A 70,267-nucleotide genomic window follows, 5' to 3' on the forward strand; every position below is an offset into this window, starting at 1 on the left:
GGACTGAGATCGCCGGCAGTGATACCAATTAAGCTACGGAGGGTGACAAACTGTTGCTTTTGGTCACGATTCAATTCATTCCGGTTATCGTTCATGCCCCTCCACCTGTAATCGGAGGCTAAAGCCCTGGTGTCTGGTTTGTTTACTGCAACATATTTTGATTGGCACCATTGGTGATGACTGAGCCTTCAGATGAAAAGCTGGCCGTTTAGGCTTGCTGACTCAGTTGGTGATCAGGGTGCGCATTTTGGTGATGGGAATAGTCATTCAGGTTTATCAAAAAAGGATGTGAGGTCATGAGCCTTAAACTCGCTGAGTGAAAGTCTGGACGTTATGCCCGCGTGACCAGCAATGCTTTGAGCGAAGGGAAGCTCTAAAACCAGGGCTAAAGAAATAATGCGACGTTAACTGTGCGGTTGCTTCCGTTTCGTTTCACACGCGATACAGGTTTTCGGGGACAGCAGAGGCAGTGCGTAGCGAGAGTAACTTGCAACTCAATTCGCAATTCACAGCAGTTTACATGAATGTTTACGGCTATGTCCAGCTATAAGCCACTAATGCGCGGGCTTGGATATTGAAGCACAAAAACCTACTTTGATTTGCATTCTGAGCTGGTTGGCAGTGGCTCAGGGTCATGCAGTTATGCCATGGAATAAAGTGATCAGTCAAGCAGTCAAGTCAGCCATGGTAGTGGACACGCTAGCATTTGAACCCGTCATCCTGCCTGAAGGAGGTGGCGATGTGGCCCGCCGTGTTCTCCGAGGGCCACTTTGAGACGACGTCCAGACTGACGGGGGATGGGATCGCCACGGCTATCTTGGCTATCCTTCGAAGTAGTTCCGTGTGAATCAACTGCAGGGACGCGGGGGTTCGGGACTATGACATGCTCACATTGGATCACCGACTGACTGACTGACCCACTCACTGACCGCCGGGGAGCGATCCATTGTTTGCAGCGCCAGTGGCATGGAATGGGACGCTCCGTTGAGAGCTTTGGGCCCCGTTATCGGGCCCGCATTCCGTGCTTGAGGCCCTCCCTCTCCCCGGCCTCTCCAATCACGCGTACAACTATGAATTCTCCAAACACATCACCCCCTTCGCCTGAATGTGAAGGACACCCGGGCGGCGTGACGATGCCTGGGAGGACCCCAGTGACGTCAGACCAGCTGCGTTCCGTCGCACGGATTGCTACGCAACTACCGCCTGAGCAGCATCGTTGGTCCGTAATGGCGGCGCGGCTAGTGTTGCCGTGGCTTTCAGTACACAATACAGCAGATCAACAACTATCATCTTATCATCCCTTGACGTCCGGCTTGGTATCACCACGACCGAGACCCCCCCCCCCCCCCCTCTCCCGCGAGAGTAACGCTCCAGCCAGCTACGTGCAACACCGGCGCCAGATGCAAAATTTCATAACCTACGAGAACAGTGATTGCTGGACATTGTGCCACGGTCAGCATTAGTTTCTTGATCATGGACAGATTTTTGGAACGACGGGCAACTGTCCACCACGCAGAGCTCTCTTTTAACTTTGATGCGATTTGAGGTGTCCAGGAAAAGCTTGCTCGATTATAGTGCTGCTGTAAACACGTCGGCTTCCGTAGCAGCATGCTAACCGACTACACGGATTTCATTCCAACCATTTCACCCGAATTACGTGGTGATTCACCAGTGGATCATTTATTTATGTACGCGTTCATATAATATCTGTCAACTGTTACAGTACAAACAACAACACACGCACGTATGTACACACTAACAGTAGCCGGTGAAAATGCCGCGACAACCTGTCTACCCTGGCGGCCGGCGGTCAACACTGCAGTACAACCTTACACCGATAGGTGGCAGCGCGGCGCTGCCGGTAACACGTATTGCACGCCCGCTACGGCCGGCTGCGGAGGCCGGCGGCGGGCCGACCAGCCGCGTCCAGCGCTGCGCGCGGCAAGACAATCAGTGGCAGTTGAGCGCGCCCCGAGGCAAGTTACCTCGTTGTCCAACGGCCGTCACGGAAATGCATCAGTCACCGGCGCTCAACACAGTCTCACGATCACCAATAGAGTGCTTAAGTTGGAATGACGCAACTCAACGAATGCATCGTAGGCGAAATGGAGAGAGCGCGCGCGCGCGCGCACGGTCATTGGCTAGGATTAGCCAGGAATGCATGGCAGGGACGGTAGGACCGCCTCCGGGCGCGTTGACGGGGTGAAGCGACGCGGGCCGCGGCCAGGCCCGGCCCGGCCCGCCGGTCAGCGCCGGAGCCCACAATCTCAGCCCACCGAGCCCGGCGGCCACGCACCACGTACCCACAGGTACTCGGGAGAAGGGGGGGGGGGGGGGGGAGCAGGACGGGCTAGCACAGACGACACCGAGTGGACCACTAGCGCGTCCTAACGACAGACTGAGGAGTTACGACGCTGCGGGGCGCGCGGCGGTGGTGACGCGTGGTGGCCGGCGCTGGCAGCCTACCGCTCCTCGCTCTATCACAGTGCGCCTACAGGCGGCCAACAATAGCGGACTACCAGTGCACATGCAACCGCGCACTTACAAAATAGCGGTCCGGGGCCGGGTGGAGCCTGCGCCACGCTCACCACGCGCCCCGCTCCCGCGTAGACAAAATAGACTCTGACTGCGCGCCTCGCGTCGGCTGGCGGCCGCCGGCGCGCGCCAGCACTGAGCGGGGCGGGGCCAGCACCCACACACGCACACGTTTGTACAGAAAAGATCACAAGGCATCTAGGACACGAGGCGCTACCGACAAGAACGCGCGGCGAGTAGAGGCGGCGGAGGTGGCGGTGACGGTGACGGTGGCGGTGGCGGTGGCGGCGGCGGACGCGGCAGCGGCAGCGGCGGCGGCGGCGGCGGTGGCGGCGGTGGCGGCGGCGGCGGCGGCGGCGGCGGCGGCGGCGGCGGCGGCGGCGGCGGCGGCGGCGGCGGCGGCGGCGGCGGCGGCGGCGGCGGCGGCGGCGGCGGCGGCGGCGGCGGCGGCGGCGGCAGCGGCGGCGGAGGCGGCGGCGGCAGCGGCGGTGGTGGCAGGGCGTTCACGTCAACGCCCAGAGCTCGATGGCGCGGATAGTGAAGTCCTCGCCGCAGGTGAGGGGTTCGTTCCGGTAGGTGAGGCAGCACTGCGTGCGGCCGCGGTACAGGTCTCCGTCCAGGTACAGGCCGTAGTGGCCGCTGCCGGGAGAGGGAGGACGCCGTCAGTGCGACCGACGCCACGGACACGGCGGCGTCCCGCTCTCGCCGCTACGACGGCGGCGGCGCCCGGTTCGACACGTGCGTCGCGGACCACACAGCCGGTGTCCGGACCGACGGATGGGCGAGGGGACATGCCCCTGCCGGTGGTGGCACCGCCGCGGCCACCCAGGCGCATACCCGGTCAAGGTCCACACGACACGACACGTAAATTCGGCCGCTGATGCTTCATCGCGCATACAGCTTAGTGTCCTTGACACAGCATAATGGCGCCGAGAAACCTGCAACCTAATTTCCTTTATTTCCGAGCGAAGCAGTCCCCTCGGTCACGCCCGCGGCGGAAGAGCGGTGCAGTCCGACCAGCCGCCGATCGCATCTGCTGCGTCTATCCGGGCCCCACATATCCATCGGCCGATGCAACAGACGTGTTGGCAGCGTGCGGCCTGACCGCGCCATCCGTCTCCGGCTGACGCTTGTTACAGCGCCGCGCCGACGCCGTACACGAGCCGGCCCGTGCAGGGTCTTTGTTGTGGCGGTGGCGCAGACACCGAGAGCGCCGTCTCCTTCAGCTCGACTGGCACGTCCGCCTGGCCGGCCCCGGGACCGAACGTCGCTCACAGACAGGAACACCTGTCAGTCTACGGCGCAGTGCGGAATGCATAAATTAATTGAATTAAAGAGGCCCATTGCTCCTGCTTTTTTACATTATTTACAAGACAAGAGCAGGCTTACAATCTGGCGGCACCACCATGTTAATACCGCAAGGCTCTGCCATTATTTCTGTAAAATTTGAAGTTCCGAATTTTCTTCCTTAAAACAGCAATTCTGGTCTAATTCTTGAACGGCGCTATCATTTATAGCACCGGTGTGCCAGGTGCCAGTCGGTTGGCCCGCGCTGCGCCTGCGCGGCCCGGAGATGTGCCAGCGACGGTGACCTCTCAAAATTCTCCTTCGCCAGGGCCTGGGCCGCCAAGCGCCGGCCGCCGGCTGGGCGGCAGTTGGCGGTCGGCGCCCACTCTAAGCTGGCCGCCGCGCCGTCGCGCTGTGACCCAGCCAGCAATCGTAAGCAGAGGCGCACGCGGAGGGAGGGCTAACTAATCCCGGGAAAGCGTGCATACGGTATGCTCGCAATACCAGGCCAAGGCCACCCGGACGCTGTTTACAGCGCCCACTTGCGGACGCCGACTACTACCGAAATGCGTTTACTAACGACGTTATTACGTTACCCGATTAATTGTGACGTCGTATTGCAATCTTCTGTTTGAGAAGAACACAGCTGCTGCCTGCATAAGTACTAAATGACACAAATCCAGCCGTATACAAAAGCTGGACAGCTCGAATGGTAGGGGGGAGGGACTTGCCAGAAAACAAAGCCGTCGACATGCTACACAATGTTGTCAGGGGTCAGCCGACCGGAAGACTACGGAAGCCACAGAACCCTCCTCTACAGACTATCAGCAGGTGGCGGCGGGGGCCGGGCCACCGCCCGCCGTCTGGGGGGCAGGCAACGCCGAGCAGGTAACTCACTCTCCGGAGCCGAACTCCAGGCCGTCGGGCGAGCCGCGCGCGAAGTACAGGTTCTCGCCGCTCCAGCCATACGTGCGGAACTGCTCGTAGAAGGTGAAGAGGAACGTCTCGCCGGTGCCGTAGTAGTGCTCGCTCATGTGGATGGTGGTCGAGCAGAGGGCGCCAAATACCTGCCAGACGAGAGCGGACGGGTGACGGCGCCGCACCGGGGTCAAAGCTCAGCACAGCCGAACATGCCGCTCGAGCATCCGTCACGGCTCCGATGACGGCCACGGCGGGGCGCGGCACCTTCGCATGTCAGAGGTCACGACGTGTACGGACTTACGCCGACGTCACGGTCTGGCGTACGGGGGTCGCAACACCGCAAGAATGGGCCACCGTGAACTACCAGCACACCAGCCACCGAACGGAGTCAGGCATCGCGCGCCGGCTGCTGTCACAGGACGCGGCCAACAGTAGACGGGCGGCGTAGCGGCGCCTGGCACACACACGCGCACACGGCGCGGTTGCCAGGGTGCCATCGTTATAATCGTATCGCGCTGCCGCCGCTGCGAGGCGATGCTTTCACCGATTCGTTGCATCAGCGGCGGGAGAAGAAGCATCCGGGCTGAACCTTGGGGAACGTGCCAGGCGTGGGCGCCACTAACACCCTGAACACCTCTCTCCAACTGGCCGTGACTGCGGCATCCGGTGATTCGCGGTCAATCAACCCTCCCTCCCGGACAGAAGGTGGACGGTGGAAAGAGGAAGGGTCGCGGGAGCCGACAGCGCGCCAGACAGCTCACTACGATGTCACGCCGAACCAAGCCCGGTCGGGCTGGGACGCGCCGACCTCCCGGTGGGGCGAGGCCGGTGGGGTCGAGGACCGACAGCTGGGGTCCAGCAGGCTTCCCGAAAGGAGGCTGACCCCGGCGACCCGGACGCCGACCGGCCGCGCTCGGGCGGCGCGCCATGACAACTGCCCGATCAGGATGAGCGACTGCCACTGTCCGCAGTGACTAGAGCATCTGGCACCGGCCGTGCAGCCGTGCGGTGCTTAACGGCCGCTTCTCTCCCGAACGACCCGGCTCAGGGGCCGTCCCGCCTGTCTTTAACACGGCTTACCACCCGGGTGCGGGCCAGGTGGGGAATGTGACGCCCCGCGGCGGCGGACGTCGCCGAGGTCGCCCAGGCCACTCACGTGATCGTTGGTGTCCTGGACGAACAGAATCATGGGGCACTCGTAGGCCGACGTCTTGCGGTACAGCGACTTCAGGCTGAAGCCGTGCTCTGACGAGCTGAAGATCAGCGACCACGGATGCCCTGCCGAGCGAGGAGACGTCATCAGCCGGCGCCGGCTGGTTGTTACGCGGGACAGCCTCTGCCCAGACCACAGACGCCTACCAAGACAGCTAAATGTGCAAATCCCCCATGAAGCCAAACAAGTTCTTAGTATCGGATTACGCCAAGTCACTGGCATGCACAACAAAGCCTACGCTTTCATTTCCAAAAAGTATAATTGGAATGTAAAAATACACTGTCAGATGGGACGACCAGCTGCACTCGCTCTGAGAAGCCTTCAACCGCCGCAGCCGGTTTAAGTACGCAGCCACAGCAATTCATGCTCCGTTCCTCTAGCTGGCCTGGAGCGGCCCATCCTCGGATGAGCTGGATCCCAGGCAGCCCCCGTCCCTTCCGTGCAGCTCACGGTCATCAGCTACAACTTAAATCACGAAGTCAGCCGGCGGGGCTGTTTTTAGTCACGTGCTGTTGCCTCCAGTAGCATGCAGTAACACGAGAGCTCGCTGTCAGCCACAGTTCGCCCGCCTCCACCGAGCCGGCACGGCCGACAGCCAGCGTCAGCCGGCTGCGGCGCACAGAGCGCGCCGGCCCGCGGTGGAGGCCTCCCTCTGGCCGCAATATCCCCAGTGCGCCGCTCTCGCAGCTCGGTGCCGTGCTCGGTGAGAGGCACGGGGCACGGCGACGGACCGCGCCCCGCCAGCCACCCGCCGCCCTGGCTCGCCTCGCCGCGCCGGCGCGACGCCGGAGCGATGCGGGCGCGCGCGCGACCCGGGCATGGCTGGGTACGGAGCCGGAGCCGGAGCCGGAGCCGGAGCCGGCACTCGCAGGTGTTCATCGATCGGTGGGAACTGACACCACATGGAAGCTATTTTCACATCCGCCGGCGAGTATTTGACTCACCTGGCAGATCACGACCATTTCATGTGCAAAACCTTTAACTTTCCCTCGAATGCGATTTAAGAATACAGAACCAGCAGCATTCGTCTCCAACCTTCAAGAGAAGCCAACGTGTTACCAACAATATACAAGAAGCGGACATGGGAAGGGGTACTTGCGAGCCTAGCAAGTAACCATTGCTACCCGCCGGCCGTTGTACGTCCTCAGCCACGAACACAAAGCGGTCCTCAATCTATCAGCTGTTTGGCTAGCAGCTAGTGCTGCTATAAACATGTCGGCTTCTGTAGCAGCATGCTGACCAGCGGACCGAGGACGACTGAAGACTGAGGACATCCCACGCGCTGATGGAAGCTGAGAGCAAACAATTCACCGCACTGGCCGACCAAGAAAAATCAGGACCGCTGTACCGAGTCATCAAAAACACCAAAGCCGAAGAAATGGACAAAAACATGATAGTAAACTAAACCGTCAACGGAACAAAAATAAAATGGAAATCTCTCATCGGTCAAGGTCACCAGAGCTGTAGGGTAACACCTAACGCGTAGAACGGTTCCGAGCGCTTCCAGGGGGCCCACAGAGCGTCCGCAACTGCGCTCGCGTCAGACAACGAGTGGGGGAGACGCATAAGGATACTTCCTATCCCCTGATCTATGACGTCAGGCAGCGCACGCGAGGCGCGCGCCGTCGGCCGCAGGCGGTGCTGCGTTATTCATCCTCTGGCGCCGCCGCCTCTCGGTGGTTTTTGTTGCCCTCCGGCCATCCGCCCCGAAAGTTCCCGATACCCACCCTGAGTCAAAGGTTCCCTAACTCTGAGAGACCAAGAGACTCTGTTCCCTCTCCTCGAGGATCACGTGCCCCCCCCCCCCAAACACACACCCACTTGTTGCTTCGCTGAGGAGACGCAACGACCCTGTCGTCGCATTAGCTTCAGGCTTTAGATCATAGCGACGCCCCGCCCGGATACGAGGCACGCCTACAGTGAGCCGCCCCCCCCCCCCCCTTCCGCCCCCGGCACGGCGGGACGCCGCGGCTGTCCCCCGATTGGCCTCGGCGCCGGCAAGTTTCCCGCCCGCGACCCTGAGTGGCGCGCGTTCGCGTGCGCCGGCGCGCGGGTCGGACCGCTGACCTCCAGCGGCGCCCTCTGTTCCGGTGCCGCCTGCCGCCGGCATCCGCATGCCTCCGATCCTTCTGCTGCGAGCGGCAGCTCGGCCGCGGCGCCGCCACCGTCGCCGCCGAACGGGCCACTGCTGCGAGCGGCAGCTCGGCCGCGCCGCCAACACTGTCACCGCCGAGCGGGCCACTGCCGAGCCGGGTGCCCTCCGCCCGACAGCACGACTCACCCTCCACCCGTGGCGGTAGCTTCTTGCACAGACTCTTGCGGATCTCGTCGGTGAGCAGCTCCGACTTGCCGACCAGGTCCGGCACGAACTCCATGTCCATGGAGGTCATCGAGTTGGAGCAGAGCGCGCGGCGCAGCTCCTCCGACATGGCGCTCATCTGAGGGTAGGTCAGCCGGGGTCACGGCCAGGTCAGATCACGGCCGCCACGGGTCACGGCCGGTTTCGGTGGCGGCAGGCCAATGCCAGGCGGACAGCGTTCACGTGGGTTTGGCTGGTCATGAGTCAAATGCATACGTCTGACAGCACCAAAAGCCCGCAACAAGGCCGTCATGCATACGATAGTACCGATTCCCCATCAAAGATGCTGTTTAGGTTGGGCGTTCGTGGTACGTAGTGATCAGAATCTTTGATCAGCCCGATGTGGAGAACATGAGACAACGTTATGGCGCTACCGGTACCGAATTTGGAGGAGCATGGGTGTTGCAGCCGCCACTGGAGCAGGCCTTTAATCGGATAACACGCCAGTAGCTAGCACAGCGGTACAGGTAGCGAACAGCGAGGTGCGACACGGACGCGTCTGCACAGCCAGCCAACACATCCAACACACGGCGACCGCGCCGACGGGCACGTATCGGACGGCCGCCTCCGAAACCCGGCCACAGAGCGACGCTGCAGACTGGACGCAGACCAGGGCCGTGGCCGGCCGTCTGGCAACGTCGCCCGGCGGGCCCGGCCGCCGGGCCAGCCGGGCTCCCAGCTGGCGCCGGTAGAAAGTGGCGTCGGAGCTGCACCATCCGCGGGAGCTGCTTTCGCCTGGCGCTCTCGACCAGCCGCCGCACGCGCCGCCGCGCTCACCAGGTGACGTAACCCGAGCGCGTTACGTCACGCCGCCGGGCACAAGCACGTGTCGGCGCAACGGCCACCAGCATCCCTCCGCTGTCCTGGGCGCGGGTAGAACGGCAGACCCTCTGCTATCTCGGCCGCCGGCATAACGGCAGACCCCCGGCTGTCTCGGCCGCCGGCAGACTGGCAGACCCTCGGCTGTCTCGGCCCCCGGCAGACCGGCAGACCCTCAGCTGTCTCGGCCGCCGGCAGACCGGTAGACCCTCGGCTGTCTCGGCCGCCAGCAGAACGGCAGCATTCGGCTGTCTCCGCTGTCGACAGGCGGACCCTAAGCTGTCCCAAACATCGACAGGCCTGCGGCACTGCGCGAGCTGACGACAGGCCGACAGGCATCACCTGAACGCCCCGACAAGGATCAACGCCGGCAGCTCCACACGGTCGAGTCCTCGGGCTGACGAGGGCCGACGAGCACACCCTGAATGCTTGACAGCGCCCACAGAGGAGCAAACAACGCGAGTCCCCAAGCCGTCCGGTGTGGTGACAGATATGGCAAGCCGCCGGCGCGTCTGAGTCAACGACTACGCTGTCTCGGCCGGCCGCCGCACGCGGTGGCGCGTGTGGCGGCGTGTCTGGCGATGGGCCTCTGCCGCCAGCTCCGGGTGTCTGGCGGCGGGCCTCCCCGCCGGCTCCGGGTGTCTGGCACCGGGCCCCTCCCGTCAGCTCCGGGTGTCTGCCGACGGACCTCTCCCGCCAGCTCCGGTTGTCTGGCGGCGGGCCCCTCCCGCCAGCTTCGGGTGTCTGGCGACGGACCTCCCCCGCCAGCTCCGGGTGTCTGGCACCGGGCCCCTCCCGCCAGCTCCGGGTGTCTGGCGACGGACCTCTCCCGCCAGCTCTGGTTGTCTGGCGACGGGCCTCTCCCGCCAGCTCCGAACGTCTGGCGCCGGGCCTCTCTCCGAGAGTCGCATAGCACTGGCGAGTACTGCGTTTGCATTCGGCTTAGCCGCCGTACACAGGCTGCTGAGCCGGCCGTCGGCAGCGGGGATCAGCCAGCCGACCGCCAGCCGGCCGAGCCGGCGCGGCACGCACGTGCGCCGCTCTGACGTCACGCGCCGGCCACACGGCGCCGCCACGTGCCGTCCGCCGCGCCACGAGGCGCCGTCCACGGCCGCTGACCCGCCGGTCAGGGGCGAGGTCACGGTCAAGCGCACGGTCACCAAGTCTAGCCTGCCACTCTTACATCAGACACGGCGGGACTCTGCCGCGCCGTCGAGGCGAGGCCCTGTGGCGCGCCTGCCGTGCCGTGAGCACACCTCGGGGCCCCGGCGAGCCGGGGCCGAGCGCCGCCGCCGTCGGGGGCGGCACGTCCGGCGGCGCCTTGCCTCCCTTTCTCAAGTTTCTCCCTCAGCGTGGAAACGGTGCCTCAAACCGCACCGAGGCCAGATTCGAATCGTTTCGGAAATCGCAGACCGTGACGACATAACCAGTTCAAACTTGTGCTGGTCGGCCAGCGTGAAACATCCCGCAGTCGTGGGAAACACCACAATGGACTGCTTAATGTTGGCGTCAACTTGCTGGTTCGGAACCCACTGGCGACCATGCCCGTGCCACTACAGTTTATCCCTTGACAGGTCAAACTGGAGTGAGTGAGGTAGACCATAAAAACAAAACCTGTTTCAGGAGAAACCAGTCTAGTACCTCGAAGGAATGCCGAAAGCCGCGCGGAGGAAGATCTGGCGGCAAAGGGCTGCAGCAAACATGCGCAAGAACAAAATGAGCGAGGTCGGAAAGTGCTTGAACAAAAAAAAAAATGCGTGAACAGGAACGAAGTCGACACATGACAATGGCACCAGAAACGCGAAAGCAAACAATATATAACATTACGACGTCTGTAAAGCGCGCGTTCCTGGCTGACCACCGCAAGAAAAGCATCCGCTTAATCGGCGAGCTGCATACCGCTTACACTCGATGCGGTTGTCACGGCCGGCAGGACGCTTGCATCTGTCACTGCGCTAACCGGCTAGCAGGCGCGCCGGGCGCCGCCGCTCGGCCTTGGCTAGCTCGCCGCCGCCACGCTCCAGCCTGAGCGGACGGCACCAGCCGCCAGTGCGCGGCGCCACACTCCCGGCCGGCCGACGCCGCAGCGGCCAGCCGTCAAGACCCGGCCACCGCCTGTCGTGTCAGAAAACACGGCGGCCGGCTCTGGCCTGCACTGACCCCCACAGCCGCAATCACCCGACCCTATACTGTTACGGCTCCCGCCCCACGCTGTCACGGCGGCGAGATCTGATCGACTGCGTGACTCGGCGTGACTGCGTGACTCGGTGTGACTGCGTGCTCCGCGTGACTCGGCTTGACCCACTGGCAGCAGCGTCCGTCCGCAGGGCGGTGTACTGAGGTAACCGGCGACATGGCGCTCGGCGGCCGGTCGCTGCCGGCCTTGGAGCAGTCTGATGATCGGGAGAGGGCTCCGCACTTCCTGCTGCCGGGGCCGAGACCAAGGGCGGTACGGCGGCGCTGCGTCCGGTTCACACGTCCCGGCATCGGCATCGGCATCGGCAGCGGCGCGCGTTCCCGACGGGACGCCGGTCCGGCTGCCGGCGGCGGAAGCTGGTCCGTCCGGGACCGGCACCGGCGGTGGACACCGGACGGCCCCGCCTCCGCCGGCGGTGGACGTGCCCGGCCCGACAGGAATGCTCCAGCCGCCGGCAGCCACGGCCCTGAACCCAGGCGAAGAGGCCGGCTGCGGCCGCTGCGGGGAGGCGAACAGACGGGGGGAGGGGGGGGGGAGGACACAGGGATCTGTCCGCCGCCTCCGATCCAGACGTCTCTCGGGGGCGGCCGGGCAGCGCTGCCGCACCGTCGGCCGACACAGCCTAGCCTTCGGCGCTGGACTGCCTAACCAACGACGGATACCTGAGAAGACTCACGCGAAGTAGCTCGTACGGTCAACACCGACGCAGTGTTCGCAGAGGTAGATTCACAACAAAGACAAAGACTTGACTGAACAGACCAGCAAGAACACATGGCGCTGGCACGTCCGGGTCGAAGGCAGTGCGGAGCCCTGTGCATGCTTTGCCAGTTACCATGCACAGACAGACGCGTAATTCACAAGACCTCAGCTGGTAACAAACGAAGCTTGTATACGAGCGCTGGGAGAGCCGGTGGCCTCGCCGCCAACGCAATACCAAGCGGACAGTCCAGTCCGGTCTTTGTCCACCGAGTTCAGGCTGCTGCACTGTCAGCATCCGAACAAGCCCTCCCGCAGCGCGGCCGTCCCGGGCGAGCGTCGGTTGCTCGTGCCAGGCCGACAGCGGGCTCAGACGGGCACGGCCGGCGGGCGCCGGGCGGCGCCACCGGCTCGCAACGGCCCCAGCCCGTTCGACCGAGGTCGGCGGAGGTCGGGCCGGGCCGCGCCAGGTCACGACTTCGTGGTAATGGGGCGCGGCCGGCCTCGGCTCCGCGTAGGTCGGCCGGGCCGGGCCGCAGCGCGCCCAGCACGGCAGGCCTGACCAGCCGCTGCGGCCGCCGTTCGGGCCGCGGACCGGGACCGACTGAAAGCAGGCCTGACCGACCGCCACGGCCGCCGCCCGGGCCGAGGACCCGGACCGACCGAAAGCAGGCCTGACCGGTCGCTACGGCCGCCGCCCGAGCCGCGGGCCGGGACCGACTGAAAGCAGGCCTGACCGGTCGCTACGGCCGCCGCCCGAGCCGCGGACCCGGACCGACTGAAAGCAGGCCTGACCGGCCGCTGCGGCCGCCACCCGGGCCGGGACCGACCGACGCTGACCACGGACAACAGGCGGGGACCAAACCGGGCCGGCCCGCCACTTGGTCTTCGCTCGCCGTCCGATGCCAGCTACATCGTTCATAGGACGCCGTCGGCAGGCGGGGATCGAACTGCCAGTCTGCCCTGGTCAAAAACGGGACAGATCCCGGCACGCCTGCGGCGTCCCGGGGCTGCTCAGCCTGGCCGGCCGGCTGGCGAGCGCACCGGCGAGCCTCTGGCCCGAGTCTTCGGTCGGCCCGGTGACGCCGGCGACTGGCACCGGCACAACGGCCGGGGAGATTAGACCGGCCGGCCGACCACCGACGTCCGCCGGCCTGCTGGACAGCGGCCGGCGAACGCTCCCATGCCGACGGCAGCGCCGAAGGCCGCGGTCGTCGGCAACCACCGCAGCCAGCTTTGTGCGGCGGCTCTAACGCTACGGGCTCGGGTCCGCTGGCACCAGCTCAGTGCCTGTGTGAACCGCAGCCAGTGTTGTCGCTTCATCGGGCTTGAGCGGCCGTCGGCTCCAGCAGCCGAGGGTCGCCAGGCGTCCGTGTCCATGTGAGAGCGGCAAGCACCATCTGTCGGCCGTTCTCAGCCCGTCCTCGGACGCCGGCCGGCCCGGTCAGGCCACAATCAGCGTCCACAGTCGGCCGCGCCGGACCGCTTTCATCACGCTCAACTCGGCCGCGGAGAAAGGGACGAGAACAACGCCGGCACGCCGCGAGTTCTCCCGGCCTGAACAGGCACGCGCGACGGGGCGACGCCACGCAGATACACCGCTCCATACAACGGGCAGTTAGGACGCACACGTCCATATGCAAGATGGTCAGCCATGGCCAAAGGCATAACAAGGAATCCGTCGGAATTTCCAGAATTTCGGTCTTGACAGGCGGCGTTTCGGCCTGAGTCCTCCGTCTAGATGTGTACGCGCATGGAACAAAACACGCCGTAAAAAGGAGGACAAGAACGTGCACTAGGCACCGTCTGGAGCCCGAGCCGCCGCCGGAGCCCATCTGCTGAGGCAGGCAAGACACCGTACAGCGAGGCCGGCCGGACCGCCGCCGCCCACCGAAGTGTGTCAGGCAAACAGCCGGGCACCGGAGAAATCGGGCGGACCGTGCGCGGCGGCACGTGCGAGACGGCAGCGGCGTCGGCACACCGGCCGCCAATAGACACCGTCACGGGGCCAGCCCGCACTGACAGCAGACGTGGCAAAACACGCCGCCGTCGGCCGCCACCGCGCGGGAAACGGCGCCGTCACGGCGCGTACGCATGGAGGCGGCGGCATACGCCGACTGAGGTCTAGCAACGAGTCAACCACCAGCCTTGTGGAATAGTCCTAACCTTCAAGAAACAATAACGCCATACCTCCCCCCCCCCCCCCCCCCCCCACCCCACCCCCCCCGCCCCCCCCCCCCCCCCCCCCCCCCCCCCCCCCCCCCCCCACCACATACACTGACGATCAACTGCAGATGCTTACGGACCAGTGACGGCCTTGTAACGAGCTCTGGGCCCACACACCTGAAAAGGGCGGCGTAATCGGGCTGACCAGCCCAGCCAGACGGCGGGATTACGACAGCCGCCTGACAATAGCAGTACGGGCAGCAGGCTGGACGCCGCTGGTAAGCTAACTACCGCATCCACGTTGGAGATTCGAAGTCATTTGCACAATGCTTGATAAAAGACGGTCTTAGTATCGTGAAAAATGGCGTCACGTACCGCAGTGCTCCTGACCACTTCACTACACGCATGCATCAGCCCGGCTATATCCACACATACGCATCTGTATTTATATGTACCTATATACATGCATATATCTAAGTATATTACATATTGCAATTACAGATTACGTTGCGCATTCATACCAAACGCTTAGCTATAAAGCATGTATGCCAATTTTGTTGCGTGAATTGCTGGCTTGCTGTTACAACGTATCGGAACGGTGGAACGAATTCTGATAATCAAACGAGGAATAACACAGAATTTTCAAGCGCCAACCTCACAGGACCCGCTCATGGTGAGGCTGTCATGGAACAGCTGTCAGCTGAGCATCCCTGTTCATATTGTTCATTTATGATAAGCACATTTCAGTTATATCCAGTGACGATTTTCTTAAAAGTTGTGTTCACAAAGCGCGCTCATTTCCACGCAAACCTTCACACACGTTAAACCCGTCTGGCTTTCTGGGTTATTTCCGCGCTGCACAACAGGCCTACGCTCTATTACCGGCTGCCGCCGGCGGAGTGACGGCGGCGCTTTTGCGGCGCGCACGGTGCGCTCTGGTGCGCACTTCCAGCCACGTCAGCGGCGCGGCCGGCGACAGCACGGCCGACCCGGCCCGTCACCGCTGCCTGACCGCCGTTGTTGGAGCGGGCCGGGCTGGCCGGGCGCGGCAGCACCGCCGGCCGCGCGCCAGCCGGCCGGCGGTGTGTATGACGACAGACGGCGGCAGCGGAACGCAGCCGCCACCCTCTCCCGGCCGTCTCCACACAGAGCATGGCGCCTCCCAACAGCGGAGTGAGGAGGGGCCCGACACTGGCGCCCCGTCCGCGCACGACTCGCTCCACCGCCCGGCGGACAGTGCTCCGTGCCGGCGGCGGGCGGCACCATACCGCCCTACTTCCGGCGTAAACCACCGAGTGCAGAACCGAACCGTCGTGCGCTTCACACTCTCAGCTGGCTTCCCAGCCTCAACACACGCCAGGCACTCCGACCCTGGTGACCATGGCAGCCGCACCTATTGCCAAACAGCTCGAAGACTGTTCCGAGCAGCAGTAGAGCTCGGCACAGGCGCGGTCGACCCGTTCACACTCTGCGCAGACGACGGGGAAGGGCGGCGGACGAGCAGACATCCCCTGACAGGTGACAGGAGGCCCGACACCCACAGCTGTTGACGGGAGATCACCAGACAACGCCGGTGAGAGGAGACCAACACCTTGCGCTGGTGACAGGAGACGGGCACTCAGCGCTGGTGACAAGAGACCGACACCTTGTGCTGGTGACAGGAGACGGGCACCCAGCGCTGGTGACAAGAGACTGACACCTTGTGCTGGTGACAGGAGACGGACACCCAACGCTGGTGACAAGAGACCGGTACCTTGTGCTGGTGACAGGAGACGGGCACCCAGCGCTGGTGACGAGAGGCCGACACCTTGCGCTGGTGACTGGAGACTGACACCTAGCGCTGATGACAGGAGAGGGGCACCCAGCGTTGTTGACAGGAGACGGCCCCCAGCGCTGGTGATGAAGGAGGGTCACCCAGCGCTGGTGAGAGGAGACGGGCACCTAGCACTGGTGACAAGAGACCGACACCTTGCACTGGTGACAGGAGACGGGCACCCAGCGCTGGTGCCGGAAGAGGGCCACCCAGCGCTGGCGACGGGAGACGGGCACACAGCGCTGGTGACGGAAGGGGGCCACCCAGCGCTGGTGACGGAGACAGGCACCCTGCGCTGGTGGCGGGAAACCCGACACCGTGTTCTGGCGATACCGCGTGTCGCAGTAGCGGCCTTGTTGCCGAACACCGCCCAGCAGGCCTCTCACCAGCCGGCCGGCAGGCTAGACCGAGCCGGAGCGCTGAGCGCCGGCGTCCAGCCAGCTCCACAACGGGCAGCCGGCGTACGCACAGGAGACAACCGCACGTATCAGTGCTTGAGGTGATCCCAAAATACCGGCGTCGGAAGTGAGCCTCAAATGACTCCCAAAGCCTCAAATTCTCTTCAGCCTCAAACGGCTCCCTATTTTGGGGGGACAACCGTGACCGTCAGTGTACTGAGGAGTCCCAAACCAGTAAACGACGGCAGCATCAGCGCTGCGTGCTCCCAACGAGAGAACAGCCCGCCCGGCTGTCTACCGAGCCGCCGCCACCGGCGCTCCGTCGCCCGGCCGTCTACCGAGCCGCCGTCACCGGCGCTCCGTCGCCGCTCACCTTCTTCTGCTTCTTGTGCGGCCGCAGGCGGGACAGAATCTTCTTGTGTCGGATCTTGGCACGGACCGAGGCAAACCAGTCGAACGGCCGCAGGTACATTTCCACGTCGGCCAGCGAGATGCGGCGCTTCAGCGTCTGCCGCGCCCGCGCCGGCTCTGACTTCGGCTCCGGCTCCGGCTCCGGCTCCGGCTCCGGCTCCTGCTCCGGCGCGGCCATCACCTCCACACTCGCCACCTCGGCCATGCTGGGACGCAGCGGCAGGGGACGTGGCAGCGCCAGACGGACCTCCTCTCTCCACCCGCGTCCAGCCGACGACTGCAGACCGCGACCGCCACCCGGAGCCGGCGCCGGAGCGGTGGCGCCACCGTCGCCGGCGGGCGGCCGCACCGCCGACCTGACCTCCGGCGCCGCCGCTCCGGCGCGCGATATGCGTACGGATAGGTGTTCCCACGCAGAAAGGCGGCGAGCACCAGCCACACCGTTAGGAAGTGGCGTCCTTGACACGCACAAGGACTGATGGCGAGCCGGTGGTCCGGCTCTGGCGGCCGTTCGGCTCTCTCCGCAGGCCGTCTCCACGGCGCCGCGCGGCGCATGCAGTGTACTGTCACGTCCCGCTGCTGTGCCCCGCGGCCGCCCGCTGCAGCGACCAACATCGCCTCAGCAGAGCAAAGCCGGTAAACCGGTGTTGTCATGCCGCCACGAGACCGATGCCGGCGGACACACTCACAGCTCTATCGGATGTTTTGCGTTGAAGGCATATTGTTACGCCGACATCATGTGTTCTGCATCCAGCAGCACAGAATTGCACGACACAGGTGTGGTTTTCCCAGCCAACCGATCACGTTTGGACGGGGCGGGCCTCTGTGGAGCGGAGGCGGGGCTGGAGCGGGCCGGTTAACATCGGGCCTGCGCCGAGCCGAGCCGAGCCGAGCCGAGCCGAGCCGAGCCGAGCCGAGCCGAGCCGAGCCGAGCCGAGCCGAGCCGAGCCGAGCCGAGCCGAGCCGAGCCGAGCCGAGCCGAGCCGGGCAGGGCCGGGGCGGGCCGAGCCGAGCAGGGCCGGGGCGGGGCGGGGCGGGGCGGGCCGGGCCGGGGCGGGCCGGGCCAGGCCGAGACCGGTACAGCCGACGGATGGCGCAGGTGAGACGAGCGGCCTGGGTCACGGTCGCCCCGCCACCGGGGTGCCGGCGCAGGCGTCGCCGGACCACAGCTGTTCCGGACCGAACGTGGGGCTCGTCCACAGCTGGAGAGCGCTCATGGCGTGGGCGCGCGCCGTTGGAAACACTCTCGGTGGCCGGTGCAGCGGCCGACCCGTATCATGAGTTGTAACGGTGCTGAGTACGGTTTTCGCACGGCAAGGCCGTCGGCTAGTCTAGGGAGATGCACGCGGCTGATCCACGATTGTCCGGCATTCCATGCAGCGGGCGCGAATGACGCGGTGCACCGACTGGCACCGGCGCAACGGCTCGTCCCGGCGCCGGCCGCGCCCGTCGGTGCCCACACACGCCAGGCTGCCAGACCAAGGTCAGGTCAGCTCATGGTCGGGAGAGTCACCGTGCAGCGTCAGACGGCCGCCCGGGCCTGTCCGGTGGCGTGACGCGCCGACAGCGGCTCGGCGCGGCCCACAACTGGCGGCTGCGGACGCCGGCAAGTGGTGATGACCGGCACCAACCTGGTGGAGCCCCGGTCACGGGGCCGCCATCCGACCCGTCCGACCCCCCAGCGCAGATTGCAGGCGATCGCCACAGGAGGTCGGTGGTGGCCGCTCGCAGAACGAGCCCCGGTCCCGGTGGTTGGTTCGTTTCGCGTGCGCCCCACTCGTGCCCGGTCCATGGATGCGAGGTCACGACGCCGCCGGGACGTGCCCGTGGTGAACGATCTTCCCAAAACGCACGCTCCGTCTCACGCTCCGTCACGCTCCGCACGCGGACGTCACCAATCGCGCAGACATCTGGCATGCCGGACAGCACATCCCAGATTTACTGCGGCTTAAGCCGCGCCTGTGCCCGCTGGCTCGGATCAGGCGCCTCCTACCCGACTGCGTCAGCCTCCGACCGCAGCCGGGACCGATCAGGCGCCGCCTACGACACCGCCGCCGGCAGCCTCACGGGCAGATGCGCCCCTGGGAGGTCAGCAGCGTGACCTTGATCGCCACCACTGAGGCCACTTGTGGCAGCGGCGATCAGCCGTAATCGGCGGTAGCCACCGCCACCGATCGGCATCGCCCACGTCTGCCGGCCGGCTGCGGCGCAGGAAAGAACCGCCGCAGACCGGCGGCCGACAGAGCCAGCCGCGCCGCTGGCTGGCGCCGCCTTCCACCACTCCCGGTCAGACTGCGTGGAGCCGTGCGACCACTGCTCGACCGCGTCAGCCCATGAGCGACTGCCGTCCGTCCGAGCCACACGGGGCTAGCCGCAACCGCGGCCGAAGATCGCAACGTGCTTCAGTCGGGATTCGGCCGGCACTTCAGCCTCAGCCCCCCCCCCCCGCGCGCGCGCAGGAGTCGACACGCCCTGACCGGCCACGGCGCTCACACGGAGCCGCGGGCCGCCGAGGAGTGTGCCCAGCCCAGCGCGTGACCATCGCGCCGCCCCAGTTCCGGCAAACACGCGTCGCCGGTCGGGCAGCGAAAACAACGGGCAAGGCCAGTCGGGCCGACCAGACTGAGGCCGACGAATGGCAGCGGCTAGCCGTGGAAACCGCAGAGATTTGCTGCACTGCCAAGACCTTTGCGTTGGTTAGTTTTGCGACTGGGGAATACCACCCATTCATTATCCACGTGGCTCGAGCTTGGAGCGGCGTAATCCGTCTTCACAGCGGCTGAAACGGTCAGAGTCGGTGGTGGCGAGGCCCGCCCCAAAGGTGTGCCCCACTCGGCTACGCACGTTGCATCCCATGCCACACTGGAGCGGTGCCGACATCGAGTGCAGAGCTCTAATGGATCCCACGGTCGGTGCACAAGCGGGCCCTACGATCGGTGCAGGGGCGGGCCTTACAGTCTGGGCGGGCGGGGGAAAGGGGAGGGGGCACTCCGCTCCTACAGCGCCGGCCCGAGCACACCGGCCCTACAACTAGTGCAGGCGGGCTCCAGTTCTACAGCACATCGGCCCTACAACTAGTGCAGGCGGACACTTGTTCTTGAGCACACCGGCCGCACAGTTAGTCCGGGCGGGCACGCACCAGCTCTGGAACACACCAGCCCTACAGCTAGTGCAATAGAGCACCAGTTCTGGAGCACACCGGCCGTGCAGCTAGTGCGGGCGGGCACGAGTTCTGGAGCACACCGACCCTACAGCTAGTGCGAAAGAGCACCAGTTTTAAAACACATCAGCCCTACAGCTAGTGCTGGCGGGGAGCCCTGGTCTGGCACCGAGACGCGGTTCGAGGCCCAGGCCATCGACGGTACGGACACGTCAAAGGCAAACACATGGCTCTAAGGCCGCGACGTTAGCAGCCACACAGGGACCGGGAACATAAGGACCGGTGAGGGAAATACACCGCACTTACACACAGCGACACGGTGTGGAACGGTGCGCCGGGACAAGGACATCAGATGTCACGTAACCAGGCGCGAAAGGTCAAGGACAAAACATGGCATGGGGCATCGGCACTGGGCGGGGGGGGGAGGGGGCACACAGGAGGCATTGCCAAGCAGAAACATTCTAATGTGCTCACAAGAGAAGGCTGGAAGGAGAAACCTGCCTGGTCCCCGTGCAGAAGAACCTGCAGCCGGGGGCGAGAGGAGCAGGAAAAGGGGTGGGATGGGGAGCGGGGGGGGGGGGGGGGGGCTCCAGCCGTCTCTTGCGTCCGGCCACGAGCCGTCCACCGACAGCCGCTAGAGAAGTCACAGTCCCGGCACGCTTCACTGTCCGGGTCCCCAGAACCTTCCAGCCAGTGGGGAGTTACGAGAAACGAGGGCCAGCTTTTCCTGGCTCTGGGGAAGGCATAAAGACTGGTCGTTGGGAGCATACAGGATATTCGTCCAAAGCAAGACACAATAGCCGTTTTTGCCAATCAATGAGGGCTGATACCCTGTCAGTCACGGGAACGGGTTCGATAGTCATTGTACCATCAGAACTGTCCCTTCATCACCCACCACTATGCGGATACTTTGCACAGCTCCCCTTCCTTTTTCACTTTTATGCACGTACGTCAATTCAGCCCTGAACTAACCAGGACGAGCGGCTATCGCTGACCCCTTTCCCAACCGCAAGGCGGAACGCGAAACGCCAGAGGCGCCGGTTGTTTTCCGGTTTCATCGCGTAGCTTATACGATGTTCGCTTAGCCGATGCCGAGAGCTTTGACCACCGACGGCTAGCGCCACTAGTCGGCAGATGCGAGCGACCGCAGCCAGCCGGCAGACGCGAGCGATCGCAGCTAGCCGGCAGTGTTGGAGCCGCCAGATTGCCACTGAATGTCGCCTCCGGCGTTACCGGAGGCCAAACGGCGTGAGCCTGCGTGAGCCGCTCGAGCCCAGCCGAGCGCGGCGCCAGCGGACGTGACCCGCTGATCTGCTCAGTCAGCTCTGACCACACTGACGGGCGGCTCGAGCCCAGCCGAGCGCGGCACCAGCGGACGTGACCCGCTGGTCCGCTCAGTCAGCTCTGACCATACTGACGGGCGGCTCGAGCCCAGCCGAGCGCGGCGCCAGCGGACGTGACCCGCTGATCCGCTCAGTCAGCTCTGACCACACTGACGGGCGGCTCGGGCCCAGCCGAGCGCGGCGCCAGCGGACGTGACCCGCTGATATGTTCAGTTAGCTCTGACCACACAACCAACAGTCGTTCTCACCGTGCTCCGCAGTTCTCTTCCGGGGCCTGTCCTTGGTGTGACAAACGGGATGCTAACCGGAGTGATTTTGCAGGGATGATAAACAATGACATCCCTAGTGACGTCAAACCAATTTGGACGGTGCTGCACACATTAAATGCCTACCATTCGCGTGATTAATGCGCTGAATACATACCTTGCTGCATTGTATTCGATTGCCAATTTCACTGCAGACATCTGCAATACAAGGCATGCAAAAAGCCGTCCGAACAACTCAGCACAAGGACGGTCACCTGCTCTGCGATTAGCCGGCGAATCCGTTTGGGGAGTTACTCGAGTACCAATGCTTTCTGCGTATCTGAGGTGGCGCACCTGCCGAACATCGCGCCGTTGGACGGACACCAGACGTGGTCTCAGCAGCCTCGTTCACAATGCGCAACTTGTTAAAGCTACCATACGTGACCTTTGGTAGGTGGCTTATTGGGTCTATTTTCTAGCTGCTTCTAAGTCTTACATATGATTAGATTAATCGGTTACAACAAAGTAACTTTCAGGTAAATTGAAGCAACATATAGCCCTACCAACAAAAATTAGAACTGAATGTCGCTCCACAATTTCCATCTTGAGAGGCTTCACTTGTGATATTGTGGCCAACTATGAAATATGCTAATAATACCAGGCGGCGGCCATGATTTGTTGTCAAGGTTAAAGACGCATGATTGTTCGCGCGGAGTGGACCGAGCACCTTTGTACCAGTGTGTGTAAGTGAGCCAAATCCTCCTTGTACCTAATTTATCGGATGAAGCTTCATTCTATGTAACAAATACTGTGCTAATACACCAAAATACTACCTTTCTCACCTCAAATGCTGTCGTGATTGCGATCACTGCTGGGTTTTTACCTCCCGGGCTCATGCCCAAAACTATTTTATCTCTAAACCAGCTGTTGTGAGTTGTCCAGTCCGGAGTACGCGGGCGCGCTGCTTCCAGGGGGGTTATGAGGTGGGTGGGTGGAGGGTCGGTGATGCGGGGTATGTGTCTGGAGTCCGAATTCCCATCTGAATAATTATTTCTGTACTGAATGTCTAGGGCACGAAGTGAATGCATGAAAGGTGCGAGCACCAGGTTAACTATGGGAGTTCCCCAGACTTCATACAAGGTCTCAATAGCAAACTCTCGAAAACTGCAAATTCTTTGTTAAGCTGAGGTTTTAGAAATGGCCTCCTAATTTCAACAAAAACTTCTCCTTTGAGCACCAACCTATTGCCATCTGAGCACAAAGGAAGGAGCATACTACATAAATAGCCAGCCACCATCCCCTGGTTATGTGACCGACAGTCTGACAGCAATATCAGAACGACATGCCATTAATTGAGGTACGGAAGGAGCTGATTAATTCAATATTATCTTTACACTGCACACCACACGATCACTTGCAATCACATCGCAAACCAAATCATACCTAACAACGCAGACAGACATCGATCCTCTTGTTTCATAACCGCTGCTTTCGCCAGGTCTCGCACCGAGATGCCGCAAGATACACGCAAAGTTTTCTCTGCTTCATCCGTAGTCGATCGCATTATTGGGGCTGCCTTTTCATTTTCTTCACAGATCGATCGAAAACGTGACCCATCTAGGTAGCTTACGATCTGGCCACTATCGGGCGACGGTTGCCAGCGCAGACGCGCAGCGGCGGAAGTAGGTCCAGGCTGGTTGGGAGAGAGGAATTAAGGGTAGTTTTAGGCAACAAATTTTGCTGGACAACTACTACGGAAGAACGTCTGCACATTTTAGTTGGGCACTAAGGAAAAACTGCATGAAACGAATTTTATTGCAATACTACACTTGTTAGCAAGGCGAACCTGGAATCGCCCATGAAAGTCACTTAAGTAGCTTTCCCGAGTTGTGCGTTGTGAACAGGGCTAGTGTCGCCGAGCAGCGCTCTCGGCTCAGCTCGGCCGGTGCCGGCAAACCAAACGTGCAACCAGACGGTACGCCCCCACTGAGATGGCCGTGTTGGGATGATTGGAGTTTTAGGGCGGCGCCGGTGAAGGCGACGATGGGGAGGGGGAGGGGGACTATGGGCGCAGGCGGGCGAGCTGGCGGGTGCAGGGTCGGTGGCGGGCCGCGGGTCTCGGCCAGGCAGGCTGGTGAGCGGGGACAGACCGGTGAGTTCAGCCCGGGCAGGCTGGTGAGCGGGAGCAGGTCGGTAGGTCACGCCCGCCCCGAGCTGTCCATGCGACGCCGCGGCGCGCCAGGGGGTCAGGGGTCATGGCAGCTCAGGGCTCGTGCTGGCGATGGTATGGTGTCCGTCCCTGGTCCCAGCAAGCTGGGGGGGGGGGGGAGGAGGGGGCAACCAGGCCAGGGGCTGTGGCTTCTCCACACCAGGGTGGAAATCACACACAGCGTAGAGACAATGTCGGCAGTGGGGCTCCCGGCGCCGGGTTCTGCGCGACATCGTGCTAGGTCAGGGTGCGACGGCGCGGGGCCGGGGCCTGGGCGCGTCAGGCCACACGTGCCAGGTCACACCCCCGAACAGGTCCAGATCAGGTCGCCGTCTACACTACGCAGCGGGCACGGGGCGGGACGCACTACGTCACTACGCTAGACGAACAGCCAGGCCGGACCACCGTTTACCTCGTTCATCTCCTCCTCTGACGTGGCCGACGTCTGGCTTTTGATCATACTATACAGCTTTACGTAGGGGGCCTTTATGACCTGGACAGCGTGAAAACGGCGCTCGGTCAAACGCACGGGTGGCGCACAGTCGGACACTGGAGAGCCAGTCAGGCAGGCAGGCCAAACTGAGACAGACGGGCACACAGACAGACAGAGAGAAAAATACGGAGAAAGGCGAAAAAGACCCAATGTTTCAACGCAAACCGACAAAAAAGACGCCAGCCGTGTGATCCGAGAGATGCCAGTCTGTACAGATGCGCGTCATCGACCAGGGCGTTATCCACGGCCCGTCGTCGTCGTCGTTGGCGGCGGCGGCTTACCTCCCAGCTCTGCTTGGGCAGCTGCCGCGGTAGGTCAATGAGGCCCGCCTCGCCCGAGGTGGCGTCGCTGGCCACCGCCTCCCAGCCTTCGTCGGCCTCCCAGATATCTGCCGGAGCGGGACCCCGACGGTCAGTGCGCGGTTACAGGTCACCAGGCCGGACCGCACGACACACTGGCTAGGGCGGGCGACGCCCGCGGCTAGTCTGCACCGGGGCCCGAACAGACGGACCCCCTCCCGTTACCGGGACTGGACAACAGCGGCCCGATGGGGTCGGCCCATAGCATGGCAAACCAAACTGCCATCACATCCCACTCATCACAGCAAGCGTGCTTGGGCGTTCACGAGATATAACAGCCGCCGACCCCTCAATATCCGGTGTTAGCGGTTAACGTTTGCAGATGCGATGCATGTGACGTACAAACATAAGAGACGGACGTGTGTAACCTTAAGTATGGTCGCAGTCGGGCCGGAACAACCAACATTCCTGGGATAGAACAAGCAGGACATGCACGCGTTGCCATTTGGCTGTAGAGCCGGGCCCTCGTAAGCGCCTGAAAGCGGCGGGGTGTTCCGAAGAAAAGCCGAACACAAACCTGCACTGCCATCCTTAAGCATTTTGGAAATGTCATAGTACGCCCTGTTGAGCTCCGTCATGCGGTCACTTGTTTCCCTCCATTGTTGGACAAACAAGCTTAACTGGCCATATCCTTTTATCATCCTTCACCAATGACTCCGGCGCAAAAGCCAATGGAAATAGAAGAGAGCAAAAATAGAAAACTGTGCGACATAGCACCAGCTAAATGAACGTGAAATGACCTCGTCAAACTGTACATATCAACATCACACGCACACCACCACAGGCGCACGGCAGCAGCGTTTAATCCCGAGCCGCGCAGTGGCTGCCAGTCACGTACCACCCCCGCGTGTTCAAACCAGCTGCTGGTGCCGCCTCTCGGTTACCATCACTTGACGGGAGCCGGGTTACCATCACTTGACGGGAGCCGGGTAGGGCGAGCGTGTGCCGCTGCCGTGCCAGTCCGGTCAAGCCTGCACCCCATCGGCCCGGGCGAGCCTCGCTCCACCGCCGGGCGGTGTGTGAGAGTCATGTGAATGATTGCGTGAGGCGCACCGCCGAGCCTCGCTCCACCGCCGGATAGCGTGTGAGAGTCATGTGTATGATACGCACCCCGAACCTCGCTCCATCGCCGGGCGGCGTGTGAGAGTCATGTGTATGATACGCACCCCGAACCTCGCTCCATCGCCGGGCGGCGTGTGAGAGTCATGTGGACGACTGCGTGAGGCGCGCCGACCGCGCGGCTGTCATTTGCAGGAGTATTCCCTCAGCTACAGGACGCTATTGGAGCTTGGCGCGCCTCATTCCGGCAACACGCCAACACGTCTTGTACGTGGCACATCGCAAATTTGCGCGACTGCCACTGACTAATGAAGGAAGCCCGTTACCATCACGTAATTTACAACGCGGCTTATTTTGATGAATTGTATGCTACAAGTTGCCTATTTTGAAACCGGTCCAAGCATATTTCCATCAGTGTCGGCAACTAACAGTAATATTGAGCGCTTGCAACCGAGAATGTAGAGACGGATGGGGGACAAAGAAACCAAGTAAGTCGTCGATGTATACTACTTTTCATTTCAGCATATGTCAAACATGACCCGCGAGTTTTCAGACAGCTGGAGCCAGTTTCTCAAAGCGAAGGTACAATCTTACGCTAAGCATTAATGTGTACTTTCGATTTTACAAACTACACATTAAGTCAGCTTCTCAAAGTCATCACGTGACCTTTGTCGTAGTTTGTACATTTGGCAGTGGCGTAGATTTGTGCGTCCTGTTGCCAGGACAACGACCACCAAACTTGAGATAATTATGGCAGTAATGAACGTACATTTTAAGTTTTGAGTATGTGTTACCTTAACCCGAACTACCATCGATTAAGACAAAATACTATGCATGTTTTCACTTGCCTGGCACGTCATCAAACCAGCCACATTAGTTCACGACTTTGAGGATATTATCTCCAGCTTCGATTATGACGCTTTGGTTGAAAAGCAACGCTTATCAGGACATGAAAGCAAAGGGACAGGTGCCGATGGTTCAGTGGTTAAGGCGTCTGGGAACGGGGTTCGATTACCCGCGGTGCCCGCGTTTCCGCCAGGATGAGAGGCAGTTGACGCCATCTAGCCGAAGAAGCTACGTGCGTCCTAAATCCCCAATGACGACCATGGACAAGGGAAGAGTATGGTTGGCAATGTTTAAAGACAGAAAGAAAGAGAGAGAGAGAGAGAGAGAGAGAGAGAGAGAGAGAGAGAGAGAGAGAGAGAGAGAGAGAGAGGAGAGAGAGAGAGAGAGAAGAGAGATAGATAGAGACAGAGACAGAGACAAGAGACAGAGACAGAGGACAGAGACAGAGACGAGACAGAGACAGAGACAGAGCAGAGACAGAGACAGAGACAGAGACAGAGACAGAGACAGAGACAGAGACAGAGACAGAGACAGAGACAGAGACAGATGACAGAGACAGAGACAGAGACAGAGACAGGACAGAGAAGCAGAGACAGAGACAGAGACAGAGACAAGAGACAGAGACAGAGACAGAGACAGAGACAGAGACAGAGACAGAGTACAGAGACAGAGACAGGACAGAGACCTAGACAGAGACAGAGACAGAGACAGAGACAGAGACAGAGACAGAGACAGAGACAGAGACAGAGACAGAGAAGAGGACAGAGACAGAGACATAGAGACAGAGGGACAGAGACAGAGACGGAGACAGAGGACAGAGGACAGAGACAGAGACAGAGACAGAGACGAGACAGAGACAGAGACAGAGACCAGAGACCAGACAGAAGACAGAGGACCAGAGACAGAGACAAGACAGAGACAGAGACAGAGACAGAGAAAAGAGGACAGAGACAGAGACAGAGCATTGAGACCAGAGACAGAGGACAGAGACGAGAGAGAGAGAGAGAGAGAGGGAGCGAGAGGAGAGGAGAGAGAGAGGAGAGAGAGCGGAGAGGAGAGAAGGGAGAGAAAGAGAGAGAGATGAGAGAGAGAGAGAGAGAGAAGACAGCTCCCCGTCCGCAAGGAATTTGCGCGAGACCGCTGCCCGTCGACTCGCCCGTAGTAGTGCGCACCCACTTTTCAGCAACACCATTTAGTCGCGTCGACCGCTGCGCGTTGTAAGTCTCCGTACTACGTAATAAACAGATGAACACGTATAGATGTGTGTGGCCTTGTAGAGATGCGTGCCGAACTGGGGGCTGGTTTTGGTGGCAATGTTGTGCATGATTGATAGATTCGGCGAAGGAAGCTTTCTTCCATTCATCAGCTCCTTCAGTGTTCAGTTTCATCCTAGAATGTTCGACTCATGGAGGCTAAATTTTGCATAGCGATTGTGGACGAGATCATGTGAACAGTAAGTACATAATGCTTACTAAGCATGTCCTGGGCATTGAAGGTGGGACTGTCAGACCTTAGCCTTCAGAGCTTAAGGGAACATGTGAAGTAAACATGAGCTGTCACTGATCACTGAAAAAGGGCCATTCATGGATCAAATCATAAGCAGCCTGCTGTACTTGTCGTTGGGAACAGGATCTTTCCATATGACTGATGATTGAAAGTATGTTTCTATTATATGATTTTATGCAGGCTAGCTGCTGCCTTATGGCATAGTGATGCACAGGATGTATGTAGCCGTGCTATTCAAATGATGTCAACTTCAGGGAATAATTATTGTGTTATGCTAAGCCATTGTATTAGCATTTATTGCACATCACAATGTTTTCAACCAGGGCAGGTACTGCAGACAATGATACTGCCTATATCTCACTTTGAAAGTGTCTAGAATACAGCTTGCATGAACATAGAATGTATGGTATTCATAACAAGTATTGTGGCAGCCGCACAAATTTCTCTCAATTGTGATGTATTTTAGCATTCTTGCAAAGGAAGTTCCTTGACCAGGCAGTTTTGCCTTATCTTTTGGGCCTGGTATGCCCTATCCAAGGCTTCTTGCCTGAAAGGCTGGGACACTCACTATTACTTGCTCACACTCAAGCTTTATGCTCTGTTAAGCCTTTAGCAGCTGTTGCATGCTGTTTAGGCTAGCCGCTGCAGCAATTTGTCTTTCAATAAGTAACAGTCCTAAGGTCAGTGTTATAATCCATGACACAGATGCTTGCGTTGATTGCATTGCCAAATTCATCAAGGACCTATCAAAATTCAGCTCTATCGTAATTTTGGTCTTAGCTTCGAGAAACTAATGCAAGATTGTTTGTGGATATTTGCGTCCTGGATTGTGCATTTTCTGCGTATTTTTTTAAGTGTCGTAGATTGTAGTTGTAAGTTGTGTATTTTGCTTTGAGAAACTGAATCAAACGAGTACATACCAAAAATGTACAATTTACGCCAAAAATATACGAAGTTCTGTTTCGAGAAACTGGCTACTGGTGGGAAAAACCGACGGTCAGACCTACATGTGCATGCAAACTGATATTTTGATGTTTACCAGCGTGATTTGTGCGGCCCGAGATGGTGGTAACAAAACACCCGAGTCCATTTGTTTCCTTCTGTCAGTAATGGCCAAAAGGAGTGATCCCAAACAAGTTTCATGGAAGTAGCTAACGTCTAATGAAACATCGCAGACAGTTATAACGTTCACAAACATGCATCTCTTACTGTTCCGTACAAATCTGCCTTTACACGGTTTCCTTTTTTCTGAAATGTCGGCTTTGCTGTCCTGTCTCTGACCTGTTTTTTCTCCATTTCTCGGTCCCCCGTCGAGTTTCCCCTTTAGATTTATGTTTTGTTTAGTTTACTGTCCCTGCGGCCCCGGCCCTACGGCCAGCCCGGAAACTGCGCCACATGCGTCGTGTCCTGTGCGGGGTCGCGCCGCCCGGTAACGGAGCAGTCGTCTCGCGAGCGCCGCCAGGGAGAGGACGCGTATGTCCTCTTCCTGGCCCGACATTCGAAGCGCAGAATACAGCATCAGCCGACGGATGCGTGTCCACGACGAGTGAACGAGACCGACCGAGACCGAACGACCGAGCGATACCGAACACTTACAGTACACCCCGGACTACCCAGCCGCATTCCTGTCAAAAGGTGTTATCCTGATTTTTTTTGGAACCGGAATGTGCAGAAACGCCCACACATGCAGCACTCGCGACTGAAGCTATTGGCACACAATGAGGAAACTAAAACGCACCATTTTAGCACCGACAAGAAGCTAGCACCAGAAAAGACTGCCTTACCGAACTTCATACCGTTTCATGCCACAGCTTGATACATGGAGAGGACGTAAAGTGCACATGAGTATGAGCAGCCGGCACCGCGGTGGGGCACGTCACCTGGACGGCCATCGCCCCCCCCCCCGGTCTGAGCCGCGAGCCGGGGACAGCACCAGCTCGCCCGGCACCAGTTACTGCCAGTCATCCACGCCTGCAGCCTAGGCCGCACAGCACACTGCACGCGGCCTGCCGCCCGGCCAGGCGCCGAGGCTGTACAAATGTCGCTATGCGCGAAAAGCATAATGGACGCGCCACCCCACTTTTGCGTAATACCTGCTCCATAGCTGTCGCCGATATCGCGAAATCGGACGCAGGGTCGATACATCCGACGAAGGCACGCACGTGCCGACACACCGGGCCATGAAAACGGCTGCGGAAGTGCGCGCCTGACTTCTGAATGCCAGCCTGGGCTGAATTATGTAACCGAAGAGGCAAACACAATAATGGTGTCAGCAGCTTTTCGGTTACGCAATCCTGCCGCTCCGTGCACCTGCGAAACACAAAATGAAGGAGCGCATACCTCCTCAGCGACCTTGGACTTAGTTCATCCATGCGTTCTTTCGCTCGCCAGACTTCCGTGCGCCCACGACGAGTCCCGACTCAGACCGCGGAGGCGCGGCGGTACGACCACCGCCGGTACGACCACCCCGAACTCGGCGCGGGGACCGGATGGTCTTCCGCTTGACGCAGCCAGGTCCGCGACCGGGCCCGGCAGGCGGTACATCTTCCGCCAATGCCGGCCGGCCGGCCATCTCCATCTGGACCTTGACGGTGGCGATCGATGATCTCTCGAGGATTTCGACCCGTCGGCGCCTTTCCGGCGCTGAGACCGAGTCAGAGCACCGGCCAGGCGGCTAACCCGCACCACTCCCTCCGCCCCCGGTCCGGCGGCGGAGCCGAGACGGCGATTCGCCGACGCCCGGCCGGTCGCGCTCACCCCAGCGGTGTCCGCCTACCCGCTCGACCCGCCGCCGGCGGCCGGGTCGGCGACCCACGCACGCCATCAGGTCAGCTCCCGTCCCTTCCCCCATCGCCTCCCCACACCAATGCGGCCGAGTCGCTCACTCACCAGAATCTGAGTCCACCAGCTCGAAGCCGCGCTCCTCCGGTTTGGTGGTCTGCAGACTGCCGTATATCTCGGGCGCCCAGTATTGGATGAAGTGGTACAACTGGTCACATCTGGAACGGGCGGGTGCGTCAGCGGCGGCGGAGGGTCTCGCGGCCGGCGGGAGAAGCCGACGGCCGCTCGACGGTGCACTGGCAGCCAGTCACACGGACCAGCCCTCGGCTACAGCGGGGCCGGCAGGCGGCCGCTCTCCAAGGGACGACAGCCACCCGCCCGTGACCCCGTCACCGAGCCGCTTGGCGGCCTCAGCCGGCCATGCCCTACCCATTCCACTCTCCCGCGCTTCCCTTCATAACAGGGACCGCCGAGCCAAATACAGAGCATCACCCAGACACTGGGTCACGCGGCTGACTTCACCGGCCTCCTCTCGGGGGTACCCCGGCCGCAAGGGGCGTGGCCTGCTGCACAGCCGGCCGGCCACTCACTTGTCGCGCGGGATGGAGAACCAGAGCTCGGAGCGCAGCTTCTCCTCGCCGTAGGAGACGATGCGGACCGTCTTGCGGATCTTGCGGCCCTTGCGCTTGCCCATGATGAGGCAGAGGTAGAGCGGCGGATCGTCGGCCCGCTGCGATGGCTTCGGGATCAGCTCTGCAGCCACCAGGCCAGGTCAGGTCAGGTTCAGTGCCTGGGTCGGCGGTCACGCTGGCGGCCCGGCCTAACCGCGAGTCGTCTCTCGCCGGCACGCATTGGCCAAGGGACGCTGCGTGCGTGGACAGTAGTACATAGCAATCGTGACACAAATACGCTACTGCTTTCAAAACCGCACAAACGCGTGGAAATCTCTGAGGCCTTACATCGTCCGACACCAGCATCACGTTAGCCGAATCGTAGGCGCCAGACGGCAAACGCTGACGAGCTATCCAGCCTCTAACTGCATAGACTGTCTGCGCGCATGGACTACGGAGCTTGACTACGTAACATTTGCAACGTAACGAGTATGTAACATAGCGTTGCCGAGCTAGTCACGGTGCTCTTCAAGACGCTCATAGTCCACTAACTCACACAGCCGAAGGCACCCGCAAAGCAAGTCACAAGGTCCATTACACAAAAGGCACCACACAAACTTAAAATCAGCCCAATTGATGGCATGCACGAACCTATGAGAAGCCTGTGGGATGTGTGACAATGGCCAACGATACCAATACAGAAAGGTGTTAGGCGCCACGGCAAGATCGAAGACGGTAAAGAGCAGTGTAAAATATTTGAGATCTGATGCCAGACAAGGAAGCGGCGGGCGAGGAGCCTTCTACCTATGCGCAGGCCGTCTCACGTGGATGAAAATATGACAGACGCAGCCAGCAGCACTTGCAGTGAAACGAGGCAAATGATGTAATATCGTCAAAGAATAAAGCGGTGCAGGAGGAGAGATGGTGCAGAGTGCAATAGTGATGGACGATGACAATAGAAAAAGCAAAGCTTGTCCAAACGCAAATGTGCACGGCGCTAAATCATTGGCTGGTTGGTTGAAGCATTATCGACCTGAGCTTCTTTACGACCAAAGAATCTCGGAGGAGAACACAGCAACATAATGCCACTAGTAGAAGGTGGACGCACATAACAGCACCGCGCGGCTGGGGAAAGCCGGGCAAAACAAACATCGAATGGTACAATACACGCATGCACACAACCTGAACAAATATTTCACTCCCATTATGAACATACCATGACCATCAAAACCAGGAAAGCACGTCCCTTTGACTGGAGAAAACGAGGTGTTAGTTTCACTCATCGAACAAATTCCTTCCAGCGCCGTCCGAACACATCGCAGCGGGACAACATAATACGCACGTCGCTTCGGCCACGACGCGACAGACATCGCCACTGCCGATCACGGTCAGTTGAGCAGCGACGGCACGGCGACAGCAGTGACACCGCGGGTTCACGTTGCGGGTGGCACCAGTGACGCCACGATAACACCAGTGACGCCGCGGTGACACCAATGACACCGCGGGTAATAACAGTGACACCACGGAGTCGGCCGTCCTCCTCGTTCACTCACCGTCAAACGAGGTGAACAGCGAGGGCCGCTCGTCCATCGACACCAGGTTCTTGTAGCCGCCGAAACTGGCCTGGGCACGCGGCCGGCGGTCCAACGACGACCGCCTGGCGACGGGGGGCAGAGGCGTCTCACGGCCGAAAACCTCACACCACATCACCCGCTAGACCGGCGGCGTGTCATAACACTGGACACCGACGGGCTGGTGTCATGACCCACGTGTCAGCATCACACCACGGAAGGCCACAGACCCAATCCTCAGCAGGTGCCGTGTCGTGTCGGGGCGACCGAGCGCCAGGGCAGCGGCACCGTGTCCTGAAATGTCAGGGGCCCGTGCCGGACGGGCTGGCGGCAGGCGAGAGGACCCGGCTCCGCGCCGGCTGGCGGCGCCGCCACGGTGGCTGGGTCATGCGCTGCTCGGAAAAGACGGCACGATAACGGCGGCCCAGCCGGCCGACACGGAGCGCAAAAACCCGCTGACCCCGACCCGGACCGCGCATACCCGCCGCCGCCGCCCTGCCCCGGTCGGCCGGCTTTCTATCGGAGTGTCGGCCGCTCCAGTGCTAACCCTCTCGCGCCAACCCGGCCTCGTCCGGCCCTAGCAGAGACACCATCCGGACCGGGCAGCAGGCGCTCGTTTGTCAAGTGTGGCGGTCTTGGCCACCGTGGTCGAGGCGCCAGGCGATAGTGGTCTGACGCCGCCGCCGCCCGCGATGGCCAGGCAGGCAGGCACACCTTTCCGAAAGCACTATTCAGTCACCTCGGCGTGAAGATGTCAAAGCCTGTGGCATCACCACACAAAAACCGCAGCGCTAACACGGTTGCACAAAAAATGCAACAACGGACGGTTGCTGCGGAGTAAGCGGTATGTCATCCCCGTCTCAGTACCGGACATGCTGCACTCATGGCACAGGCACATGCGCTACGAACGACCTTCACACTGCAAACGGTCCAACATGCGGCTACCAAACAAAACGGCATTCTCGGGTGGTAGGGGCCGAACAGCGAGACCGGAGCGCTGGCAGAGTCATGGCTAAGGTGGGCCCATGACAAAGACCGATTGGGGATGACTGATTCGGGTTAAGACACCCTGGGGACACGAGAGACGCCAAAACACTGTCTGGTCAGACCTATCTCTCTCTCTCCGCATGTGAGCCGACAGTTGATAGAGTCGGCCCACCGGGACCCGCCACACACTCACCGTACTGCCCACAGCAGGCATCGCGCGCGCCATCTATACCGCAGCTGAAAGCTGCTGCCGCCGCACCGTGCGCTCGTGGACGACAGGTCACGCGCTGCATGACATCAAGTTCATACGCCCGCTGAGAGGCCTTGCGTATTCTGTACCACTACAGTCAGATATGTAGTCAGCAAAAGCCGCCATGCATCAGATGAGCAGCTTCCATCGTAGGCTGCAACAACTATTCCTCCATACTTACGCGCAAATTTTGGCCATGCTTCCGGTCCTTCGCGACCACCGGCCCCAGCGACTCGAGACACACAGACCAGGCCCGCCTTCAGCACATAAGAAAGTGCCGTCCGGCGGAAAATAGCACTCAGTCAGCCCAGAAGACGGTATCAGCACGCTGAGACCCACACTGCGACGGCGCAGGCGCCAGCGCCAGCTCGGGCCACAACTCACTCGGTGTAGAAGACGGAGTTGCCCTCTTTGCGCGCCTCCTGCTCGGAGAGGGAGCCGGCGCGGCCGGTGGTGGCCGGCTCGCGCGGAGCGCCGGCCGGCGTCGTGCCCAGCTCGGCGTCGCCCGGCGAGAGGGAGCTCAGCAGGCCGCTGCCCAGGTCTACGATATAGCGTGGAGAGCTGCGGCGCCGGCAGCGGCGTCAACGGCCGCTCGGTACCGGCTTGGCCCGGTGCCGGCTCAGCTCGGGGCCAGGCTCGCTCCGGCTCGGGACCAGGCTCGGCCCCAGACCAGGCTCGGCTCGGGGCCAGGCTCGGTTCGGCTCGGGACCAGGCCCGGCCCGGGACCGCGCTCAGCCCGGCTCGGAACCAGGCTCGGCTCGGGGCCAGGCTCGGTCCGGCTCGGGACCAGGCCCGGCCCGGGACCAGGCTCGGCCCGGCTCAGGACCAGGCTCGGCCCCAGACCAGGCTCGGCTCGGGACCAGGCTCGGCCCGGCTCGGGACCAGGCTCGGCCCGGCTCGGGACCAGGCTTGGCCCGGCTCGGGACCAGGCCCGGCTCGGGACCAGGCCCGGCTCGGGACCAGGCTCGGCTCGGGACCAGGCTCGGCCCGGCTCGGGACCAGGCTCGATACCAGCCGGGGCTGACGCATCCCACACCGCTGCTGTGCCGGGGAACACTATCTTCGCGCTCACTATCAGGTGGGGCCTTTCGGTCCTTCAGGCGCACACGCCAGGCCTTTGCTCTTGATTGTCTTCATGGGTTCAATGCGTTTCAGAATTGGTTCTGATTAGGATAGCTGTATGCACAACAGATCTTGTTTCCAGCCATTTCTCCAGGCAAAAACGGTGGAAACTATCCTAGTAGTGTAGCGAGTAGTAGGAGTAGCGAGAATCACGCCGACAGCTGAATGCTTTACAAGCCCTGGCTTTAAAGTCAACCCTCGACAAAAATGGTAAGACAGTAGTATTAGCCTTATTCCTCAGAGAAAACCAGAATGGAGATATAGCTGGGTTGATATTTCGGCAACATGCGTTTACCGGAACAACAGCAGAAGTTTATCGAAACAATAGCAGACTTCTGCTATTAGCTATTCTGCTACTAGGTATTTGTAGTTGCTTTCTGCTATATTATAACGGCATGTTGCCGAAATATCAACCCAAATATATCTCCATTGCTCTGGTTTTCTCCGAGAAGTAAGGCCAACACTACTGTCTTATCTATGTGAATAATGTTCCTCGCTAAAGCACTGAAAAACTCGACAAAAGTAGGTTGATTTCTCTCCGCCCTTCAGTCACCAACCTGCCTCTAGCACTCCCCCGCAGCAGCGCAGCGGTGTCTGATGTGGCAGCCCCACCTGGCCGGGCTCGGCGTAACCCATACAGAGGTGGTGGCACGTCGGCATGAGCAGCATCGCAAGCACAATCGAAACGAGCGAGCAACTGATGTTTAGAAGATGCCAAACTAGATGGAGCGTTAAGTTCCGCTCAGCAGCCAGCTGAACGCTCAGAGAACAGCTACAGCAGAACGTGCGGGAATTGGGAGCCCCAACTGCGGGCTACACTACCTGGCTGCGGCTGTAGGCCACGCGGGACCACCCTACGCCGACCGGAGCCGCGCTCCACACCTCCCCCGACCCCCGGCCGCATGCGCACACCACCTACCTCGCGATCGCGTTGGAGACGGACGACACGGACGACACGACGTTAGAGAGCATCGACTTGGGCGTGTTCTCGAGGTGCGGTGGCGCCGAGGAGGGCGTGGGCTCGCGCTCCTGCGCGCCCGACAAGCTCTCCATCCAGGTGAGCGGGTGTGAAAGCCGCTTCCAGACCTGGCGGATGGATGGGACGTCAGCGCATGAGCGCCGGGCGAAAATCCTAGCATCTAAATCGCGTTGCAATTTGGCTCACTGAACTCCTCAGTTTTTTTCTCACAAACGCATGAAGGCTTAATGCAATATCATGTTAAAAGATTACTGTAAACTACAAGACGCCATTTTTAGAGATGTAACAAACCCCACCTCGTGTACCGCCAACCGAAATTATCAACACTACACCTACAAGACCAGAGCCACTCTCGGCAAGTGGAAGCGAGAGAGACGCACCCCGAGCCATCTCCAAAACCTCTTCACACCACTCCCTTTCCATCCAGCCGACGCGGAGCACCGTCAGCGCCAGCCGGACCCACCTTCTGCTTCTTGGTTTCGTCGAGCAGCTCCTCGGCCGGTGGCTGGCTGCCGGGGCCGGCCCTCGGCTCGCTCGCCTCGCCTCCCTCGCCGCCCAGGCTGATGGCGCTGTCTGTCATGGTGTCCTTGACGGGCTCGGCCGGCGCCGGCAGCGGCACCGGCAGCTCGGTGGTGGGCGGCGGCGCGCCGTCACCGTCGCCCAGCGCCATCTCGCGGCGCGCCTCGGGCGTCACCAGGCCGCGCTCGAACGCCTTGGGGAAGGCGGCGGCGTCGCTGCGCTCCGGGTCGGTCTCCTCCTCCTCAAGCGAGCCGGACCGCAGGCTCAGCTCCGGAAACGTTAGCTCCTTGGCCAGGCCGATGCCCTCCGGCTCCAGCTCCGGCTCCGGCTCCGGCTTCTCCTGCACCTGCTCCAGCTTCCCCTGCACCTCCTCTAGTTTCTCACTATCCCGCTCTGGCTTGTCTTGACCAGGCTCCGGCTCCCGCTCCGGCTGCGCTGCAGGTGGCGGCGACTCCCGCGGCTCCGGCGGTCTGGTTCCGTCGGCCGGCACCAGCTCCGGTGCGGCCGACGGCGGCTCCGTAGCGAGGGCCGGCGAGCCCTTCGGCGGAGCGTGGTACACCTCAGGCGGTGGCAGGTCCGGACTGCAAACAGAACGCCCAAACAGCTGTCAACAGTGGTTGGAGTTTCACGGCGAATCCAAAGGCTTCACTTGGAATGATAAAAATGGGTCAAAAGGCCAGTGAGCATCAACACCCCAGCGTGCCCGAACAGTGAGAAATACACACAGACATCCCGTCCTCAGTCATCACGTATTTCAACAGCAAGATTCTAGACTAAATTCCATGACTCAGTTTACACTGTTAGACGAACATTACTTCCCAAACCATCTAACTGTACTTCCAGAGCCTATGTCCAGTTTCGGCCAACTATCGGTCCACAGCCCGTCCCTCTTCCCCCCGAGCCGGCTCAGCCTGGACCACGTCCGGCGACACGCCATCTGCGCGCGCCGGCCGCCAGCTGCCCGCCCTCTAATGACACTCAGCACGGACGCCCCTGTAACGTCACAAGCCCGAACACCAGCGGCCTTCATAAGCAAGGCATTCCGGACGCGTCACTGGGAGGAGCGCGCCGCCGGCATCGCCTCTTCCTCCACGTCCGTCGGGCCTCACATCGCAGCACACACCGACGCAGCCGTGTCGGCGAGGCGTGCACTCACGGCGGGATGTTGCCGCGGTCCTTGACCTTCATGTGCGCGATGTCGGTGAAGAGGGCAGCCGACACGATGTAGTCCATGGGCACCATAACACAGTAGCGGTCGGCGCCGTGCTCCAGCACCAACGGGTCCGACACGTTCGGGTCGAACATCAGACAGTTGGGCGTCACCAGCAGAGTGCCCGTCACCACGCCCTGAAGAGACACCAGCCGTCAACGTCGGACCACTGGACGCCACCAAGCCGATCGCGGAATGTTGGGTGCAAAGATAAACATGCTTCATAAAACACACATTGTGCAGGTACGTTTATCACGTTGAAACTCAACATGCCTGCGAACGGAGACCACTGGTGAGGGTTCCAAACGATCGCTCTCATTTTCAAAGTGGTTTCTAACCCACTGCTCAAACGAGACGCAAGCACACGTATCTCGCGCTCGAACCACCGCCTCCCTCCATGCCGGCCCGCCCATATCACTGGAAGAGCGCCCCCCACAGAAACATATCAGACCGGCGCCGTTCTACGCTGGAAATCTGACAGCGATCGTCTATTCTAGGGTTTTCCGGTCAGAGTTGTGGCATTGCTATGCCATGCGTCGCTCCGGCGCTGGTGCTGACAAAGGTCATCGCTGGACGGCTCAGCCCCGTCTCACCCGGTAGGGCTTTGTGCCCGACCTTCGCGAGCTTCGCCGAGGCCTGGGCCTCGCAGCGCTCCGACAAAGCCCCATAGTTCGGTAATTCCCAGATTAGCACATCTTTAAAACAAATTTTAGCTACACGCGCCTGACAGTCCCGCCCTGTCGGCGAGCCGACCGCTGGGACCCCCTCGAAGAGCGCCCGACGGCACACACTGACCGGGCCCGCTGGAGGCCACCCGAGAACACACGCTGACCGGGCCCGCTGGAGGCCACCCGAGGGCACACGCTGACCGGGCCCGCTGGAGGCCACCCGAGGGCACACGCTGACCGGGCCCGCTGGAGGCCACCCGAGGGCACACGTTGACCGGGCCCACTGGACGCTGCTCGAGAGTACGCGCTGACCGGGCCCGCTGGAGGCCACCCGAGGGCACACGCTGACCGGGCCCGCTGGAGGCCACCCGAGGGCACACGCTGACCGGGCCCGCTGGAGGCCACCCGAGGGCACACGCTGATCGGGCCCGCTGGAGGCCACCCGAGGGCACACGCTGACCGGGCCCGCTGGAGGCCACCCGAGGGCACACGTTGACCGAGCCCGCTGGAGGCCACCCGAGGGCACACGTTGACCGGGCCCGCTGGAGGCCACCCGAGCACACACGCTGACCGGGCCCACTGGACGCTGCTCGAGAGTACGCGCTGACCGGGCCCGCTGGAGCCCGCCCACCAGCGGCTGGCGCTCTGTGCCACTCGGCTCGGCGTGGCTCGGCGGGCTCGCGGGCCGCCGCGGTTCCCGCACACGCACCGCACCCGTCAGACCGCGCCGGCGTCGAAACGAGTGCCAACAAACTCCGACGAATCTCTTTGCGAGAATATCTGACCGGACGTTTTACGTTTACGATTTCGGGATGAAAGCCCTCGCTCAGCATAAGGAGCTGGACTCCAGCATACAAAACAACAAATCCAGCTCCACAGAACTTTTTGCTGAAATGTTTTGTCATGCCACATAGTGCCGCGCCCCAGCCGCCCTTGTTTCCGGCTGACTCTCTGAGCCAGCTGCCAACGGATGGTCATAGACGGACCACACACGCACGGTTTCTGGGGCGCCTGTCCACGTGCCTGCGACATGTCACTTACGGTCTGACGCTCTGAAAATGGAGCCAAAGGGACAGCGATTTGAGGCAACCCGACAGACCAGAACGGGCAAAGAAAGCTATGGGAAGACCATGACCGCGCAAAAGCCGATGCACCGTCCTCCGGCAATATGGTCGGTCGGAGTCAGGTTACCACGTGGGGACAGCGCGTCCGCAAACTGGTTACAAGAACCAGCCATCTGGCAATATGGTCGGTCGGAGTCAGGTTACCACGTGGGGACAGCACGTCCACAAACTGGTTACAAGAGCCGGCCAGGAGGCGACATGGACTGAGAGACCACGCCTTCATCTACGTGATAGCAGCTCAGGGCACGGGCTGCACTGAGCGTGGCCACCAAACCACATCCAATCGCTATTCAATACCCTCGGACACCGGAACATTCCAATGCCTTTGTGTCCGAACGCTGTTAACAGATGACACCAAGTCATAGGGGCGTGATCTTTCTTAACATGACGAGCGCACATACCACAATAAAACAAACCAATGTGAGCAGTCCCTACTGCCTGTGCAACGTAGATGAGTACGCCAGATAAGTCCCCTACTTTCCGGGCCCCGTCTCCGACGTGCAGGATACTGTCTCCGATCTGCAGAGCCGTCTCCAACCTTCCGGGCCCTGTCCCCAGCCTGCAGGACACTGTTTCCGATCTGTGGGCCCTGTCTCCGGTATGCAGGACCCTGTTTCCGGTCTGTAGGGCCCTGTCCCCGATCTGCAGGGTCGTGCCCCCCCCCCCCCCCCCCCCGGGCGGCCGGCAGTGTGTGGCCGCCGGGTCCTCTCACCTGTCCGTCGGTGATGTGACGAGTCTTGATCTTGACATACTTCATCAGACAGTCCCTGTCCAGCTCGAGCTCGTCGACGTCCGAGTCTCGGGTGCTGGCCCGGGACCGCTGCTGGCCGGCCGCCGCCACCGCCGAACCGCCGCCGGTGCCGGCCAAGCCTTCTGCGCACACACCGTGGTCAGTTCAGTTGGACACTGGGGTGATGGCAACACCGGGACACAAGGTACATGGATACCGGCGACACCAGACCCAGATATATCGGAGACATGGGATGCAGGGACACCGGCGACACAAGACATAGGGATACCGGCGACACCAGGCACAGAGACATAGGAAGCACGGGATGCAGGGACACCGGAGACACAAGGTACAGGGATACCGGCGACATAGGATACAGGGATACAGGGACACAGGAGACACGAGACACAGGGACAACGGGACAACGGGACACAGGGACACCGGGGACGCGAGAAACAGGGACGCCGGGGATTTGGGATACAGGGATACTGGGGACTCGGGATACGTGAATACCAGCCACACAGGATACAGGGACACCGGCTGGATAGACACAACGGGGACACGGGGTACAGGGTCACCGGTGACACAGAGATACAAAGGCACAAATTTTACCATAATTCGTACATGGTGGCTCCATAGTTCCGCTTCCGGCTGTGTCCTCAACGGAGCCCTCTGCACCACGCGCGAACCGGCCCCGGTCCCACCGCCGACCACGCCACACACCAGCCGCGCCGCGCCACATGGGGCACGGCTGGCAGTCCGACTCCACAGTCAGTAACTGGCCGGCGGCGGGATCGAGGGCACGGCTGGCGGTCCAACTCCACAGTCAGTAACTGGCCGGCCGCGGGATCGCAGCAGTGTCCAGGGCCGTCACGCCACCTCTCTCGCCTTGAGCCGTGACGGTCTCGCCACGTCATGCCACGGACCAGCCGAGATATACCCCCTCCCCTGGCCCGGCCCGCCTCCGGCGCCCCCCAGCTGACGAGACAGGACACGGCGGGAAGTGAACGGTCTCGCCGGCTCCCGAACCTGCGGGGGGGGGGGGGGGCAGCGCGCAGAGCGGGAGGGATGGTCGGAACACGGGCGACACAGTCAGACAGGCCCGTCCGCTGAGGGGATGTTAAGACCAGCGTGGCGGCCAAGAGAGAGGGCGCGTCAGAGCGCCAGAAGAAGAGCGCCGGGCTTGCGTCGCCACACGTGCAAACAACAGCATCATAACTGGGGCGGAGCAAACTCTGCAAACAGCAGCATCATAACTGGGACGGAGCAAACCCTGCAAACAGCAGCATCATAACTGGGACGGAGCAAACCCTGCAAACAACAGCATCATAACTGGGGCGGAGCAAACCCTGCAAACAGCGCTTATTGCCTAACTCCTCCGCGAAGATAGAGCCTCGCTGGGACTGAACAGTACGACTATCCCCGCGAGAACGTGAGACACAACGCAAATCTGGCCAAGGCACGGCGGACATGTGGCACGCGGCGGGGTCGGCGGACGGCTCGGAGGCGAGGGTAAACAGCGGCGGGGCCGGCGGAAGGCCCGGCGGCGAGCGTAAACAGCGGCGGGGCCGGCGGACGGCTCGGAGACGCGTGTGTAAACGGCGGCGGGGTCGGCGGACGACTCGGAGGCGCGGGTAAAGAGCGGCGGGGCCGGCGGACGGCTCGGAGACGCGGGTAAACAGCGGCGCGGACCGGACGGGCCGTATTGACCGTTCCGTGTCAGCTGGGGCCTGTGTATTGATCAGGCCGGGCGTTCACTGTGACAGCACGCCAGTGGCTGCTGACCAGGCCATGCGTGGCGAAGCCACCGCTAGTCTGGTCCCGCCCCTGCCGAGGCTGCAGCACCGCCGGCCCAGCGCGGCGACACCTCGGACGCCCGGCGTCTCGTCACCTCCGCCGACACTGAGTCTGCTCGTCACCACTGACCCCGTGTCTGCTGATCACTGACCCCGCGTCTGCTGATCGCCACTGACTCTGTGTCTGCCGATCACCAATGACCCCGCGCTTGCTGACCGTAACTGACCCCGTGTCTATTAATCACCACTGACCCCGCGTCTACTGGTCACCTTTCATCCCGCGTCTGCTAATCACCACTGACCCTTCGTCTGCTGATCACCACTGATCAGTGTCTGCTGATCAACACTGACCCCCGTGTCTGCTAATCACCGCTCAGCCCGCGTCCGCTGAACACCACTGACCTCGTGTCTGCTAATCACCACTCACTCCGCATCTGCTAATCACCACTGACTCTGCGTCTGCTGATCACCACCGATCAGTGTGTGTTGATCACCACTGACCCCGTGTGTGCTGATCGCCAGCGGGCGGCTCCGGCAGACGGGACGGTACCACCAGCACTTGGCCTGGGAACACCAGCCGGGCCCCCAGCCGGTTCGCCTTCATCACCTCCGTCGGCAGGCAGTCAAAGCGGGCGGCGATGCTGGTGAGTGTGTCACGCTCCTGGACCTGCGGCAGATGACGGCGGCCGGTCAGAGCAGGTCCAGAACCACACGGAAGGCTCAGCAACAGCGCAGCCTTGGGAACACAGCATCGACAGCTTGTGGGTGGCGGCGGTGATGAGGATAGAGGTTGTTTACTGGGCGGGATGAGCAGCACCGGAGCTAGCGGAACTGCCACCCAGCCTCGGGACAGAGACATATGGGACTGGCCCAGCCTCGGGACAGGGACAGCTGGGACTGGCCCAACCTCGGGACAGGGACAGCTGGGACTGGCCTAGCCTCGGGACAAGGACAGCTGGGACTGGCCCAGCCTCGGGACAGGGACAGCTGGGACTGGCCCAGCCTCGGACAGGCAGCTGAGGCCAAGCCTGGGGACAGGGACAGCTGGGACTGGCCCAGCCTCGGGACAGGGACAGCTGGGACTGGCCCAGCCTCGGGACAGGGACAGCTGGGACTGGCCCAGCCTCGGAACAGTGACAGCCGGGACTGGCCCAGCCTCGGGACAAGGACAGCTGGGACTGGCCCAGCCTCGGGACAGGGACAGCTGGGACTGGCCCAGCCTCGGGACAGGGACAGCTGGGACTGGCCCAGCCTCGGGACAGGCAGCTGGGACTGGCCAAGCCTGGGGACAGGGACAGCTGGGACTGGCCCAGCCTCGGGACAGGAACAGCTGGGACTGGCCCAGCCTCGGGACAGGCAGCTGAGACTGGCCAAGCCTGGGGACGGGCAGCTGGGACTGGCCAAGCCTGGGGGCAGACAGCTGGGACTGGCCCAGCCTCGGGACAGAGGCAGCTGGGACTGGTCAAGACTCTGGCCGAGCTTCGGGACAGAGGTAGCTGGGACTGGCCGAGCTTCTGGCCGAGCCTCGGTCCACCGATGACCCCGACAGGCCCGATCTGACCGAGCGGAAACAACAGCGGCCCGGCCCGGCCGGCCGGCCGGACCGCGGGTAATAGCCGCGCACGTCCGGGTCATTTCCTGAACGGCGTGCGGCTTCTGGCCGGTGCCGGCCGCCAGCCGCGGGGCTGGACGGCGACCGGTTGTATCGAGCGCGGGCCATACTGCACTCAGCCGCGCCGGAACGCCGGCACCGGTCGGCCACTCTCGCCTGGGCGCGCCCTGCTGGTGACGGTGCTGCTGCGCTCCGGCCGGGAGGGTGAGGCCCTGCCGGCACCACGCCGCCGCCGCCGCCGCCGCCGCCGCCGCCGCCGCCGCCCGCTCGCCCGCCCTGCTCCGCCTCGGCGGACGTGGAGGGCCACTCGGCGCCGCGCCGGCGGAGCCTATCACCGCCGAGAGGTTGAGGCTCCTCGTGCGCGCCCTTCTGCCCACTCGGCACGCGGCGTTATCGGGTTGGAGCACGCACGGCGCCCGGCCCCCGGGCCGCCCACCGGCCGACAACACCGACGAGTCGCACGCGCGAGACAGACGAGGATGTGTATGGGTCGACTTCGCCGGACTTCACAGAGTTGTGCAGTTGTACGCTATTTCTGTCGATGGCGCGCTCATTTAAATCTAGTGTTCTGTACCCCTCCCCCCCCCCCTTCTTGGCAGAGAAACCACGTCAGACAGCAGTTAGGCGAGTGTTCCGAGCTCGCCTGAAGCCGCCTTCTCCTCAGCGACACGGACACCACTCCAAGGGAGTTCGCAGGTCAGCATGCACACTGGGTGACAGCGACTGGGCCCGACGCGCGCGCGGAGCGAGTGAGGCAGCCGGCGGCCGGGCGGGGGCCGACTGCAGTCTCGGTAGGCCGACTGCAGTCGGGGGCAGGGGAAGGAGGCCGGCCAAGAGCGTGGTCTGTGTTGCCGCGACGGCACAGATCGATCCCACACGGCGGCAGTAAATCCACGTGCCGACGCCGTCCAATATTGACCGGGCGCTCGGCAAACGCTGCGGCCGCCGGAACTTTGTCCTCAAACGAGACCGGATGGCGGCGGCCAGCTGCAGCGGCCCCATTGATCGGGCCGATCAGCGGCGAGTGCGGCGCGGCTGCTGCGAGCGGCGCCGCGCGGCCGCCGTCAGGTGGGCCTACCCGGCCTGGCGGCCGGTGAGCGCCAGCGACCGACCGGCAGCCGCCCCGCCCATCTGCACCATCACAGCTGGCGATAAGCGAGCCTGGTGCCGGTGCCAACTACAACACAGCTGGAGAGACGGTGTGCTGACCGCACCCCGGCATGGACGGTGTGCTGACCGCACCCCGGCATGGACGGTTGGCGGCCGCACCCCGGCATGGACGGTTGGCGACCGCACCCCTGCATGGACGGTTGGTGACCGCACCCCGGCATGGACGGTTGGCGACCGCACCCCGGCATGGACGGTTGGCGACCGCACCCCGGCATGGACGGTTGGTGACCGCGACCTTGTCAACGGCGGCCAGAAATCGGCATTGCGTCGGTTGCATCGCACTCACTCCGCAGCCTCTGAACACGCCGTCCAGAAACACGACACGCGCGCCGCATGGGCGGGCTACGGTCTGGCGACTCCATAACACGGGCATGTCCCGGCGCGAGGACCTCCCCCATCGGCGCAAGACGCGGCATCACCAGGGTCACCAGAAGTTAGACTTCTGACATATACTATCAGGTGGCAAACTGGCACGGCTCTCCTTCGGCACCGAAACGCAGAAAACACGTTCTGAATTAGACCCTACTAGGATATAGCCGAATACATTTAGAGCGAGTTGAATGTAATGCGACGGGCTCTGCAGCGAAGGCAACAGTCACTGAGACGACAGACTCTTTCCGAGAACGTCAGCAGCGACAAGTTGAGAATGGGGAGCAGATGAAGCGTGGTGGGCCCCTTGAACGGGCCAGCTGCACACAAAAGTGGTGAGCAGCGTTGCGGCAGCTGGATGGGCAAACTGGCTGTCATTTACCTCAGCACGTCACAGCCGCGTACAACACTAACGCAGCAGATGACGGCATGGAAGAGGTGATGGGTGGAAACTCCTTTCGTATGGCATAAGCATGCATCAGGTCTGGCAGGACACGACTGGTGACGGCGGCGGCGGCGGCGGCGGCGGCGGCGGCGGAGGCAGACGGCTGGAAGGCAGACGGCTGGAGGCAGACGGATCGGAGGCAGACGGGAGAGGCTGTGGACAGACGTGAAGAGAGGCAGACGCCGCCTGCTGCAGCATACACGACAGGAAGAACCAACACCATAGCCGAGAAGACCACAGAGCCGAGAGGCCAGTGCGGCGAGACTCGCCGCCGGGCTCAGTCCGGCCAGAGACGAGCAGTGAGCCAATTAGCTGGCCCGGCCACACAGTTGGCAGCCGATCAGCTGGCCAGACCACTCCGCCGGGAGTCGGATCAGCTAGCCAGACTATCCAGCCGGGCGCCGAATCAACTGGCCAGACTATCCAGCCGGGCGCCGAATCAGCTGGCCAGGCCATCCAGCCGGGGGCCGCATCAGCTGGCCATACTATCCAGCCGGACTCCGAGTCAGCTGGCCAGGCCATCCAGCCGGGAGCCGCATCAGCTGGCCAGACTACTCAGGTTGATGGCATGCCTGCTGGCCGGGCCGGCGAGCCCAGAGGAGCGGCGCCGGTACGGCGGCCGATCCGGAGGTGAGCGTCGGCAGGGCGCTGGCGGGCCCGGGGAAGCGGCGCCGACACGGCAGCTAGGCCGGAGGTGAGCCTCGACCGGAGCAGCCTCGGCAGGACCACCGGCGGCGCAGCGCAGCCCGATCGATGCCAGCCTCGCCGGCCATGCTAAGCAGCGCGCCACCGGCCCGGCACAGCCCGACCAGGCCCGGCCGGCGACCGGCCAACTGGACCTGGCCCGTAGCGTCCATTCGTCAGCAGCGGGCGCGTCATGCATCTAGTGGCGACACGGCGCGGCGCACAAGCCATGCCCCGTCTGCCAGCGGCGTCACCAGCTCCGTCTGAGCGGGCCGGGCCGGTCGACGACGCCGCTCGGCTGCCGACGGCCCGCTGACGGTTCACAAAAGCACAGACAATGCCGATGTCTTGAAAAGAGGTGGTCAGCCGTCCCCACGAGGAACGAACGATGGCATGATCAATGCTTAAGTACTGCAACGACCGTCTGGGATACCATGAATGTCAGAGCTACGTAACAACACCAACTCGTCGTCCTACGCCCCCCCCCCCCCCCCATGTGTAGCTTGTGGGCGGTGGCTGGCCAGCCGGATGTCCTCTGTGCCTGTGCCCGCGGCCCCGTCCGCCGGAGTCAGGGTCAGTGCGGCCCGGCCGCTCTGTATCCGGCCGGCGCCCCGCTAATGAGAGTGAGTGCGGGAGGGGGGGGGGGGGGCGCACCGACGCGTCATCTCAGCAAAAGCGGCGGCCCGGAGCGGCGCGGCGCCGGTCGGCCGGCCGCTGTGCGCTGGCAAACACTAGGCCGGCTCCGGTAACAGGCGACGGGCCGAGTAACGAAGACTGATGGCGAGCGGCGCGGCGCCGCCCCCCGGCCACACGCTCGTGGGACGCCAGCGGCCGGCCGCGCTCGGCGGCGCTACCGTCTCCGAGGCCACCGGCCGGCACGACCGCGCCACCAGTTGAACAGGTGACCGGACACCGTGCGCGCTAATCTTTCGCAGCGGATTCAGTCGCATGGTGTGCGTGGTAAAGATCACTATTTTTATTTTTCGCAAATCACTTCATGTGCTGTCAGAACGTACAAAAAGCGAGCCGTTCGTCGCTCGACGACTGTCGATTTAAGTTGGCGCCCCCCGCCGACGCCCCCGTCTGTTCCCGCCTCCGGTTTCCTGCCCGTCCCGGCTCGCTCTCTCCTCATCTCCAGCCTCCCGATTTCCTGCCCGTCCCGGCTCGCTCTCTCCTCATCTCTAGCCTCCCGATTTCCTGCCCGTCCCGGCTTGCTCTCTCCTCATCTCCAGCCTCCCGATTTCCTGCCCGTCCCGGCTCGCTCTCTCCTCATCTCCAATACGCCGACACCGTCAGCTCAGTCCAATACGGGTTAGTCGTCAATAAAGGAGGACTGGAGGAATAATGGAGACGAACAACCAGTCTCTAGCGTGTTGGAGGTGGTAACTAAATTCGAAAGGTCAGCTGGGCTTGAATTAGCAAAAATGGCACTTTATGAGGCTGGGGAGATATAAATGAACTTCATGTCCACTGTGTGGGCACCAAACGGCAGAAAAGGTTCAAGTTCCCGGTGTGTGTTTCAGCGCGAAGCACACATGTCATAGAGTTAATGCTGACCCAGCTTTTACAAAGACAAAACCGGCTTAAATAAAAGACCGGCCCTTACCGGCTGGCTACAACGCGACCTTTCGCTTAAAGGGAGTGTTCTACATTTATATGGGGTTTTGAACTGAAATAGCCATCTTAAAGACCTTTCGGTGCTGTTCATAATCCCACCCTTCCTAAAGTCTAAGCCGCTCTAGTTTCTGAGCTACACGCCTGCGAAAATGGGGAAACATATTTCGGGGACGGTATTTAAAGTCATCTTTGCATTCGTGACGTCATAATAACATCATTCAAGTTCTGCCATTCCATAATCTATGCGGCGATCAAGGCCAAGAACGATATAATTAACGAGTCGTTCACATCTGGCGATCGTGAACGCGAATTCAAGATATAACGGCCGTCAACTGCCTCCTAATCAATGTTGTGCAAGGAATGATGACGTAATTAAATCATGACGCATTCAGGAGCATATGTACTAAACGGAATTTTGTGCCGTCTAGAGCCGTCTTTTCCACTTAAAAAGTATACTAATACCTACAAGCGAGCTTGTCTCATCATATCTAATGCTTGATTGAATACTTCAAATTGCATTGGCTTTATAGGTGTCATTTCTGTGGAAAATCCCTCGTCATTTCGCGAACGAAGGATGTGATGACAACCAGCCAAGTTGATAAAACTGATTTGGACATGATCCAGATCTACATCATGACATTTCCTAGGTGAGGACGTCCACCCCCAGGCAGTTCAGGCAACGCTCTGCAAAAGCGTAGAGCAAGGGGGCTTAAAAGTGTCAATATTGTCCCTAGCATATCCAGCTGGCAGGACAGCATGGTTTAGTGAAATACAATGCACCAGGGAAGCTTCATTCGTCAAAATACTGACAGCCAGAACCCAACAAGTACAGCTGGAAGATAAACTAAAATGTAACTCGTCATGCATGGGTTGAACGGTTGCCAATGTCCCATTCCTGCACACATACGCTTGGATGGTTTCCAGAAATGCGCCCAATTAACACTTTTATCAAGGGGAAAATATGTAAAGAGCCAATACATCTGACGCAACAAATATTACCATTAAACGTGAGTCCCATCATTCATGCAGTACTAAATCAAAGCGGTATTAAAACCATCGACGGCCTCGTGGACCATAGAAAGTGCGCATTGGCTTACATTGCGTTTAGCGAAAAACATCCCATAATGCGTGTACATATGTGCGTGCGTGTTCCACATATAACGCGTGTCCCATATATTGACATACGTGGGGAGGTGCCATGCCATAACGAGACAGTGCAAGGCTATGCTGCGGGACGAAAAGGCGACGTGAACGTCTCATGCAAAATCCGCTGGCTTGTGTGTCCTTTATAGAAAAGTCAAAAGCAAAGGAGTAGCTCAAGAGTAGGCATCAATGCCTATTAGGATCACAAAAGCATACGCCTACTGTACGAACACGCTGGGCGACAGAAGGCGTCACGTTTGGTGATAAATGGGCAAAAGTCCACGTTTCACCTATCAAAGGTATATCATCGACGAAACCACAAAAATTTCAACATAGAATAATGCACAGCTATCATTTAAACAGACACCTGTTTTAATGACGAGTAGCTACAGACAGATCCTATCTACAACCAATGTGGTGAGGTGGATGCATTAGTCCATTTCTTTGTCGCTTATGATGATAGCAAAATGTTTTGCCATCGATTACTTTTTAAAATGAATGGTCAGCTACCACATGGGTACCGAGCAAAAGTAACGGAAGCCAATACGTTGTTACGCCCAAAAAAACAAGCGTGAACTCGGTTGTGTTTTTAGCGAAACAAATCATTGTTATTCAACGGTTTAGAGAAGGTGAGATAACATAAAGCTATTCGTTACCTACGTTGATGAGATGCTGCAAATCGCGAAGTGAAATTTATTTCATAATAGAAAAATGGAGGCCATAAAGCAAAGATGAGGTCATTCATTTTAGACGATCTGTCGCAAAATTTTTTATTTGGCAACCGTATGACGAATGATAAGCAATGTTTGGTTGTCGGGAACATCGATCGCGGTGTAAAATCGTATCGATTGTGTTACGTAATCATGAATGTTGTACAATATTCCACTAAAGTACAATTGTAGCGACTCCAGCTGAAATGTCCTTATCCATCGAACAGCAGGCAAACAGCGGCGGTTGCTTTATGTAACAGCAGTACTGATCGCTGCGTGAGCGTGAGTGTGTGTACGTGTACCGGGCAGTCGCGCAATAAATCTGGGACTCCTAAAAAAGAGGACGGCCCCAGCAGCCAGCGGCTGGACACCGCACCGGCGCCTGCCCCAGACAGAGGCCCAGCCCGCCTCAGACGCAGGACAGAGGCCCAGCCTGCCTCAGAAGCAGGACAGACGGCCAGCCCGGCTCAGACGCAGGACAGAGGGCCAGCCCGGCTCAGACGCAGGACAGAGGGCCAGCCAGACTCGGACGCCAGACACAGGGCCAGCCCGGCTCGGACGCCGAACAGAGGGCCGGCCTGGCTCGGACGCCGGGTAGAGGGCCAGCCTGACTCGGACGCCGGACACAGGGCCAGCCCGGCTCGGACGCCGAGCAGAGGGCCGGCCTGGCTCGGACGCCGGGTAGAGGGCCAGCCTGACTCAGACGCCGGACAGAGGGCCAGCCTGACTCGGACGCCGGACAGAGAGCCAGCCTGACTCGGACGCCGGGTAGAGGGCCAGCCTGGCTCGGACGCCGGACGGAGGGCCAGCCCGGCTCAGACGCCGGACAGAGGGCCAGCCCGGCTCAGACGCCGGACGGAAGGCCAGCCCGGCTAGGACGCCGGACAGAGGGCCAGCCCGGCTAGGACGCCGGACAGAGGGCCAGCCCGGCTAGGACGCCGGGTAGAGGGCCAGCCCGGCTAGGACGCCGGACAGAGGGCCAGCCCGGCTCCGACACTGGACTGTGACGCCCAACTGCCAGCAGCAGCCGGCCCCAGTCCGCAGCGAACACAGCAGAGGCTCAGCAGCAGCGGGAGCGAGTCAGATGAACGGATCCCGTCAACGATGCCATATCAACAGCGATGGACGCCCGCACGGATCAGGAGGCGACGACAGCGACCAGTGTCGCACGACACCCGTGAACGAAGGTGTGTGTGTGTGTGTGTAGGGGGGGGGGATAGGGACAACAGCAACGGACGTCAACCCGTATTCCTGCTGATGGTAAAAATCCGACCGGCCGCCGCCAGGACGGATGCCGTTCGGTCCATGATCGGCACAGTTACCGGCCATGCTCGTCGTTGGTTTATGACTGGGACAGGACAGTCGGAGCGGCGGCCGGCGCGGCGACGCACGCACCACCGCCGGTCCGGCCGGCGGCAATCCAATCCGGCCGACGCCCACCGGCGGCAGGCCGGCAACATGGCGGCTGGCACCGGCAACGATGGCATGCTGGTACAGTCCGTCCGCAAACTACAGCAAAAGCGAGGGGACAGACGCCAACGCAGCAGAAATGTGCTGACGGACGTCGCCCGGAGCGAGACGGAAGACAGACCCTGTCAGTGCGAGAAGGAAAAACACCATCACGAAAGCCCAGATGTGCTCCTTCTCTCAATGAAGACCGGATCAATGTGGGTCAACAACTGCCGAGTATCTACAAGCCAGCTAATTTTCCGCGTCTCTCTCTCTCGCTCTCGCTCTCGCTCTCGCTCTCGCTGTATTCGGAGTCACATCGCGGCTGGCCGCCCCACACACAACGGCGAACCGCCGCACGCGACGCCGACAGAGAGACTCCCTCTACGCGCCACGAGCAGCACCTCTTATCCTCCTTTCGAGCCCACCCATAACACGATCGGCGTGCGACTCGCCGGCACCTCCGCTTCCCACGCCATCGCGTCCACGCGCAGTTTCCGGGCTGGCCGTAGGGCCGGGGTCGCAGGGACGGTAAACCAATAAAACCATAAATCTGAAGGGAAACTTTACAGGGTACCGCTACACTCGCTCTCGCTCGTTCTCTCCCTCTCGCTCTCGCGCTCTCTCTCTCGCTGTCTCTCTCCCCCTCGCTCGTTCTCTCGTTCTCTCGTTCTCTCGTTCTCGTTCTCGCTCTCGCTCTCGCTCTCGCTCTCGCTGCGCAATTACGTCTCTGGCTAAGCCGGGGTCGTCGCCCGCCGGCAAGGAAAAAACAAAAACTGCTCCTTCAGTGCGGCACGGTAACGAGACGAATGCCCCAGTTCGCTGTCATGCTGGAAAGCCCGCGCGACTGCAGACAAGCCAGGAAGCCAGATATCCTGCAGATGGTGCGAACAAGCAATTCTCGGGTGACACATGAAGGCATGGCCGTCCGGACGGCGCAGCATTCTCGCTCTGGAGGTTTTTTCGGTTAACTGCATCTCAGCACGTAACTATCTAAACACATGCCTTCTATGACACATGTGTACAGATGAATACAGTTCGAGGATCCGTTCCAATAGCCTCACAAAAAAAAACCATCACATCGATTCTGTGGCAACGAGGGCGTGAGCGGCCGGACCATGGGCCGGGCACGGCCGGCCGGCGCGCCGTTGGCATGCGGCTGGCACCGCCGGCCGCATGCCCAGGTCCCCCAGGCGAGCGTCGGTAATCCAATCCAGCTGAAATACGCGGCGGCCAGCAGCCAGACCCCGACTCCGCTCGCTCGGCATGGAAGCGAGTCGACTCCGCGACCCGCGAGGCCACTCCCGGTGATTCGCCGAAGCAGCGCCAGGTGGGGCGACCCCCTCCGCTGCCCGCAGCCCTAAACGATCCTCCTAGCCGAAGCAGAGGGTCTCTTGTTTCAACGGCTTGGCCACAAGACAGTCGAACTACCCGGCAGAGCACCATTTCAGCCCTGCAAACGATCGGTTGGTTCTCAAGCGTCCCACGCTGTTGACACCCCCGGGAGAACTCAATCCACAGTCCCAATCCCACTCCTTGCATTACCACGAGTCCACTACTCATGTACCCTAAGTTGGCTCCACATATCATGAATGCACCACATTCACGGCAACTTCCGAGCCGGGGCCAACACCACCTGAGCGGAGCTGATCTTCCGAGCCGGGGCCAACGCCACCTGAGCGGAGCTAATCGCAGGCTGGCCGGGCGACCGCTGCCGGCAGCGTCAGAGCGTCACCGTGAATACACCGCACGCCGCCGTCAGGCCCCGTGCGCTCAGCCGTGACGCCGTCTTGGCGGCGGCGTGCCCTCGCTGGCCGTGTGCTGGTGCGACAACACAGATTGTGGCCACTGCGCATCTCGTTCGCGGCCGATGCGTGCCGTCGCCGCGCAGCCGGTGGCGGCTGGGCGTCCGTCCCGGCCGGCCAGCGCTGCAGAGCGCCGCTGCCGAATATGGCGAAGATCCCGAGCCGTGTGAGCAGCGCCACTGCCAGATCCGGTGCTGCCTCGCGGCCCGTCAGAGCCACACGCCGCCTACAGACGGCTACGAGGGAGGAACTCTGACACACGTACTACCGGCAAAACAGAGCTTAGGTGGTCGGCTGCGGCGCTAAAACCGAGCCGGGCCGAGCTGGTCTCTGCTGCGCCTGTGCGTTGTCTGCTGAGGTTTGCCTGTCCTCGGCCCGGTGGCAGGCGTTCACTCCTGCCAGCTGAAAGCACCAGCATGACCACACCGTTGCAGTGCCATCCAGCAGTCTGTCACACTGGTGTGACCGCTGTGGTGTGAAAGCGGTTTGGTCACACTGTGACGCCAGCTGGCGTGGGTGGGTGTCGCTGCAGCGGTGTGGTCACGCTGCAGCCGACTACATCGATGACGTCACACTATGACGTCAGCTGGAGGGAACGGACACGGACACGGACACGGACACGGACACGCACGCACGCACGCACGCACGCACGCACGCACGCACGCACGCACGCACGCACGCACGCACGCACACACACACACACACACACACACACACACACACACACACACACACACACACACACACACACACACCAAACTTGCTCCATTTTTATCATGTTTTAGGGAACGCGATACATCCCGGCGTCGCCATGTGGCCGGAACGCTGCAGTGGTACCTACTATCCCACATGGCGTCACAGTGTGCCCGATCTATGAATATGCCCGTCACACTGTAACGCCACTTAAAGGAAGTGTGTGCCACTGCAGCTGGCATCGCAATGGGACATTGGAGTGACTGGGTATCACTGCAGCCGTTCGGTCACGTTGCGACACCAATTGACAGCACAAGGTGTTACCGCAACAGTATGACCCCACTGTGACGCCAGGTGGCAGGAGTAAGTGTCCCTGCAACAGTGATCCCACTGACGTCAGCTGGCAGGGTTAGATTCACTGCAGTGGTCTGGTCACACTACGACCCCAGTGGGGGATACCAGCTGCGTTTTCTGAGTTCCCAACTGGTGTCACAATGTGATGCTGGATTCGCTGGCGTGACCAGACCACTGCAGTGACATCCCCAGCTGACGTCACAGCGTGACCACACCGCTAGTGACCCTACCCTAGCTGACGTCATAGCGTGACCACACCGCTAGTGACCCTACCCTAGCTGACGTCACAGCGTGACCACACCGCTAGTGACCCTACCCTAGCTGACGTCACAGCGTGACCACACCGCCAGTGACCCTACCCTAGCTGACGTCACAGCGTGACCACACCGCTAGTGACCCTACCCTAGCTGACGCCACAGCGTGACCACACCGCTAGTGACCCTACCCTAGCTGACGTCACAGCGTGACCACACCGCTACAGTGACCCTACCCTAGCTGACGTCACAGCGTGACCACACCGCTAGTGACCCTACCCTAGCTGACGTCACAGTGTGACCACACCGCTAGTGACCCTACCCTAGCTGACGTCACAGCGTGACCACACCGCTAGTGACCCTACCCTAGCTGACGTCACAGCGTGACCACACCGCTAGTGACCCTACCCTAGCTGACGTCACAGCGTGACCACATAGCTGCAGTGGCATCCACTCATTTTAACTACCGTCATACACAAGGCCGCCCTCCCACTAGCTGACACACGTGTTGCGTGGAGCTTGCAGTGCTGGGTCTCCCGCTGGGATGGCTACGTCACACCACTGCAATTTTGTAACGCAATTTTGCGGCATTTCTGATATACAAGAATTGCAACGTTGTGTCACATAGTCGATGTCATGCATGTAATGCAAAGTTCACCATACGTTACGCACGGATAACCGCTTTACAAAATGTACAGAGTCGGGTCCTAAGGACTTCTTGTGGACAGGTGCTTCGAGGTCTGCTTAGCATCGTTTCCAAGACCCAAGAAACCACGTGAAGCAGTGAGAATACTGGCGGCCCACTGGTTCTCTGCTATGGGGCTCGCCACAATGCATCACGAATTCTCACAAAATAGTAGTGGGTTGAGACGCACTGAAAAGGCACGGTATCCGGCTATCTCTTACCATGTATTTGACCAACTTCGGCAGGTTCTCCGACTTCTCTGATTGACTTGTCGTGGAAGAACCTGCAACCGAGAAGTAGGGAGATTAGCGCCATTATTCAGCCAGGCTACGCAGAAGTGTTTTCTCACATCCCGCAGCGACAGAAGAGGGATGGGGGCAGTATCTTCCTTTCCAGTAGCATAGCAGCTAACAGCATGGGACGCGGACATACAAAACATCCTGGAGAGCGGCTGTCAAGCGGCAGAATAAGAAGTAAACTATAATACAACGCGAAAAGGGGAACAGCACTACCGTCCTAAGGGCGGTAGTGGCATTACCTCACTAACGTAGTGCCGCCGTGCTACGTTAAAAGGGCAATGTCACTACTGTCCTTCACGACAGATTGCAAAACACAAAACCAAAAGCCATATTTTTACCAAAACCGCAGTTTTGGCCCTCCAAAACGGATTGGGCGAAAATTTTCGCGCTTTCCTAGCCGTGTTAGTCATTTTATTTTTGTTTGCAGCACTTGCTATGCTTAGCCATGCTTTCCACGCTTTCAAACAAGATAAGAGTTACAAAGGTCAACGGCAGCATTAGGTTCAAAACGCTTTTGCTAAAAATCTACGGGCCAACCAGCGCGTCAGCAAACGAAGCTGCTAACATGCACGATAATGGACATGTGTCGAGCATGAGTCTCTGGCCCGTCCCCAGGGAGATCTCTGCCATTTGCCCACAGTAACTTCCTTCATACAGGCAAATACAGTGCAATGAGACCAGCATGAATGACTACGTAGTTTCGCGCTGGCACGCATACAACATGATTTTGTCAATACAATTGCCAATTACCGATATGGATCGTACGGAATAAACAACAGAGATTGATATCCTGCTGGTACAGAAGCACGCGGGGAAAAGGCAACATTGCAACCGCTAGTCGACCAGAACTTGGGAAAAAGACAACTAAACTACAGAAAAATGGCCGATCTAGGGCGAGAACGCTGAATCTACTCAGTCAAAGCGGTGACTGGCTTATCTCAGCCAGCAGGAGAGTCAGTCAGGCCAGCACCTGCAGCGATACACGCGCTACAGGCATTGCTGAGCAGCAGTGGCCAGCCAGCAGCGCCAGCGGGGCAGTCGTGGCTGAGAACAGCCGAGGGAGCGCAGCGGCCCGGCGTCAGCCAGCGCCGTCTGACGGCCCCAGGATACCGACGCCCTTTCTAAACTCAATACCACTTTCCGTCGAGATCGGCCACGACACCGTCACCCTTTTCCTGCGCGACATCCCCCCCCCTCTCCCCCTCCTCCCCCCCCCCCCCCCACTCCCCACCCTCTAGCACATGAACAGCCATGGCCCTCCCGCCAACCATCCCCGGCGATGACCCACAGACCTTGCATCATACTTCACGGAACGCCATAATGGGTCATTTCCAACGATCACCGCCAGCCAGTGTGGCGGTCATCAGTGACATTTGCCCACCATGGCTGACTATCAACCACTTAGCGGCAACGACGGATACCTACATTGTCAAGCGTCGATCCCTCGCCCAACACAAACGACCGTGACACTTTCGCCCATAGGTCAACCAGCATCGCTTTAAATGAGGCGTACATCCACGAACTGGCACCAGCCACTGAAGGCCGAAACGTTACACCGAACACGGCAAGTACGTAGACTCTTGCTTTCCAAACCGCTGAAGGCCATGTTATGGCCTGACGCTGATATCCGGCGCATCACCATCGCTGGTATGTCCCCCTGTCTCGCGATCCCAGCCCAGCTGAACGCCGGGGACAGCGGCGGCTCGACGACGCTCGTTCCGGCAGCGCCGCCCGCGCCGGCGGGCACGCCCGCCGCGACGCCGCCCCAAACGCCACCGTACACCAGGGACGGCGCGCCGCTCCACCATGCGGCGACACAACCGTCTGGTGTGGCCGGGGGCGGGTGCCGGTTACGGCGGACCGTGCCCGAGAGAGGAGGCGGAGGAGAGAGGAGAGGAGGAGCACGCCTCGGCCGGTTGAGAGCAGTCTTTCACGACCTGCGCAGCGGACGGCCCCGACCGGGTCATCCTCCGGCCGCTCCTCTTCAGCTCCGGAAGGTCATACCGCCGACCAGGCGGCCCCAGTAGGGCACGTATTCCGACGGGAGCCAAGCAGGCAGGTGCGTATTGTTACCGGTATTCGACAGCTAACAGCGGCAGACATTTCGTCGGACATGCGAGCGCCATCGAAGGCCAAGCACATGCGACGGTCAGAAGACGAGCCGACGCGAATGCGTGCAGCAGCAAACTGCGCTGCGCCGCAACCGTCCCGTGACACCGGAAGCGGACACACGATCCTCCCGCGGCCAGGCCACCTCCCCTACCCCCGCCCCGGCCTCGGCCAACTGCGCGACCTTGACCTCGGCCTGGCGTCCATGGCCGATCGACATGCGACACAGCGGCGACTTGGCACCGGGGGGAAGGGGCGGGGCGAGCATGCGGCAGTGGAGGTGGCGGGTCACCCGTGAAGCGCCGGGGCGCGCCGGTGGCGGTGGCGGCGGTGGTGAGTACCTAGAGCGGCTACGTCGGCCATGGCAGCCGGGCCGAGCGCGAAGGCCAGCGGCACCAACATACCGTCCGTCCTGACAGCCGCCTGCATGGCTGGCGCGGCCGGCGGCGGCGCCGCGGACCGAGGCACGCGCGCGCGCGCCGCGGCGTGCGAGATGCCACCGGGCGCTGTCAGCGCGCCAATGTGAGCGGTGGCGGCGGCGGCGGCGGCGGCGGCAGGGGCGCGCCGCGCCGATCGATGCCGGAGCTACGCAGCGGCACGCGCGGGTCGCGCGGGCCGCCCGGCCGCCGGCCGCCTGCCGCCGCCGCTGCAGATCGATCAGCTGATATCGACGCCGCAGGCAGCGTCACGTCGGCTCTCGGCGGCCGCGGCGGACGCCGCCGCCGGCCACGGTGCAGGTGAGTCCCAGGCCAGCTCAGACCCCTCGGCAGGCCTCGACCTCTCGGCAGGTCTGGACCTCTTAGCAGGTCTCGACCTCTCGGCAGGTCCCGACCTCTCAGCAGGTCTCGACTTCTTGGCAGGTCCAGACCTCTCGGCGGCGCCCAGGCCGCAGCAGAACGGAGAGCGCTCGACCGCAGCAGGGGATGGGCACTGCAGGTGGGCAGCTGGCCGCCGGTCGGAGGGACCCAGACCGGCCTAGACAGGGTGCGGACGGCCCCAGGCAGGATACGGACCAGTCTGGCTGACCGCTCCTCGGGCTCGGCTTCGTCCCCAGGCGAAGCAGCGTGCAGCACACGGCAGCTTGATGCTGCTACTCGGGTCCAGGGTAGCCTGATGTGTTGCTCGGGTTCTTTCGGGTGGCCTTTGGAATGCGTTTCGTAAATACGTTTAAGATAACGACCGGCTGATCACGACGGCGACCATGACAGTTCTACGGGAGCGACGTCCAGATATACATATCACCGACGAATAGAGGCGGAGATGATTCACATCAACACAACACTGGAGGCAAGCTCGAATCCCAAACACAAAGGCCGTCCGCAAATAGGAACACGGCAGGACATTTTGTGCACCCCTTAATCCTTATCTCAGAGATTGAAAAACCGTCGGCACACTGCAGGGTTATGTTCCATGCTTTTAGCTCCCCTATCTCGGCACCAGTTGGCAGAGTCGACCCACTTGGCGGCGTGGGCGCTGCGGGCCGTGAACGGTGACGCGTCCGATTCCTATTCTCAGCCTCCCATTCCCCGTCCACGGGGTATCGGACGAAAAGAGCGGCCACGGGCGTGACAAAAACGTTCCAACTGCGAGGGCTGTTTCAGCCTCAGGTGGGGAACACTATCAAGGAGACAGGAATATGGGGCTCTAAATGATCCACCAGCCAGTCTTCGTGTGGAAGATCCCGTCGGACCAACTTAGGACGACATTCCGTAAAAATATTAATAATCCAACAAAATTCAAGGCCTCGTTTTACAAGATGACGACGAAAGCTAGTGATGAAACGTCCCAGGTTTTTCGCAACACCCAGGACCGTCAACTCCTCGCACCAAGACAAATCAAGACCGGCATCTGCACCACCGCGCCATCTGCCCGTCACACCAAAACTACAGCCTGCTCAACTCGCCGTTGGTACCCAGCGCCGCCTAATAACGCCGCTGCTGCACCGTCTCCGATGTGGCTGTCAGCGGCAGCCGGCGCGGCGTCGGGCCCCATCGGAGGAAAACACCGCCAACGACCCGGGGCGGCGGTCGTGTGACCTGGTGCGCCAGAGCGGCGACCGCTTTACGGCCGACGGTGAGCATGTGTCAACAGCGAGGCTCCGACGCCCGCAGCGACGACAGCCCACTGCCAGTTCCGTCCCCGCTCCGTCACCCCTAAGCAACTGCGCCAATTCTCCAAACATGGTGTGTCCCTGCACTGACCGAGCGGACACCAGCGTTCGGAATGCAAACTCAAACATACGCAACATGCGAGGACCAGGCGGCGAAAACACGATGCGCAGAGACGTAACGTGGGGGAAGGCCTCATTACTTTTTGGTAATTTAAAACACCCGCAGGGCTTTTAAAACCTAAAAACGTGTCAACGCACTATTCCGAGGCTGACTTTGTCCTCCAATTAGAAAATAGGGCCCCTTAAATGACAGAGATGATCGCATAGAGCAAAATAGAAATCGCAAAGAGCATAGATCCCTGTGATTTGGCCCCCCACTCGGATGACCACCTGGCTACGCCATCGGTTTAACCAGAGGTAAGTTCGATTTTCATTTTATTCCGACGCAAACGTCACAGTAGTGCAACACGATAATTTCACTGACCCAGACTCTCATAAAGCATTCACCCCTCCCAGCGGACTACGGAGCGAACAAACCTGAACCAGGAAGACGACTGGTGTCACTGGAACCGGCCAGCCGCCCAGCTGCCAGCTCACAACGCCGGCCTTCCGGTGTCAAGGCCCGGGTGGACAGCCATCTCCCCGGTCCTGTCAGTCGCAACATTGGCGTTCCCGATCCGGAGCGCGATCAACAGCGATCTGTCCGTCGCGCCCATGCGTGGCCACGTGGCCGCCCCAGAGTGCAGTGATTCGCCGGGCTGAATGCAAAGGGATCACCGCTACGGCCTGACACGCGAGACAACCAGGGTCGTCATTTTGGACACGCACACGCACGGTGCTTAGAAGTGGATTCCGCTGCCAGGCGGCCCTGACCTGCCAGACACGAGCGCAATGGTCACTGCAGTGTGCGAGGCAGGGCAAGTGCAAGGCGAGCAGCTCAGCTATCAGCCTGGCCGGTTGGCGACCGCAGGACGGGGCCGGCCAGGCCAAGGACCGTGCTCCATACCCGGCACGTACACCCGTCCGCGCACGCTGCGCCCGTGTACGGTGCACAGCCCCCTCCCTGGCCCTGTTCACAGGCACTGGTTGCGGCGACCGACGCGTGGCAACCCGGGTGTCGGCAGGCGATGCACGGCCATGAGCCGCAAGCGGCGGACGGGGTGCGGGCAGGGCGGTGATGGGGGGGGGGGGGGCGACACAATCCGTCTCAGGTCAGCGGGCTCCATCGAGGGGCGGTATTACGGCCGGCTTTGGGCAGCGAGATGGACGAGGCCCGCCGCAGACCCGAGTCCTTATCTCCAGCGCCAGCACGAGCGCGGCCGGACGCCCAGCTGTGCTCGCAGGGCCGGCGCAATGCCCGACCAGCGCTGGGATTCGGCTCGCTCTACGCCGTCCCGCGTCCCGCCACGCTGCCGGCGATGGCAATACATGCGGGCATTTCTCAGCAGACACAAGAAAAACAATTTCTAAAGGCGATCTGTGGTCTGAACATACCCTATAGAACGCGCAAGACCAAGGTGAGTCGGGACTCATGCCCGTCCAATGTTAGCCAGGATAAACGTACGTCAAAGGTGCGTTGGAACTACGACAGAAAATATACTACAACTGCTAAAACTGCTACAAATTTGAACCAATTGCCTCGTCAGTATGCTTTTCTAACTCCCATGTACGACGTAGCTGTCAATAAAGCCCATCTCTCGCCACCTCGACATTCTGGGCGTCTTTCCGCGCGAATCCCCTCAATCGTTTCGTTTCCGTCATCAGTATCCATCCCATTCGCGTCGGAGGTCCAGAAATAAACGCGCGGGTACGAGAAGACAGGGGATCCACGCTGGCGAAAACAAATAGACTGAGCGAGCGGCGGGCGGTGTGTGCGATCGAAGGCGATCGCCAGAATCTTCCGGCTGGGTGGCGTCGGGCGCACGCGCACGCGCACGGGGGGGAGGGGGCGCTGGGCCACCGGAGGGCCGGGCCGCCACTTGGCACCAGATTGCTCTCACCAGTTCCGCCGGAAGCCGACCGGGCCGCCCCGGACTGGCACGAGGCGTCGCCACGCATCAGACGCGCCGCGCCGACGCGGCAACAAATATGGAAATGCGTGAGGCGGGGAGGACGGTGGGAGGGAGAACTCAGGGGAATGGAAGGAGAACGAGAATCGGACAGATGAACGCGGTTTAATCGAATGGAGCAGGATTTCAGATATCTAAAAATCAGCCAAACAAAACATGCTCTTTTCATAATTATTCTGCGTGAGAGAGAACGCCGCCGTTTGGATAAAACTAATGTGCTTCCAAAAATCCATGATATTGCTTGCTAAAATTGTTAATCCGCACAAGCCCGCCAAGTCACCCTCGCAGCCTGGCCAAAAGCCTGCGGTTTCTTGCTGGGTCCGATGTGGCCAGTTCGCGGGCTGAAAAGTTGCGTTTTTAGTCACGGCCCAAATGCTGAGAAATTGGCGTCGGGGTGAATAACCCCGACGATCCTCGGTATAGTAGCGTCAAGAGATAAGAAGGTGCTCTGCAGTCGCTCGCTCCCCACATTCCCTTCAATGAGTGGCATGTCGTGGCCTCATAAAGGGTGTGTGTAGTACAGGTGTGTCTCGGTCGCGGCCGGCATAGAGCGAGATCTTCAAACCTATTCGCACCGTGGAATGATTTCCATCGCGAACAAGTGGTTTGATGACATTGAATGAACTACCTTCTCGAACATTTTTTGCCGGGTGTCAAAGGTGTGTCTTGTTACTACTGAGTTCAGGTCGCCATTGGTACATTGACGGGGAGGGAGCGGTCTCGGCACGAGGCTGTTCTTGCTACGCTGCCCGCTTTTTCATTGCCGACAGTGCTGACATGACTGCGAATCCACATGAAAGTGACTTTAAGATCTATGTGGAAGTGGACAAGTTTCTGCCAAACTGAACGATTCAGATGAGACGGGTCTCGAGAAACTGAAGTTGGATCTAGTGATAAAAGGGCGCTAAGTGGGTGATGATGATGATGATTTGGGGTTTTAGGGCGCATCGACTGCTGAAGGTCATGCAGCACCCATAACTATCAATTTATGCAGAGCTGTCAATCAGAGAAGTGCATCAATCAGGTCACCCTATAGAGCCATGATGATCGGCCCTAGCATCATGATGAAAAGATTAAAGGGAAATCTATAGCGCGAAGGAACTGGAGCACTTTCCAAAACTCGACGATGTTCGAAGAATCCCCTAAAAAGTCGCATAGCGTGCGACTCTGGACGTGGCGTCCGAAAACTGCGCTCTCGTTGCAGTAAGGTGGCGGCAAGCGACCAGTACGTGATGCACGGTCAGTGGATCAGAGCATCGACCGCAGCATGGTCTGTCGCCAGCCAATAGCAGGTGACGGTGCGTAGCATATGTGTGACCTATGCGTAACCGGCAAAGGGCAACTTCTTCCACCCTATTGTCCCGAAACCACGACTGCCATAATCCAATGCGGGGTTTCACCGACTGCAGCTTGTTGGCGCTCAGCGAGTTCCAGTGGAACTGCCATCGCTTCTGCATAAACAGCGACACTGCGGGGTACATGTCTTGAGCAGGTAGTGGTGTTATAGGAATTCTAGTCCCTGTCGTCGCGCGCTTTGCTGCCGCGTCAGCAAGATCACTTCCGCACATCCCCACGTGACTTGGACCCAGCATAGAACGACCGTTTTTCCTGCTCAATCCAGTGAGCTAAGACGAGATTGAATGTCCTGAACCAGTGGATTCGACGGGGAGAAGCCGCCAACAGCCAGGAGGCTGCTCAAGGAGTCTGAAAGAATTAAATGCAGATTGTTATCGTCCACTTCAATAAAACAGAGAGCTTTGCTGATGGCTATAAGCTCGGAGGTAAAGACCGACGCGTGTGAAGGCAGCGTGAATGACCGTGTTGTGGATCCACACACAAAAGCGCACCCCACACCTGCGTCCGTCTTTGAGCCATCCGTATAAGTCGTCATGTACCCATCAAAAGATGCTATGTGTTCTAAGGTTGCCCCTTTAAGTTCCGTCATGAGAACGCGTTGCTTTTGCATGTTTGATAATGAAACATCCACTCTTGGCGATGCTAGCTCCCAAGGAGCAGTCTTCATGGGTTTATGTCTGATGACACGTCGTAGGTTGAGGCCGCTCGCGTCTAAAAGTTCTCTCATTCGTACACAAAAAGGAGAAGTTTTTGGTGACCGTTGACGTAGGAAAAGCCTTTGTAAGCTACGCGAAAACACTGCTTTGTAGGTGGGATGATCTGGGAACTGCGCCAGCTTGCACGTGTAGCGCAGTCCCAGCACCTGCCTTCGCAATGCTAGTGGGGGCTCGTGAGCCTCCACCAGAAGACTGTCTATGGGCGATGTCCGAAAAGCCCCTGTGGCGATACGGAGTGCGGCGTGATGCACCGTGTTCAAAGTACGTTTAATCAGGTCTGATGTACTGTCATAGATAAAACAGCCGTAGTCAAGTTTTGGACGAATCAGGGAACGATATAGGAGTAAGTGTGTCCTCCTATCAGCACCGTATGATGTACGTCCCACACACCTTAGGATGTTAAGAGATTTTAAACATTTGTCGCGGAGATTTCTTATGTGCTCACGGTATGTTAGGCGTCGGTCAAATCGTATATCGAGAAATTTCGCGGTATTCTCGTTGGCGACGCGTTGCCCATACAGCCTGATTTCCATTTCAGGACAGTGACGCCGACGACGACAGAAATGAACTGCAGTTGTCTTCGACGTAGAAAACCGGAAACCATTGAGCACACTCCACTTCTCCAGACGTGTGACAGCCAGCTGAAGCTGTCGCTCCATTGTGCGAGTAGTCGACGAACTGCACCAAATAGCAAAGTCGTCCACGAAGAGAGAACGGCTGATCCCATGTGGGAGCGTGTCCCCTATACCGTTCATCATCATTGCGAAAAGAATGACACTTAATACGCTGCCCTGAGGCACACCATTGTCCTGCGGATACCTGACGGATTGATAAGAACCAACACGCACCCGGAAGAATCTGTCAGTCAAAAAGTTTTGTAAAAACTTTCCCATGTGACCACGGATGCCACAATCGAATAACTTCATCATAATTCCATGCCTCCATGTGGTATCATAGGCTTTTTCTATGTCAAAAAAGATGGCGCCGGTATGACGTTTGCTGATAAAACCGGCTCGTACTGCGGTATCAAGAGTTAACATGTGGTCAATGGTGCTCCTGTTCTTACGGAATCCCCACTGAGCATTCGTGAAAAAGTTTTGGCGTTCTAAAGTCCACGAGAGCCGCACATTCACCATTCTTTCCATAAGCTTACACAGCGAAGATGTGAGAGCGATCGGGCGATAGTCAAGGGCGTTCGTTCCACTTTTCCCGGGCTTTAAAATAGGCACTACTATGGCCTATCGCCAGATTGGCGGGAAGTTACCTGACTCCCATATACAGTTGAAAAGTGCCAGCAACGCTCGTAGTACACGGGGAGGAAAATGCCGTACCATATCATTGTGGACGAGGTCGGGCCCCTCCGCTACGCTACGCAGCGAGCGAATGGCCGCTTCAAGTTCCATCATGGCGAAATGCTTGTATGTCAGGATGTCATCTGTGTGAAAATTAACTTGCGAAGTTTCACATCCAGCCCTGTGTCGCAAAAACCGTGGCTCGCAGGTGCCATTTCGGCAACGCTCTGACAAGGCTTCCCCAATGGCTTCCGCGACATCACTTGGGTGAGTGATGTCTTGATTTCCCACTCGCAGTACGGGAAGTGAGATTGGTGGGTGCAATCCAGCTATTCTTCTAATGCGGCTCCATACATGCGATGTCGGCGTGTGGCGATTGAGTGAGTTGACATAGCTGCGCCGAGATGCACGTTTCGCCTCTCGAATAGTGCGGCGTGCGGCCGCCCGTGCTTGCCTGAAAGCCAAAAGGTTTAATGTATTGTTGTGCCGGTCAAAAGCCCTGAAAGCTCTCCGACGTAAACGAATAGCGTCGCGGCACTCGTCGTTCCACCAAGGTACAGGGACGCGACGAGGGCATCCGGAGGTGTGCGGGATGCATTCGCTTGCCGCGTCCAGAACACGCGACGTAAATTCCTCCGCGGTCGGCGTCGCCGAGTCGGAATCGTTAGAAAATACTTCCTCTAGGCGGGTACCAAATCCACCCCAGTCCGCCTTCTTGAAGTTCCAACGCTGAGGTCGCGTACCAAGAACAGTACCATCGCGGTACCAAACCCAGACCGGGAAATGGTCACTTCCGAGGGGGTCTTCTGAAGCATCCCAGGTGAAATGTGGTACCAACTGCGGACTACAAATGCTCAGGTCTAGTACTGACGATCGTCCTGATGGCAATGTAAAATGGGTTCTCGCTCCTGTATTTAATACACACAAGCCTTCGTCACGCACGAAAGCTTCGCACAGCCTGCCACGAGTGCTCGTGGAAGCACACCCCACAGTGTGATGTGCATTAAAATCGCCTAAAACGAGTAGAGGGGGAGGAAGCTGAGAGACTAACTCTCTTAGTCCTCCAGATGGAAATGAAACCCCAGGTGGTAAGTAGAGAGAGCAGACAGTTATGGTACGGTGGTTGAAATTCACTGATGCTGCGACAGCTTGCAGGTCTGTTCTTGACACCAGGCGCCGTGTAGGTACGCTTTGGTGTACAGCCAGCAGAACGCCACCGTAAGCAACGGTGTCTGCTGGCATGTCAATGCGGAAGGTAGTGTATCCTTTCAGGCCAAAGGCCGCATCAGGCGCCAACTTGGTCTCTTGGACACATATGGCTACCGGGCAGTGCGCGCTTAAAATTGCCTGCAAGTTCTGGGTGCTTGACTTTACACCTATACAGTTCCACTGTAAGACCGACTGAATGGGGGGGCTTTAAAAGCAATGTGATGTTTTAAAAGAACTCAGCAGCGCTGGAGCCCGGCCGATGGCTGTTGGTCCTGTCTTCAGAACCGTTTCCCACAGAGACCGGGTGGATCCTGGGACGCATTCGGGGACTACCGCCATCCGTTGGCGAAATCGGCCCTGGCGGACCACGCTTTTCCGGGCGGCCCGTCCTAAACGGGGCCGGCGCCGGCGACGTCGTGGTCCTAGGTGGCGGTGGTGGTGGAGGACCCATAGGCGGGTCTCTCTGCGGGTCGGAGGGGCCTGCGGGAGCCTCCACACGCCTTCGGGGCGGCGGGAGGGTCTCCCCCGTTGAAGCGGTCACCTGGTCCGCTCCAGACAGCCGGCTGGCTGCCTTGGCACGCTCCTGGTCTGCCAGGAGTGCCCGCTTTGCCTTACGGGCGCGCCTGTCTGCCTCGTGACGCTCCAGCGTCTCTGCCGTTCGCGAGTTCGCGCCCGCCAAGGTTGTGTTAGTCGTCGGGCTGGCAGACAGGGGGGCAGCCGACAGCGCCTGGTTACCCCGGTCACGCCGAACCACCGTCCAACCACCGTCCCCTGCCACCGACGGCGAAACCCCTGCGGGGGGCGAGGAGGTTGGCAGCACGGTCCCCTTCGACCGCTCCAGCGAGGAAGGGGGAGCCAGGGCTGCCAGACTGGAGTCCAGCGCGTGGTTCGTCGACACAACCGAGAGACCAAAGGATTTCAAGAGCGCTACAAACTGAGCAGCGGTCATCTGATCAGTGGAGGTCGGACGTGCGGTGGAGATCTTCGCCTTTTCGGCGTATGATGTTCGAGGGTGGCTCTCCTCGTACAATGTTCTGGCCTCGCGAAAAGAAATATTGCGAGTGGTCTTAATGGAGATAATTTCTTTTTCCTTCACGTACGCTGGGCACGTGCGGTCGTAGGTCGTGTGCGGGGCCTGGTCTTTGTCACAATTCACACAACACGCTCTCTCTGAATCGCAAAATTCCGTTGTGTGCTCGGAGGAAGCGCATTTCCCACAGGCAGGTTTGTTGCGGCAGTACTGTTTGGCATGGCCAGATCGCTGGCAGTTGAAGCATCGCATGGGGTTTGGGATGAAAAGGCGCACCTTGACACGTGCGTATCCAACGCGTATTTCAGAAGGAAGATCCGGGCGATTGAAAGTCAAGATGATGTTATTTGTTGGCAGTTGCTCAGTTCCTTTTCTCGTGGAGATCCTCCGTGCGGCAGTGACGCCGAACACAGACAACTCGTCAGCAATCTCTTCTTCACTGACGTCACGCAGGTCGAAGCAGTTAATTATTCCTCTGGATGCATTTTTTGTCAGGTGTGGTGTCACTCGGATAGGTACAGAAACGTCTCGTTTGCCATCCTTGTCCCGAACGCAGTACGTGAATTCGGCTGCAGCCATCGCACGATCCGCCTCCGCTCCGTTAACAAACTCGACCTCTAGCCCTCCATCACGCAATTTGTCGCACCGCACCACATTTCCAAATCGGTCACATCCGTTCTTTCGCTGAAACGGCGAGAGAGACGAGGGCCTTGTCTTATCACTTTGGAAAACCAAAATTCGGCGAGATGGCGAAGATTCCCCGCTGCTTTCCGTTCTGAACGTGGTCCTTCCCCCTCTCGGGGGTCGGGTGGTTTTTTGATTATGAGGTGCCATGGAAGTTCAGTGAAGTTTCGGCACCGGGGCTCCCCACCCACCTCGGAGCCCAACTGGGGGACGGCCCAACACTCCCTCGGGAGGTGGTGACCGCCAGGGCTACCCCGGTGCTATACGGGGCGAACGACGCCTCCCACACGGCCAGGTGTAACCGGGGAGACCCCTCCCCGTCCTGACCGTGGTTCAGCGCCGCCGCCCCTTGACCCCTTAAGCCGCTGCGCGCGGCCAGGCGCCCCAAGCGGAGACCCGCAGGGAGCACCCAACCGCAACGCGAGCGACAAGCCGCTAGACCCGTGTGGGGCCCCACGGGCCCCCCACGCCCCCGGATATTCTGGCCAAAGTGGAGTGTTGGGACGCGCCGTGACTGACCCGCACGACGCGCCCCTCAGCCACCAGGATCCGATCAACCCGGGGACGTGGGCGAGGGGGCACGGCAACCCCGATAAAACGAGGATGAGGAATGGTGATAGGGCCGGATGCGGGAGTGCGGGTAAAGTGGAAGGAGCGGACGGGACAAGGAGCAGGAGCTCACGTACCGGCAGGGTCGCTACGCCCTGAGAGGACCAGCTTGCGCTGTCCACCCGTTACCGGAGCTGGGACCCGAGGGGGCGCTAGTCCCCTACGCCAACCGAAGCCGGTGCCCCTGCAGGGGGCGCTAAGTGGGTTTGTTACAATCAGAAAGTCACCCTCTGTGCGGCATCAAATATATTGCAGGGCTGATAATATTTCAAAGACCTCGGTGGACAGCACTGCCATGGGTCGAGGAAAACATCGACCTTGCTCCCATGTCCACAGAAAGACCTCGTTAGAGAGCACTGTCATGGATCGAGGGAAACATCGACTCTGCTTCCATCTCCACAGGAGAAAGCACTGCCATGGATCGAGGGAAACATCGACCCTGCTCCCATCTTCCACAGATACGAGCGTAACAGTACCGGTAGGACTTCTCAACCCGTCACCACATATCTTCACTGGGCTCTGGTGGGGCGAAACTCGCTACACCGCCAGGCTTGCAAACTCCAATAGGGATGCCACGTTTTTAAACGGAGGTCCGACTCAAGCTGGGGAGTTAAACGGCGCCTGGAGCTAAGCTACGTCATCAAACATAAGCTGGACGATTTCATCAAGACGGAGACCCGCCTCGTCTAGCCAATATTGTACCCCGATCGCACAGGTCTTGATGACAGGTCAGTAGTTCTTTCATCAACGACTGATCAATATATTTGAAAACAGAAATCGATAGCTGAGGAAATCGCCACACCTTTATAGCGTAATTCGGCGCGAGTTTTCTTCTCCGCCAGATAAAGTGGCGGCTCGTCGCCTTATATCAGTAAGCGCGTAGCATGGGTGGTACGAAATGTCCCAGCCGCAAGACAGACACACGCTTGATAAACTGTGGCAAGAACCTCTCTGCAGGCCGCTGGGACACTGTCGTAAACAGGGCTAGTCCAAAGTCCAGCGCCGAACACCCCAGCCCTCTGTCTAACCGTTCTGTCCAAAACGATCAAGCGAGGTCCCACCAACTCCAATGCAGAAGCGTCTTTGATCCTGAAGTTCTGGATGGCGACACTCATGTGGCCATTTATTCACATTTCTTGACCTTAGAAAGCATACCATGGCAGCGGTAAGCAAACAATCTCGCACTCATCACACTACCCTGGAGTATACCATTCTCCTGCTCAGGACGGTTCAGGGTCCCAACGACTCGAATGGGAAAGTACCTTCGTTGCAGTAGGTTCTGGATGAAGGCGCACGGTGACCATATATTACACAATTTTTGACATTAGGAAACATGCAATGGAGCCATGCCGTATAACAAGCCCTCTCGATTTCAAATAAGACGGTCACCGTGTGTTTCTTTTGTTTAAAT

General features: G+C 60.2%; 1 protein-coding gene across 6 annotated transcripts; it reads right to left on the minus strand.

Moving 5' to 3' along the window:
- Positions 1–2,985: 2,985 nt before the first annotated feature.
- LOC119103634 (oxidation resistance protein 1) lies at positions 2,986–58,239 on the minus strand. Of its 6 annotated transcripts, XM_037227237.1 has the most exons (18): positions 58,186–58,239; positions 55,595–55,656; positions 42,885–43,050; positions 40,570–40,730; positions 38,012–38,202; positions 36,800–37,436; positions 36,277–36,443; positions 34,620–34,796; positions 32,981–33,084; positions 32,644–32,679; positions 31,407–31,569; positions 30,925–31,034; positions 24,547–24,653; positions 24,185–24,265; positions 8,238–8,394; positions 5,900–6,021; positions 4,720–4,889; positions 2,986–3,174 (listed from the first exon to the last, which is right to left on the minus strand). In XM_037227237.1, the coding sequence occupies exons 1-18, from the start codon at positions 58,208–58,210 to the stop codon at positions 3,039–3,041; spliced, it is 2,772 nt and encodes a 923-aa protein (XP_037083132.1). In that variant the 5' UTR covers positions 58,211–58,239; the 3' UTR covers positions 2,986–3,038. The 6 variants fall into 6 exon arrangements, with proteins under 6 accessions (XP_037083132.1, XP_037083133.1, XP_037083134.1 ...); XM_037227238.1 differs by lacking the exon at positions 32,644–32,679 and having other exon boundaries at positions 58,186–58,238; XM_037227239.1 differs by lacking the exon at positions 24,185–24,265 and having other exon boundaries at positions 58,186–58,238.
- Between the last annotated feature and the right edge of the window lie 12,028 nt (positions 58,240–70,267).

The sequence above is a fragment of the Pollicipes pollicipes genome, unplaced genomic scaffold (assembly GCF_011947565.3).
Source record: "Pollicipes pollicipes isolate AB1234 unplaced genomic scaffold, Ppol_2.1 Scaffold_5724;HRSCAF=6776_pilon_pilon_pilon, whole genome shotgun sequence".
In the NCBI taxonomy this organism is placed as follows: Eukaryota; Metazoa; Arthropoda; class Thecostraca; order Pollicipedomorpha; family Pollicipedidae; genus Pollicipes; species Pollicipes pollicipes.

Excerpts from the sequence above, each read along its gene's own strand:
- LOC119103634 (XM_037227237.1), bottom strand. The coding sequence starts at position 58,210 with ATGCAGGCGGCTGTCAGGACGGACG. Across the intron at positions 55,657-58,185 it reads GGCGGCTGTCAGGACGGACG|GTTCTTCCACGACAAGTCAA; the intron begins GTATGTTGGTGC and ends TCTCGGTTGCAG. Across the intron at positions 24,266-24,546 it reads TGCCCAAGCAGAGCTGGGAG|GTCATAAAGGCCCCCTACGT; the intron begins GTAAGCCGCCGC and ends CACGCTGTCCAG.